This window comes from Panulirus ornatus, chromosome 10, assembly GCF_036320965.1.
Source record: "Panulirus ornatus isolate Po-2019 chromosome 10, ASM3632096v1, whole genome shotgun sequence".
NCBI classification, from domain to species: domain Eukaryota; kingdom Metazoa; phylum Arthropoda; class Malacostraca; order Decapoda; family Palinuridae; genus Panulirus; species Panulirus ornatus.
Genome location: NC_092233.1, coordinates 10,493,061 through 10,565,149, shown reverse-complemented (window position 1 = coordinate 10,565,149; position 72,089 = coordinate 10,493,061).

Sequence of the window (72,089 nt, the reverse complement as noted above, 5' to 3'; positions counted from 1 at the left end):
AGTACTTAAAAGTATGAACCTCTGGTACTTAAAAGTACGAGCCTCTGGTACTTAGAATAAGCCTCTGGAACTTAGAAGCCTCTGGCATTACTCATTAACACCTTCAACATACAGGAGTACTCCTCCCTGGTAATTCCCTGACAACAGGTGCTGGACAGACCTGCAGTGGAGGTCCTTTCCTACGGCCAATAGCCTCGTAATAAGAAGACTCACTAACGGCCAGCAACACGACTCAAAAAAAAAAGAATTCTTTTGACGCATATACGATAACTATGAGGCAAACTGTCCCCCTTCTTTTTTTTATCATCATCCCGCAGCAGTGTGGTCGGCGGGGTGATCAACACTGTCTGTCTGTGTCTGTCTGTCCGAGTTCCACAGTTGTGCTACCGACCAGCGTCACTGGCAAAGTGTTGGTCGAGTCCTCAGTTGAGATTATGGTCATCTACTCGCCAGGACTGAGCGTCAATACATCTCTCTGAAGTTCCTCCCTAAAAATATTTCAGGGGTTTTAACTTCCTCCCCAAAAATTATTTCAGGGATTTTAACTTCCTCCCTAAAAATTATTTCAGGGATTTTAACTTCCTCCCTAAAAATTATTTCAGGGATTTTAACTTCCTCCCTAAAAATTGTTTCAGGGATTTTAACTTCCTCCCTACAAAATATTTCAGGGATTTTAACTTCCTCCCTACAAAATATTTCAGGGATTTTAACTTCCTCCCCAAAAAAATATTTCAAGGATTTTAACTTCCTCCCCAAAAAATATTTCAAGGATTTTAACTTCCTCCCCAAAAAATATTTCAGGGATTTTAACTTCCTCCCCAAAAAAATATTTCAGGGATTTTGAACAAGACTTTTCAACAAATATCCAGAATCGTAGATCATCTCCGGTATAAAACATTTTTCCCCAGCGTTTATATAAAAGGAAACGCCTTCTCAACACACTGCCAACGCAAGCCCAACCGTCTTTGAAAACATCTCCGTCACTTCCCCAGAGGAGGCCCTGCATTACTCCACCATTCCTGGGGCACTCAAACTTCCTTTACCACTTCCCCAACACTTACGTAACATTACGATACTTTTGCCACACTTTACTCATTCTCTCGAAGCTCTTGCATCGAGTTTCCAACACTGTTCCAAAATCTAGACGCTTTCAGCCGTCCACAAACACTTCTAAAAACATTGTATATCCTTCCCGTTGCAACACTCCCACTTGTTCTCACGTATCTCCATCATTCTCTCGACAATATTGAACATTTTCCTCACTTTATAACTTTTAAGTGAGTGACGTTAGCAGGATCTAACACCGCTATTGTGTTTTTAAGGTCAAGAGACGAAAGTTAGAAGTCATGGGAATAATCATTTGCCAGAGGTTTGGACGCTGGCCTTGGTGTTTCCATGTAGTACTGGACGCTGGCAGTGAGAGAGAGAAAGGGGTCTTGGTGTTCCCATGTAATAATGAACGCTGGCAGGGAGTGTAAGAAAGGCATTCGTGTTCCCAAGTAGTATTGGACGCCGGCAGTCAGGGAAAGGCCTAGGTATTCCCATGGACTATCCTACGATGTACCATACCCACCCTCGTCTTGCTGTGCTCTGAGCTCAAATGGTTAAAGAGAAGAAAAAAACCATACTGACTATGGCCTCGAGCGGGTCTACGCCATGGTCGAGTCCAGTCTAGTTTTTCAATAAGCAATTAGTCCATCTCACCCTCTCTCCCTCCCTCTCGGCGGTAATTGCTTGCGTAAGGAGCATTATCATTATCTCTGGACACCATCACAGATGATCTGATGAGATACGTCCTCTCACTGACCGTTCCACTGTTGCCAACTTTGGGATGGACAGATAGTGTGTACTGTGAGAGTTGGCGCCTCATGACGTCAGATGAGAGCAAGCAAAACAACATGGTATGGCCACTCATTGTGGCTTGTGGTACTTCATGTGGCTCATGACTTCCTCACAACAGTGAGGTTGGCAGTGTGTGTGTGTGTGTGTGTGTGTGTGTGTGTGTGTGTGTGTGTGTGTGTGTCCTGCTCTAGCCAGACTTTGGTCAGCGTGATGGTGGTCAAGTCTCAGCGGATCCTCGTCTCGCCTCAGCCAGCTCATTCCCCCTCAGCTGGCACACGTTATCAGTCGGGAGGGGGGAGGAGAGAGAGAGAGAGAGAGAGAGAGAGAGAGAGAGAGAGAGAGACCAGGGGTCTGGATAGCGTGCCAATTAAGAACCCGTCCCTGATGCAGACAAAAGTCAGCAGGACTCCGCCACACCTGAACGAGGCAAAAACAATATCATTTTGCGTCGAAGGGAAGGAGGAGGGGAGGGAGGGGCTCATACCGCATGGCCTTAGGTCCAGCTGTGTGCGAGAGAGAATGTAGTTCATGGTAGCACAGCGGACGGTACTACCATGGTACAGTTCATGGTAGCACAGCGGACGGTACTACCATGGTACAGTTCATGGTAACATAGCGGACGGTACTACCATGGTACAGTTCATGGTAACATAGCGGACGGTACTACCATGGTACAGTTCATGGTAACATAGCGGACGGTACTACCATGGTACAGTTCATGGTAACATGGCGGACGGTACTACCATGGTACAGTTCATGGTAACATGGCGGACGGTACTACCATGGTACAGCTCATGACAGCATGGTGGAGGAGTGAGGGAGAGGCGTATAGTGTATACGTACCTACTGATACATCTAAATGCAACATATTTGCTAACTGGTGAGTGTGAGTTGTGTGTGGGGTGAGTGTGGAGGAGTGATGCTGGAGGCTGAATGCTGTGCCCACTTAAGACAGATATGTTGGCGTGATGGAACGATGGATCTTTTTTTTCTTTTTATTGGCCTCTAGGAGCGGCCGAGTTCATTGTGGTGCACGCCTGCCTACCACTGCGGACCGTGGTACAAAAATTAGGTGGATATGGCAATATGGGTACAAAAATTAGGTGGATATGGCAATATGGGTACAAAAATTAGGTGGATATGGCAATATGGGTACAAAAATTAGGTGGATATGGCAATATGGATACAAAAAGGAGGTGGACATGGCAATATGGGTACAAAAATTAGGTGGATATGGCAATATGGATACAAAAAGGAGGTGGACATGGCAATATGGGTACAAAAAGGAGGTGGACATGGCAATATGGGTACAAAAAGGAGGTGGATATGGCAATATGGGTACAAAAAGGAGGTGGACATGGCAATATGGGTACAAAAAGGAGGTGGACATGGCAATATGGGTACAAAAAGGAGGTGGACATGGCAATATGGGTACAAAAATTAGGTGGATATGGCAATATGGATACAAAAAGGAGGTGGACATGGCAATATGGGTACAAAAAGGAGGTGGACATGGCAATATGGGTACAAAAAGGAGGTGGATATGGCAATATGGATACAAAAAGGAGGTGGACATGGCAATATGGGTACAAAAATTAGGTGGATATGGCAATATGGATACAAAAAGGAGGTGGATATGGCAATATGGATACAAAAAGGAGGTGGACATGGCAATATGGGTACAAAAAGGAGGTGGACATGGCAATATGGGTACAAAAAGGAGGTGGATATGGCAATATGGATACAAAAAGGAGGTGGACATGGCAATATGGGTACAAAAAGGAGGTGGACATGGCAATATGGGTACAAAAAGGAGGTGGACATGGCAATATGGGTACAAAAAGGAGGTGGACATGGCAATATGGGTACAAAAATTAGGTGGATATGGCAATATGGATACAAAAAGGAGGTGGACATGGCAATATGGGTACAAAAAGGAGGTGGACATGGCAATATGGGTACAAAAAGGAGGTGGATATGGCAATATGGGTACAAAAATTAGGTGGATATGGCAATATGGGTACAAAAAGGAGGTGGACATGGCAATATGGGTACAAAAAGGAGGTGGATATGGCAATATGGATACAAAAAGGAGGTGGACATGGCAATATGGGTACAAAAAGGAGGTGGACATGGCAATATGGGTACAAAAAGGAGGTGGACATGGCAATATGGGTACAAAAAGGAGGTGGACATGGCAATATGGGTACAAAAAGGAGGTGGACATGGCAATATGGTACAAAAAGGAGGTGGATATGGCAATATGGATACAAAAAGGAGGTGGACATGGCAATATGGGTACAAAAAGGAGGTGGACATGGCAATATGGGTACAAAAAGGAGGTGGATATGGCAATATGGGTACAAAAAGGAGGTGGATATGGCAATATGGGTACAAAAAGGAGGTGGACATGGCAATATGGGTACAAAAAGGAGGTGGATATGGCAATATGGATACAAAAAGGAGGTGGACATGGCAATATGGGTACAAAAAGGAGGTGGATATGGCAATATGGATACAAAAAGGAGGTGGATATGGCAATATGGATACAAAAAGGAGGTGGATATGGCAATATGGATACAAAAAGGAGGTGGACATGGCAATATGGGTACAAAAAGGAGGTGGACATGGCAATATGGGTACAAAAAGGAGGTGGATATGGCAATATGGGTACAAAAAGGAGGTGGACATGGCAATATGGGTACAAAAAGGAGGTGGACATGGCAATATGGGTACAAAAAGGAGGTGGATATGGCAATATGGATACAAAAAGGAGGTGGACATGGCAATATGGGTACAAAAAGGAGGTGGACATGGCAATATGGGTACAAAAAGGAGGTGGACATGGCAATATGGGTACAAAAAGGAGGTGGACATGGCAATATGGGTACAAAAAGGAGGTGGACATGGCAATATGGGTACAAAAAGGAGGTGGACATGGCAATATGGTACAAAAAGGAGGTGGACATGGCAATATGGTACAAAAAGGAGGTGGACATGGCAATATGGGTACAAAAAGGAGGTGGACATGGCAATATGGTACAAAAAGGAGGTGGACATGGCAATATGGGTACAAAAAGGAGGTGGATATGGCAATATGGGTACAAAAAGGAGGTGGATATGGCAATATGGATACAAAAAGGAGGTGGACATGGCAATATGGGTACAAAAAGGAGGTGGATATGGCAATATGGGTACAAAAAGGAGGTGGACATGGCAATATGGGTACAAAAAGGAGGTGGACATGGCAATATGGGTACAAAAAGGAGGTGGACATGGCAATATGGGTACAAAAAGGAGGTGGACATGGCAATATGGGTACAAAAAGGAGGTGGACATGGCAATATGGGTACAAAAAGGAGGTGGACATGGCAATATGGGTACAAAAAGGAGGTGGATATGGCAATATGGATACAAAAAGGAGGTGGATATGGCAATATGGATACAAAAAGGAGGTGGATATGGCAATATGGATACAAAAAGGAGGTGGATATGGCAATATGGATACAAAAAGGAGGTGGACATGGCAATATGGGTACAAAAAGGAGGTGGACATGGCAATATGGGTACAAAAATTAGGTGGATATGGCAATATGGATACAAAAAGGAGGTGGACATGGCAATATGGGTACAAAAAGGAGGTGGATATGGCAATATGGGTACAAAAAGGAGGTGGACATGGCAATATGGGTACAAAAAAGGAGGTAGGATATGGCACCACATGGCTACATCGGGGAGGTAGGGGAAACGTTACCTAAGGAGAGAGGAGTTAATGACTGTGTTGCAAGAGATCATAAAGTGTCATGATAACATACATCACGCCACGGGTGCCTGGGGAACGTAGCAAAGGCATGGGAAGGAGGAAGCACTTTGGATGAGGGTGTTAAGTCACAAACTCAGTACCGTCAGGACTTCATTTCATCGCGCAGGCACTACAATTCGTGATACAGAGCATCAAAAGAAAATGGATCATGTGATACATAAATATCTCATTGAGATCCAGAGACGAGTACAAAAAAAAAGCAATCAGAAACATGGAGTTGTAGTGGAAGCTTATTAGACCATCAAATGGTCGTTGTCTCTCATGTGGTGAGAGAGGTGAGGGTTCATACGAAAGACCTGATTAAAAACTGAGCACTGTAAGACGTGAAGGTAAGATGAGGTCCATTAAAGGATGTGATGACATTGCAGGGGTGAACTTGTGTTTCTGTCAACCCACGACCTTTGTGGCGAGCCATTCGTTCCTGCGCCTCTCTTGCCCCTTGACCTCATGACCTCAGAACATAGCTTGGCGACTTCATGCCATGGTCAGCGATGGTTGCAGGGCTGATACTGCTTAGATCATCCACTGTGGGGATGCATTATGACAAGCGACAGAGAGACAGAGTTAAGCGTCCTGCACACATTGTCAGCTGAGACGGCATGCGCAACTGAGGACCTAATCAAGTGCCATCCCATTAACGCTGTGTATATATATATACCCTACCCTGAGCCAGGTACCTATTCTATCGACCAACCCGGAAGGGTAGGTGAACAGCTGGGATAATTGTGGACTGACTGCCACAACCAGGATTCGAACCTATGCGCTCGACCCTGGTCGGGCCGTGAATGCGTCACGATCAGGTGAGTTACCCGCTACACCACGGAGGCTTGGCAGTGACAGCGATGAACATGGAAGGGTACGCGAGACGTGTGGGAGATACATCACAGTCGGGTGTTCACATCTGCAGACGAAGAAGGAGGTAAAAGGCGTGGCACTGCGGAACTGCAGTGAGCAGTCAAGAAGAAGTATGAGAGATTATTGAATGTCAGTAGATTGAAAAATATACAGCAACAGAAACTGTAGAACAAAAAAAAAAGAAAAAAGGGGGCAGGTAAGCATATTGAGGTGAATTAGAGCGTGGATACTCCTACGTGCTATTTTTGTGTGCGCTGAACAAAAAGAACAAAAAAAAGTTGAAAAACAGTGAAGTAACGGAGGGGGGAAAAAATAAAAACAGAGAGACGGGGGCGAAATACTGTCAAGGACAGACGGTACATATATACGAGTCGGAGGCAACATTTTGCCAATTCACTGATGAGAATGGAGGAGGAGACCTGGCTCCCAACCCCGGGTGGAGGACCCTGGGGTGATTCATAGTCCCAGAGACTCATTCCAGCACCAAAGAAAAAGGAAGGCCTTCACTCAGGGAGTGACCGGTAGATCCATGCTGGTAAGATATGAAGACTCCATCAACTTAGCATGAAGAACATTGGTCTAGAGTCTAGCCTGAGTCGGAATGGACTGTGAAATCTGTCCCAGGACTGGACAGTCTTCAGACGACGTTGATAACAGTAGGTCGAGCTCCAGAAGCTGAGTGATGAGGAACCGGAGAAGTGTAGAGTTGAGGCTGAGTGAGACGTATCCAGGAGAGCGTCTGTGTGTCGAGCGATGGTGGTGGACTCGTGCGGGAGGTTAAGGCTCTATAGCTATGCAGGAGAACCACGCCTCAAGAACCCGAAATGAGGGAATCATATGGTTTCAGTTAGAGAGATGTGGTGATGCAAAGACACGATACACGTACCACAAGAGTGAGTTGCAGATGCAAAGGGAGCATTCCCTCCCAATAAGAACATCTCGGTTGTGCTTTTAAAGAATATAAGACTGCGACTCTTGGGGCTGTGTGGTAAGAACAAGCAGCAATATCAGAACGTAAAGCACTCGTGAAGCCTCCTTTTCGAAACAGTGTTTTAAGTGGCGATATCAGAGAAATTGAGTAGAAAGTGATTTTGTCCGGCTGTGGTATTTTGACCTTAGAGGTATCTTCATAGTGTGGTGGAATGTGTTGGTTCGTCCCCTTCAGGTGAACGAACGAGGAACGGAAATGAACTGATAAAAGAATCACAGTTACTGTGACTACTGAGGGAAGAAGATAACGTGAGTAGGCAGCGTGAAGGGATTGTACATAACGAAACACAAGAATGCACCACAGATTACGTATCTGAAGAGGAGTTGGTATGTCTGTGTGCACGTCTGTGTGATGAAGTGGCAGAGTATATGAATGGAGTATAGCATGTTCTACCAGGACCATTTCTCGATATATTCTTATGTCTTAACGAACGTACACACACACACACACACACACATACACACACACACACACATATATATATATATATATATATATATATATATATATATATATATATATATATATATATATATATATATATATATATATATATATATATATATGAGGGCGAACATACAGAAGCAACGCTGCACTGCTCTCTGTACACATGCGGATACATACAAACATGTGCTTATTCTCAAAGGCTTTAAGATAACACGAATTTAGAAAAACCCTGTTTGTTCACATCAAATGAGTCAATGAATTTAAAACACACACACACACACACACACACACACACACACACTCAGTGAATTGTTTAGGGTCGCTCACAATTATAAACGCCAGGGTTCGAGTGCTGGGTTAAGCAATCGGCCCACAACTAATCCAGGTATTCCCCCACCCTTCCGGGCTGGTCGATCAATGTGTGTGTGTGTGTGTGTGTGTGATTATCAATTGTGATTACTGTTTGTATTTTACGGGGAAAGAGTTTTACATACTGTACAAAAAGGTGGATGTAGACACACACACACACACACACACACCAACAAATACTCATACACACGTATGCAAAAAAAAAAAAAAAAATATAAAAATAAAAGACACCCCACCACAAACACTGGCGAAAACAAACACACACACACACGTTGCCCCACGCCTCAATAACCCTTTTGGACACGACCATAACCCTTTCTTAAACCATCCACTCAACCCCTCGCTGCTATTAAAGCTATAATAATTCTAGGACAACGGTACATTGAGGAGGCCCTTAAAAATCCGTTTTCTATGCCCCCGCGCCTTGAGGCAGCCCCGCTGGGCGAAGTCTACAAGAACGCCGCGCTTGTAATTAAGACCGAAATCCGCCACTTTTCGCCTCTAGTTACCGCCCGTGTAACCCTGCCGACCCTGGGAGCGACGACGAGCGACACTCATCACCTGCAAACTGCAAGCGCCTGGCGGGGTCTGCGCCTCCGCTCCAGGTGAGGGGGGGGGGAAAACCAGGCCGTAGTTAGGAAGCGCAGAAGGTCGAGTGTCGATCGCCACACGTCGCAGGCAATGAAAGATATAATTACAAGGGACTACAGCGGTCGGCGGGTGTTAACATGTATGTCGGAAAACACTTAGGCGGGGATAACAGTGATATAAAATTGGAGAATTGGACCTTACGACAGGGTCGTTCACGCGACTATTTTCGTCGTTCGGCGGAGGGGGTTTCGCCGCGTCTCGTGGGGGCTACCGCGGGAAGGTGAGGAGGAGGAGGAGGAGGAGGAGCCCAAGCACCACACACACACACACACACACCTCAGGTTAGCGCGAGGATCAGAGTGGATATCGTCGGATGACTTGGTGAGGCTAAGGTCCAGTTGTGGAGGCTGGTGAGGATGTTCTGTTACGAGACATACAGGGGGGAGGAGAGCTGATGTAATCCGTGGCACCCACTGTAGAGCCGTCATAGCTAGCATAAGCCACAGGGGCCGTCATAGCTGGTATAAGCCACAGGGGTCATAGCTGGTATAAAGCTAAAGGGGTCATAGCTGGTATAAGCCACAGGGATCATAGCTGGTATAAATCTAAAGGGGTCATAGCTGGTATAAGCCACAGGGATCATAGCTGGTATATATAAGGCCAGAGGGATCATAGCTGCTATATGGCCCAGGGTTCATAGCTGACTACCACATAAAGTCCGCCACCTGAGCTGGAATGCCCAGTGAACTTCTGGAAACAATTAAGGAGTCATGCATTACACTAGATAATTAACCCCGTGAGGCCCAGCCGGCCTGAATTCATTCCAGCGCTGAACAATAACTTTGTATGATTAATTCGGATTAATCAAATAATCAGGACGTGTGTTCGCTATGTTCTCGGCCAGGGCGATTCTACTATTACAACGGAGAGAGGTATGTTATGCGGTTCTGATTTCTCATGGATCCATACATCATCCCCAGATTTGGTATATAATAACTGTAATCTTAAATTTTGTGTTGCTTATGTCTTGATTGCATTCTCCTAGACCCAGAGAGACACTGTATCATATCTCAAACATTATCCCTCAAGATGTACCTGGAGATAATTGATTCTGAGTGAAAAAAGGTACTGTACTCCTGATATATATATATATATATATATATATATATACATATATATATATATATATATATATATATATATATATATATATATACATATATGTATATGGATTGAACCAGGGCATGTGAAGTGTCTGGGGTAAATCCTGGAAAGGTCTGTGGGGCCTGGATGTGGAAAGGGAGCTGTGGTTTCGGCGCATTACACATGACAGCGGACAGAAATGAAGCATTCACCGACTGCCTTTAGCCTAAGCGCATTACACTACCACGAGACCATGAGCTGCATCTCACCTCCATAACTTGATACCATAACCTTCATAGCCACGGTCGTGGGCGTTCAGAACCTTCAATAACCTTTCCTGCCTCCCTTCCCAACAGCCAACCCTGCACTCTGGTCTATTTATATGTCCCTCACGTCGCCTGCACTATGTCCTTTCCCCTTGAAATGTTTTCAGACACACCGAAGTCTCATTCAGCAGCAGTGGAGCGAGAGAAAGGGATGTATGTTTCCTCACGCCCTCCAGTTTACAATTAAGAAAAAAATAACGATGAATTCTTCCTCAAGAGAACGAGTAAGTGATGAAAGAAGGCCATTTTGTGGTTGATAAACATTGCCATCAAGGACTAAGAGGCCACCAAGCAGCCGGGCTGTGTGTACCGCTAGGATGTGATGTAGATGAACATCCCATACTGAAGATAGGGAGAGCACTGGCCTCTCAAGTTCACACTCTCACTCCACGCCGTCCATGCATCCTTCACCACCAGTATATTGCCCTCCCCACCACCACCTCCTCCTCCTCCAGTATGAAAACAGACCATGTTTACTCATCGATGATGCTACAAGCATGGCCTGAGCGTGGCCCCTCTCATTCCCCAGCTCTCAGGCAAATGTCCTTTCATTCTTGATGTTGATTCGATCTTTTCTGTCTCCTCCTCCTCCTCCTCCTCCGCCTCCTTCGTCTTTTCCCATTTCTTACATCCATCACCACCATTATCATTAAGACAACACTCATTATCATCATAATTACCAGAGAGGCAGCAGCAACGAAAACAAACCCCAGCATCAAGAATATAACCAGCGACACCAGTCTCTCCTTCCCAGCCCTGCTGGGTCCTGGGTCGCCATCCCAATCCAGACCATGTCAGTTCTCACTCCATTCTTTTTTGGGAGGTTGGAGGAGGGAAGCGCAGAGGCGCTACCAGCCTTGTGAAGGACTCCCTCCCATCTTGCTTGTTTACCCTGGCCGCCATCCGTCAGTGATCCGGAGGGCACATCTTTTAAAGACTCGATAGATCAGTCTGCCACCAGGGAAGGTGGGTGTCCATCAGTGGAGGCTACCCAGCAACACTAATAGGCCAGCCACGTGTGTGTGTGTGTGTGTGTGTGTGTGTGTGTGTGTGTGTGTGTGGGTGGGTGGGTGGGTGGGCAAGCAAGAAGCGGTCCTCACTGTGTGGATTTCAAAGCTCTCTCGTCCATCTCACATCTACAGTGTAGGTTCATGGTTAGTTTCCTACATCGGTACATATACGAGCAAGAGATGCCATATCTATCAGGCTCTATATTGAAAGAGTATGAGCTTCGGTGATGAACCATCCCCGGAGCACCTAATGACATGGGTGGATCACGACGGGGGGTCTGAGAGACCGAGGTACGTCTCGTGGTATTAATGCACACTACCTTTTGTGGATGGCTCATGTACTATAGCGTCCACAGACACTCTCAGTCGTCCCATCTCTGGCAACCTGTCATTATTCAGCACTGGATTAGGGTACGTCTGTGAATAGTCTCGGAGGTCCTGCTTATGCATGAGAGTAGCTACTGCGTTCCCCCCTGTGGGGGGATAAGAAAGGAGAAAAGAGGAGATAAGGTTTACGCCATTAGTGTCATCCCTTCGTAAGAGACGGGGAGAACTGAAGGAGAGGAGAAGGACGGTATGTTTGTCTCTGTAAAGGACTGGAGAAGAGGCAGCGAGTGAATTAGATCAGTCTGTTGGTTCAATAAACAGGAAGATGAGGAGGAGGAGGAGGAGGAGGAGGAAGAGGCGAGCGAGGCGGACAGGTCTCAAGGCCAGGGCAACAGGAAGAGGGACGGAGGGTTGACAAGAACCCCTGTCGCTCTTTCCCCAGCGAGGGACCAAGATAAAGAGACGTGGCACACAAGGGGGCGGCACCCATCACTCTACTTGGCAGGAATGAGGAGCTACGGGCGCAGCCCACACTGTGCATGGCGGGATTGAGGAGCACGGACAACGCTCCCACCCAGCATGGCTGGACTGAGAAGGAGGGGCAACGTCCACACCGTACATGGCGGGGGTAGAGAGCAGGGGCGGTGTCCACACCGTACATGGCGGGGGTAGAGAGCAATGGGCGGTGTCCACACCGTACATGGCGGGGGTAGAGAGCAATGGACGGTGTCCACACCGTGCATGGCGTGGGTAGAGAGCAGGGGCAATGTCCACACCGTGCATGGCGGGGGTAGCGAGCAATGGGCGGTATCTACACCGTATATGGCTGGACTGAGGAGCAGGGGCAATGTCCATACCGTGCATGGTAGGACTGAGAAGCGCGGACACCGTCCACGCCGTGCATGGCAGGGGAGCGAAGCAGGAAGGTGCCCGGTGGAATCGAAGTGGAATGAACTGAAATTTACGAGAAAGAGTGCGTGACTGGTGCTTGATTTTAAAAGCCTCACCTGGAGCCCAAATTATCACCCACATACGCCGACATTAGTCCACATAAATGGATGTGTTTAAGCATATCTCACAGCCATAGAGATATAAGCATATCTCAGATTCATAGAGATATCAGCATATCTCTGGGTCATAGAGATATAAGCATATCTCAGAACCATAGAGGTATAAGCATCTCTCACAGCCATAGAGATATAAGCATATCTCAGAGCCACAGAGATGTAAGCATCTCTCACAGCCATAGAGATATAAGCATATCTCACAGCCATAGAGATATCAAGTTTGAAAGTGTTTTATTTTCAAATTTGTCTAGAGATACAGAGACAAGGCTTTTCAGTGGTGGCAGTGTGGGTGAAGAGTGCATTAACCAGAATGTTACTTTCATTTCACATCATTTATGTTTATGTGATTTTCTTCACCCATTTTCTGTTACTCACATCATGTTAGAGTCATGTGACTTTGTTGGAGACATATGGTGGTGATGGTCGAGCCTGTGGTGATGGTGATAGCAATAGTGCTGGAGATGAAAGAAATGCCCTATTTTTAAAATCCCTCGAATTCAGCATCAAAATGTTCGTTCCAAGTAAGAAGGGAAAGAAGTAAGACCCCGTCTGCTACCAGGACTGTGAGGCTTAGCACTGTCATCATGCAGCTGAGGGCCGATACTGGCAAGAATCATCCTAACCTAACCTAACCTAACCTGCTAACACCTATGCACACGGCTCATCAACCCACGATCACCTGACTCGAGAGAGAGAGAGAGAGAGAGAGAGAGAGAGAGAGAGAGAGAGAGAGAGAGAGAGAGAGAGAGAGAGAGAGAGAGAGAGAGAGAGAGAGAGAGAGAGAGAGATCCCTTTAAACAAGGATGAAAGATTTCTTTTTTTTTTTATTCATTTCTTTCCATGTTTGTTAGCGTGGGCGTGACTGACTCGTCAGATCTCCCCGCCCCCAACCATGATTCCCATCTCCGGACTATTAACTTCATTTTCGCCTGGGTTAGGTCCGCCTGCCCATACATCATACAGTCCAACTGAACTTAGGTTAGCCTTCCCATACATCATACACTCCAACTGAACTTAGGTCAACCTTCCCATACATCATACAGTCCAACTGAACTTAGGTCAACCTTCCCAAACATCATACAGTCCAACTGAACTTAGGTCAACCTTCCCAAACATCATACAGTCCAACTGAACTTAGGTTAGCCTTCCCATACATCATACACTCCAACTGAACTTAGGTCAACTTTCCCATAAATCATACACTCCAACTGAACTTAGGTCAACCCTCTCATATATCAGTTATCATACACTCCAAATGGACTTGTTTAACCTACTGTAATCAATTTATAGCAAAGTTAAGTACTGTGAACACGAGGCAAATGAGACTGACAATAAAATGTCATAAAAAAAGAATATACATAAATAACTCTATTTTTCATTGCTTTTGTGATAACTTCCATTGACAAAAGAGCGAGTAATGTGAATTTTTTTCTTTTTTTTGAAAGTCAAACAATGAGGTGTGGACAGACATACAAACAGATCCGAATACATATCTGAACGAGTTGTGAAACGAAATCGAATGAGGTTATGAAACACGACCCGATTCACAGTTTTCCTAAGACAATGTGAATATCGTCCAATGGTTGAGGGGATCCTACACTAGGCATCATCCACTTGTGCTGATCACCATCACAAACACAAGCAGCACCTCGAGACATACACAGAGAACACACATATACTGACACTCAGGACTCCCATATCTATCTATCTATTTCTATCTATCTATCTATCTATCTATCTATCTATCTATATCTATATATATATATATATATATATATATATATATATATATATATATATATATATATATATACAATATCAATACAGACACGTGATTTTATTAATGCTGAAAAAAACACACGGAAAACAAAACACGAGATCGTGAGCGCTTTCGGGTATTGACACATCTTCAGGGAACAGTCCCTTTCCATGTATATATATATATATATATATATATATATATATATATATATATATATATATATATATATATATATATATATATATATATATATTCAAAAAAGAGGCCCAAGTCTTTTAGGGGGAAAAATTAGATAAATTCCCTCACTTATCCGCACCGACCATGCGTGCATAACACATGAGACACGGACCCGCAGAATTTACGAACATGTGAGTCTCGTGACTCAACTCTGTTAATCTGTTCCCTCGGGAAGAGCTACACAGTTCTGGCTACCAGTGGCACCCAGACGACTAGCTCCCCCCTGTCAACGGCACAAAAATGAACACGTACAGAATATCTTCCCTTGAGATACGAGAGAGAGTGAGTGAGGGAGGGAGGGAGGAAGGGTAGGATATCTCTCCCAGGTACGGCCGAGGGAGAACAAGTGAGATGTGTTCTGCCGTGCTTCAGTCCCGTGTCCAGAGGGCTAACAATTTGACGCGGACAGTCCCTGTTGCTTGGGCGAACGTCTGACAGGTCGAGTAATGTGAAGAGGACGCCTCACAGGGGGAAGGAGGAGAGCAGAGCAGCACACGAGCGAGTAATACGCGTACCACTCTGCTGGTTGCTCAGTTAAGCTCAACTCGCTCGCTCAACTCGCTCACTCGCTCGGTGTATATTACCAGGGATTGTTTACAGAAAATGCGATGCTTGTTACGAAGACTGAATGAGACAGGAGGAGAAGCAGAAGAGCAAAGAAACAGAAAGAAACAATGATAGTCAAACTCAGTAGACATACACACACACACACACACACACACACACACACACACACACACACACACACACACACACACAAACACACACGGTGAAAGAATTCTGAGGGAAATCATAACGTAACATGAAAAAGGATCGTATCGTATCGCCCTTGAGTAGTGAAAGAGGGGACTTAAGAATGCCCACACACTTACACTCGTCCTCTCACATCCACCCTCACTTCCCTCTCACACCAACAACCACAGACCGCCAACGTTGCGTCACACACACACACACACACACACACACACACACACACACACACACACACACACACACACTCAACACCTCCTGCTGCAGAAATGTTCACAATCAGGATAAAAGTCCGTTTTGAAAACAATCTCCTCAACCCGTCCCAGACTGACCCTCACCCTCTCTCCATACACACACACACACACACACACACACACACACACACACACACACACAGAGTGGGGTCTCAGTCCTCAACAGATATTTACATCCAACCATCTTGCTCGGGTTTCCAAACAACTCGAAACCCCCTCATAAACAAACCATAGCATTCCCAGGGAGCCTTCGCCGCCAGGGAGCCTTCGTCATCAGGGTGCCTTCGCAGCCAGGGGGCCTTCGTCATCAGGGTGCCTTCGCCGCCAGGGAGCCTTCGTCATCAGGGTGCCTTCGCAGCCAGGGGGCCTTCGCCTGAAGGGAGCCTTGGATGCCAGGGGGCCTTCGCCGGAAGGGAGCCTTGGATGCCATGGAGCCTTCGTCGTCAGGGAGCCTTCGCTGCCAGGGAGCCTTCGCCGCCAGGGAGCCTTCGCTGCCAGGGGATCTTCGCCGCCATGCAACCTTCACCGCCAGGGAACCTTCGCCGCCAGGGAACCTTCGCCGCCAGGGAGCCTCCGCTGCTCTGACAGGTTCTAGCGGTAGGCTGGGCGATGATGATGGAGGTTCGCGGTAATGATAATAATCTTCCGACCTGATGTGTTGACCACCTGTGTACCGCTTACAAGTGAGAGTTGGTGGTGGTGGTGGTGGATTCCGCCGTCATGTGTTTGTATGTTGACGCTACCCCCGCTGCGCGCGCAGCGATGGAGTCTTTGTTGTTCTTATCTTTTTACACTCTGAGGTCCTGGCTTCTGTTGTCGCTTCTACTTCTGCTGCAACAGATGCGTTCCCGTTGCTGCTTCTGCTGTTATGCTCCCGTTGCTGCTGCTGTTGTATTTCCCGATGCTGTTGCTGTATCAATACTGCCGCAGCTGCTGTATTTCCCGATGTTATTGCTGTATCCTACTGCCGCAGCTACTGTACCGCTTCTGTTTTAGCTGCCAGCAGAAGTTACAGTTGGCTGGTGATACGCATGAGGAGAGGGGGCAAGTGGCCATGCAGAGGAACGCACAGATGTATGCGGTCTGCGCACGATAAGCTGACGCATCTCCAGCTTTGACGAACGGGGAAAAAATACTTTTGTTTTTTCTTATCTCGATATGAAGAAATGAAAGCGAACCTTTCAGTCATGACTGTAATGTATATCAACAAACATCAAATGCTAGATGGAGAAATTTCCTCGTCGCCAGAGGAACTGTGGAAACTTTGTCGTGTTATGTTTGATGTTAGAAGAACAGCGTTCATCTGTTGCAGCTTACAAAGTCACGGAACTAAATCCTTTAGACACGAATATGAAAAAATAAACATATCCGTGTTCCTCTCTTCCACGAAAGTCCATAGTGACGCAAGCACTGCCATTATCAATCTTCAGAGCCTCTCGCATTTATGTGTCGTGTCGACTTGAAATCCTTCAGCTCCCTCATTGGACGACTGGAATCTATAACGAAGGTAGAAATACGTTCCAGGGATCTAGACACTGCTCGAGTCTGGACGTGGGTTAATCCTTATTGAAATTACTGGACGTGTATTCTCATGATCTGTATAGTACATTCTGGATGAGTGCCACTACCCCATACCCCCCAACCCACGGTCATGGAGGGCACTGAGAGCCACTACCCCTTACCCCTAGCCCACGGTCATGATGAGCAACTGGTAGCCACTGCTCCTCACCCACGACCCACAGTCGTGGTGACAGTGAGAGCCACCGCCCCACACCCACGACCCAGCCCATGGTCATGATGAGCAACTGGGAGCCACCGCTCCTCACCCCCGAACCACGGTCATAGCGACAATGGGAGCCACTGCTCCTCACCCACGACCCACAGCCATAGCGACAATGGGAGCCACCGCTCCTCATCCACGACCCACAGTCATAGCGACAATGGGAGCCACCGCTCCTCACCCACGACCCACAGTCATAGCGACAATGGGAGCCACCGCCCCTCACCCACGACCCACAGTCATAGCGACAATGGGAGCCACCGCTCCTCACCCACGACCCACAGTCGTGGTGACAGTGAGAGCCACCGCTCCTCACCCACGACCCACCCACAGTCATAGTAAGAATGGGAGCCACCGCTCCTCACCCACGACCCACAGTCATAGCGACAATGGGAGCCACCGCTCCTCACCCACGACCCACAGTCATAGCGACAATGGGAGCCACCGCTCCTCACCCACGACCCACAGTCATAGCGACAATGGGAGCCACTGCTCCTCACCCACGACCCACAGTCATAGCGACAATGGGAGCCACCGCTCCTCACCCACGACCCACAGTCATAGCGACAATGGGAGCCACCGCTCCTCACCCACGACCCACAGTCATAGCGACAATGAGAGCCACTGCTCCTCACCCACGACCCACAGTCATAGCGACAATGAGAGCCACCGCTCCTCACCCACGACCCACAGTCATAGCGACAATGAGAGCCACTGCTCCTCACCCACGACCCACAGTCATAGCGACAATGAGAGCCACTGCTCCTCACCCACGACCCACAGTCATAGCGACAATGAGAGCCACTGCTCCCTCACCCACGACCCACAGTCATAGCGACAATGGGAGCCACTGCTCCTCACCCACGACCCACAGTCATAGCGACAATGAGAGCCACTGCTCCTCATCCACGACCCACAGTCATAGCGACAATGAGAGCCACCGACCCCTCAAACACGACGCCTCTCCCTCCCTCCTCACCCCGGCTCACAAATCCTCTCGTGCTGAGGGAGACACCTCACCATCGCCTCATTTCCGCTTGTAGAACTTCTTGCCACGGTTTATATGCCGTGTACATATCATTCTGCTTTATAGGCCCCCGTAATGCTTTACTAAATTCCCAGTCTCATATCCGCCCTGAATACTTGAGAAAGCTCACGATGGGAGGAGACACAAGGCGGCAGCAACGTACAAATAATAACAGTTAAGGAAAGGTTGTAATGTTTATCATCAGAACGGAAAGAAAATGGAAAGAGGTTGAGGTGACGCGGGGTCACATGACTTTTGTTCTTGTGAGGAATAAAGTAGAAGCAGCATACATACTTACACACATATATATATATATATACATATACATATATATATACATATTGCCCTCCAACAGCAAGGATTCGAACCCCGTACCATTTGTGTGGTAGCTGAGTACGCTAACCACTCGGCTATGCTTGCTATGACTGGGAAATGACTATTCGATTACTAGTAAGCGAATGCCCCTTCGTCTCACGCCCATGAGCTACGGGGTCTCAATCTGTCATATCTTCGTCAGGCTCACATTACCCAGTAGCCAACGGTCATACCGAACTTACCGTCACACGTGGAGGTTTACGAACACAAATATTGTGCAGATGAGCGTGAGCTCCTTCATAGATCACGTATTGCCCTCTAACGGCAGGGATTCGAACCCCGCACCATTTGTGTAGGGGGCATACCCGAGCGGTAAGCGTACCCAGCGGACCAGCCTTCATCCTTCCCGTATGAGCAATCTACGTTCTCACACACTCAGCGATGCTCAGGGAAATAATATCTATTTTCATAGGTTTTTCTTCTCTCAACTGCCTATCTATTTTCATAGGTAGTACCCCTCCTCTCTACTGCCTATCTATTTTCATAGGTAGTACCCCTCCTCTCTACTGCCTATCTATTTTCATAGATTCTCCTCTTATCTACTCTCTTTTCTGATTTTTATAAACAATTCATGATCATCTCTATTTATGTCCTTACATATATTTTATCTTTTTAATTCATTTACTTACACGTCCAGTCGACATCATCACTTGCTCTGCCCCATGTATCTCTACAATTTTTCTCACAAGCAGCTCTGGTTCCACCATGTCTTCCCACATTTCACACACACACACACACACACACACACACACACACAGGGTCTCCCTCACATCCCTTTCGTCTGTTCCTCGACATTGCTAATCCTATCCTGTGATCTATCTCTGATCCGATTCCCCCTCCTTTATTACCTATTCAAAAGATCAATAAGCTTAACAGATGACGCCTCACGACATAATTCGTTTATTTCCTCGAGGCGTCGTCCTTTTCCTCAGTTCTGACAGGGGTCTTCCTCAACCCTCCTAGATACCACTGCAAAAAAAAAAAAGAGGTTCCACTCTCGTGCAAAATGCATTGATCACACGGCCTCCCCAACACCATAACTTGTCACGCTCCTCAGGATGCAATGCTGTATACATGCATAGGCGCTACTCGTATGATGGGTTAGCTGACCTTGGCATCTATACTCCTATACAGCAGTACATAGTAGCTGACTGGTGCAGCAAGACTTGCGTCATCCGTGGACCTAAGAGATCTTACAGCTAACTGACGCTGGCCATCGTCGCCTCATTCTTGACTGGGTCTTATAACCCTTATCATTATATTGCGTTCGTTAGACTAATCTTATAGGCTTCATTGGGACGCATTCGATTCCCTGGAGTTTTCTTTCCGTGAGAAGAGAATCACATATGCTTCAGGGCATATAAGATGTTATTACAGCATGGCGCACATTGGCATAAGCAGCAATCTATCGGATACAAGAGAGGACGTAAGTTGTTAGATTTCTCAGTACAACGATACGATCCTTAAGCACGACGGTACGACCACCGAGCAAAGATGCGACCCTTGACCACGACGGTACGACCCTTGATCACGACGGTACGGCACGGCAGCAAAGATCAATTCAAATCCCAAGGGTCGTACCGTCGTGCCCAAGGGTCGTAACGTCGTGCTCAAGTGTCGCACCGTCGTACTCAAGGGTCGTACCGTCGTGCTCAATGGTCGTACCGTCGTGCTCAAGGGTCGTAGCGTCGTGCTCAAGGGTCGAAAAGTTGTTTTAACACGTCAGTATATCAGAGCCTTTAACACCGTCTTGGAACGTGGAGTGTCAAGAAAAATATATTTTCTATACAAAACCTTCGTATTCGTGTTCAACCCATCAATTCTGGGCGCCCACTATTCTCGCTTCCTTTTTTTCCAACTCGTCATTTACGACAGTTCGACGCGTCCAACCTCAATAACAGGTAACTCGCAGATCACTCAACCCATCGTATTCCATGAAAGTACAATGCCAATACCGTAATTTATTGCGTTAGAGGATCGCAAACTCCATTACCCCCAGTCAGTACAGCATTTGAATCGGGTTAAGGAGTATAAATGACATGAATTATTATCATTCGTTCGATGCTCTTCTGGAGGGTAGATGGGCATAAACAAGAGAGGAAAGACTAAACCCAGATGTGGACTACTGGAATCTATTATAGGAAGACACGAACCAAATATACACAGGATCTAATCTCATACACAAGTCCTTCAACATCTTGGTTTCCAATCTCGCATGCATCGTGTCTCTTTATCTATCGTCTTGTGAGACAAATGGCCGCTCGAGTTAAGTCTCGCGTATTTAATCGCCTTTACAAAACCATGGCAGTTATCTAAGGTTAAGAAACGTACCATAAGGTTATGTGAATTCGCGGCCTCGCCTTTAAGGTAGCCAGCGATGGTCATGTTCCCCCCCCCCGCTACCACCGCGCTGATGGGTGACCGAAGAGAGAACCATGTTAGGGTCACTTGCCTCAGAGCGAAGGACTCTGATGGCTAATTTTTTTTCTACTCGATAACCCCGTCCTCCACACACAAACACACACACACACATACACACACACACACACATACACACACACACACACACACACACATACACACACACACACACACACACACACACACACACACACATACACACACACACGCCTTACAAGATTATATTTAAGATGTTAAATCAGTAAGTCAACTGGATGCGCACTCCACATTCTCCAACATCCAGTCTCTCCTCCATCTCCAAATCCTGTAAGAGTCAGTGTTTCCTCCACCATCCACATCTCCAACGACCAGTGTTTCCACCATCCACACCCTCTAATATCCAGTGTCTCTATCACCATCCACATCCATTGTCTCCTCCACCATCCACACCCTCCAACATCTAATGTCTCCTCCACCATCCACACCCTCCAACATACAATGTCTTCTTCACCATCTACCCCCTCCAGATGTCTCCTCTACCATCCACGCCCTCCAACATCCAATGTCTCCTCCACCATCTATCCCCTCTGATGTCTCCTCTACCATCCACGCCCTCAAACATCCAATGTCTCCTCCACCATCCACGCCCTCCAACAACCACTGTCTCCTCCACCATCCACACCACCCAACAACCTCTTATTCCTCCAAGCACTTCTCTCTATCCACAACTCTTTACCACAACCTTCGTACCACAAGGACCTCTCCCGCTACCACAGTTCTTTATCATTAGATTACCGTAATCACTTAGCATAGTTAGTATCCGCGTCATCCATTATCATTAGATTAATCTAGAACAATTGAGATCATGTTTATCAAATTAATCAGAGCCGGTGCAGACATTATCAATGCTGCATGATCAATGTCATGCCAAATTAGAAAATGTAAGATAAGAACAATGAGCTGTTAAACGTCATGTAATGTCATGTATATGTCATGTACCAAGACGAGGGCTAGGGAACACAGGAGAGCTCAGATTATTGTTCGCCAGCAAAGAAAGTGGTCAGGCATAACCAACTCCCCCTTCCTAATCGACCATTTCGTTCTATGTGACCAACACTTCACTGGGAATCCCATTTCCAACTTCCATTCTCTAACACGAACACATACTGCCTCAGGCAACCTTGGTGTATGACACTTTCCAAAAAGGTCAAAAAATCACCATCGGTCTGTATTCTACTCTGTGTCGGGACTTACAAAACGCAGACGTGTCTCCTTCCCGCTGAGGGGACACACACACACACACACACACACACACACACACACACACACACACACTCAATTTTTCCTTTTTATGATCAGAGATCAGTCACGCGTCACACATCCGCCGCCGTAACACAAGACCAGCCCAGCTTCCCCGAACATTCCCGTTCAATTCTCCAACCAGCGAACTGTTCGGTGAGGGAAATACTCGGGGCCGTGTCGCGGTTAATCTTTCAGTCCACCGCATTTACTATTTTCACCTCTGGTGCTGGACACACCGCCCATCGCCCGACGAGGCCCTTGCTTCCACCCCCCCAACACGAGGACGGTCTTTCGTTGGGAGAGAGCTATTGGTCGGTGATTGAGGCACCGGTGGGACTGCCACTGATGTACATTCCATGAAAAGCAGGTGCACCAGATATCTGTTGTTTTATTGGCTGTCTCCCTCGGGGAGAGCGATACACGGGCGGTCAGAAGAAGCGCCAAGTGTGCTGACGGACAGCGTAGGATACAACGGTGGTAAGGTGAGGAGGGAGGAGGTGAGGAGGGGGAGAAAAAGATAGATGACGTGAAAACTGGCGTAAAGAAAAGGGATAGAAGAAGATCAGCGACACGGAGAAATGAGGAGGTGTTTGTGATTTGGTCACAGAAGACTGGGCGTATGTTCAGCACGCCAGATCTGTTTCTGTGTTAAAGACAAGCAGAAAAAAAAAAACGAAAAAAAACGCCCGTGCCAGAATGGACAGCCCATTCTTTTCCACACCAGTGTGTCTGTCAACGACCAAGGTTAATTTAGAGGATAAAAAGATACCTGGGATGGTACACGTATAAACACATTACAAGCGCTTGAGCAAGACCTGATGCCGTGATTTTTGACCTGATCCCCAAAGGGTCGGGTCAAACTTGGCCAAGCCTCGTCCGAAGATCTTCCAGTCGTGCTGATGGTTTTACGGTCGTGTTCAAGGGTCTTACAGTCGTGCACAAGGGGTCTTCCAGTCGTGCTCAAGGGGTCTTCCAGTCGTGCTGATGGTTTTACGGTCGTGCTTAAGGGTCTTAAAGTCGTGCTCAAGGGTCTCACAATCGTGCTCAAGGGTCTTACAGTCGTGCTCAAGGATCTTACAGTCGTGCTCAGGGATCTTACAGTCGTGCTCAAGGGATCTCACAGTCGTGCTCAAGGGTCTTACAGTCGTGCTCAAGGATCTTACAGTCGTGCTCAAGGGATCTCACAGTCGTGCTCAAGGGTCTTACAGTCGTGCTCAAGGGTCTCACAGTCTTGCTCAAGGATCTTTAATTCGTTCTCAAGGATCTTTCAGTCGTGCTCAAGGGTCTTACAGTCATGCTCAAGGATCTTACAGTCGTGCTCAGGGGTCTCCCAGTCATGCTCAAGGGATCTTACAGTCGTGCTCAGAGGTCTTACCGCCAGTGTTGGAGGATCTAACTGTTTCCAAAGACTTGGAAAGACTCGCAGATAAGGGCATTTCTTCCCTGATAAGAAGCACAGCCTGTACAGAGATCCAACAGGTGATCTTGAAAAGCATTATTTGATCTCGACACTACGACTTAAGACGGTCCCCCTTCACCTTAGATGGAATATTCAGTCACCCGAAATAACAGTATGAAGTTAAACGATATACGGGCCAACCCCTCAGCAACCGTTGCCACAACACTGGTATAACATACCACGAGGTATTGCCAAGTCGGAGATTATCAATGCCTTTAAATCACGGTTAGATAAGTAATCTAATGATGTCACTTATCAGTCATTAAATATATTGAAGGAGAATATAATATGCGCGTACTTCAGCTTCCTTTTTTCTCATATTCATATTTTTTTTTTTTTTTTTTGCATCCTCTTCAGCGGGGGTATAGTTACACCAGGAGAGTATACCTGTTATCCTTTCCAACATACTCTCGTTGTCAGTATACTCTCTCTCTCTCTCTCTCTCTCTCTCTCTCTCTCTCTCTCTCTCTCTCTCTCTCTCTCTCTCTCTCTCCATATGACAGGGTACCCGTCCAAAGCTGTCAGCCTGGGGGCTTCGTATGCCAAAAGGGAGCTACTTATGGGTGAGGGAAGGAGCCATGTACATTACTATCCCATCCCATCCATACAGATGAAGGAGGTTGGATCCTATTACCTGTCCTCTAGCAGATAACGTTATCATAGACCATCAGGTCGTCTATGATCCATCCCTTCCCCTTGTACTCCCTCGCATTCATGGACAGCAGGAGTTTCCTCAGCAGTGTATACATAACAGCGTTAACAAACTACATCAGATGTTACCGAGGCTTTCGACAAAAATCTAAAACACGGCTGCACAAGAACGCCTGATGATATTACTCATCATTAAATAAGCCTGTTTCAGAGCATCAGTATAACGTGCACGTAATTCTGCTTCACATCTTTTTTTTTCCCCCTCCCTCCGGAGCAGATGCTCTTTGTTCCCGGGAGAACCCGGCAGCTGTAATTACACGAGGGATGTGTTTTCCAACCCGACCCCACCTCTTGCCCATAAAGTATCCACGTCAGTACATTATCCCCAGGCAACATGTATTCAATGTATTCCAAACCTTCCACTGATCCTCCTCTGCACCATTACCGGTTCAGCTTCGCCCTCTGCTGTGTAACACACCCAACAACTGATGTGTTTTCGCTCTCCAGTGTAATGCCTGTACAACTATCAAGGTTTAGTATCTTGTACTACAGCGAACCTTGGTGCTCTGCATGCGTATGTCCTTTGTTACAACGCTCCGTAATATACCAGTGCCATTAATGAATTTCCTCGTTTTCTAAAGGTGGGGTCGCGGAACGATAAGTCTGCTGGTGTTTCGAGCACAGCTCAATGACGCCCTGAGTTTCTCTGAGACCCACCTGCCACATCGTATGTATTGTACTCACTGTGCACTCTACCCTGGCCTCCACCTACCCCTAGCCATGTACTCTTCACCCATGCTATCACTGAAATGCTTTGTCTTGGTATATCTAGACAAATAAAGATTTTGATAACAGATTCCTCTATAAATTCTCCCTCATGGTTATTTTCTTGCCGGCTAATGTACTTCAGGGAGTGGTGGTGGGGTGAGGGAGAAGCCTTCCACTTTACTAAAATGTCTCGAAAATATACGTAGATTAAAGTCGTCCTTTTTTCTTTGGGTGGATGCTAATTACTATCTCCTTCGGGAGGTTGCCTCGGCAGAGACCATCTTCTAACAACATCTGGTCCTCCCATGATCTCCCGTGTACACCATTGTGCTCAATGGTATTAGTCTTCAGACGTATAGCAACAAACCTAACGGCAGGAATCAACATTGCTTTGATGATATGGAGCAACGGCCTTTGCTCGAACAGTTCCTGATATGTGATGATAAAGCAGGTTCCTCAAGTCATCAACCTGATGGGTTGTAGGCCTGTGTTCATCGGTGTCTCGTGTCAACAACAGACCCTCAGGAGTGGTGGCGTTGTACTGACACGTCTCGACCCGTGCCAGTGGGTGGACAGGTGGCCAATGACTTCCCACACTCCTTCCCCCAGGTTCGAACACAACAAAACCCCAAAAACGTAATCAACAGTCCTTGTCGCTCAGACATTTACTGCTCCTATCGGACCCCTGGCATCACTCCTCTCCCTCATCTTTAACACCGATCCTATTTTCCTTTTATTTGTCTTCTTCCTCTCCGTTATGTCCTCTTTCTTCGTGTTCTTTGTCTCTCATTCTGTACCTACCATACCAATGCCTTTTCTGTTACCAGAAATTACTTTTCGGCCTTATACTCACTTTTCTCATACTCTCATGAAGAGTGATTTTGTCTTCCTTATAGAGAAATCCTCTGTCTTGTCTCGTCTGGTCAACCTTTTACGCCGATCTTCCAATCATCTCCATCCTCCTTCTCCCTTTAAGTACCTCCTCCTCCTCCTCCTCCTTCTTCCAATCCTTCCGTCCTGATGATGATGATGATCGTATCCTCCTCACTTCAAGCCCCGTCCCCCTCTCACCACTCTATATCCTTGTCTCCCTCGTGCTCCAATTCCTTCCATCATCGCTCCCCCTTAGCTGCACTACTTCACTCCTTTCTTCATTAAATTTTCCCTGTCAGGGTCTCCCTAACCTGCTCCTCCTCTCCTCTAATTCTTCTCTCGTGTCTCCCTCTCCTCACTCCGACCCGCTTCACCTCCCCTCCTCCTCCTCCTCCTCCCACACCACCACACCTTGCCACCAGCCCCCGCCACACCTCCTCCACAACACTCCAATTATCTCCTGCTACAAACAGGCCGCAGAAACAATCTCCAATCCGCCTTTACTGTGACAACATTAACGACATAGGGCCAGGCGTTAGCGCCCGCGCAGACTCCGTGACGACAGTAAAGGAAAGGAAAAACTCCAGAAACGTCTCCTCAGCGAGAGAGTGAGTGTTTGAACAGAGGTGGCCAAGGCTTTAAGAGGAAGAAGACGATGTTCATAGCGAGAGGTGGGCTGTAATAATCCACTTGGGCGGCTATCAGGAACGGGGCCGTGTGGTGAGGCGAGTATAAACAAGGTGTGATTAATGTCTCCAGCAGGGGCTGCTGACGGTGGCCCGGGGGTTGGTGGACCTGCCGACGACGCTGCCATAGCCACCTCTTTGTTCCCTCTCTTCCTCCCCTGCTGCTGCCGCTGCTGCGTCAGGACACGCGGGTACACTACCCTCCCTTTTCCCCTCCCCTCAGACCAGCCTTATGTTCAGGGACTGGAAACTATCGCCAAGTCATAACGTAAATGAAGGAGTGGCAAATGATGCTTGTCCATGCCAAAGCCAATCAAACGGGATTCCATTTTACTATATTACCAAAGAAACAGTGAAGAGAGGCCAACTTTTCAGCACCGAAATGGACAAGGCATCGTCTGAGGTGTGAGGATGAACCACTCTTGACAAAGAGAGAAAGAAAAGAGGTTTCGTAAATAATAAAGAAAATGACAATTTTTCTTTTCAAATATTCACTGATTAGAAAGTACTAATTTTTCTGTTGCTTTAATCATGACAGAGAATCATTAATTATCATAAAATCCCAAGACCTCATTAAACAGACTATCAAGACTTCGTTACAACGTACTTAAGACCTTGCTGTTAACACGAACAAGCGTCGTTACAACGGAAATAAGACCTTATCTTTAACACACTCAGAAGACCTTCTCAGAACGGTCATAAGACCTTACTACTAACACTTATAAGACAACAGACATACTTGTGACCTTATCAATTTACACTGATAAGACCTTAGCAAACGGACATAAAGACTCTACTATTAACACTAACGAGTCGTTGTTACAACGGACAGTAGACCTTATTATACACACTAACAAGACCCCATTACTACAGACGGAAGACCATGTCATTTATGCTAGCAACAGCTCAACATAACTATGACAACCCTTGTCATAACAGTTACAAGACCACACTTACTATACTAGTAATACAATGATAAGATCTTATCAAAATGATCATAAGACCACATTAATCACAACGGCAATACAATAATAAGTCCTTATCACAACAGTCATAAGACCACGCTTAGTATAATAAATGATACAGCAAGAAGACCTAACTGTAACTATCATAAGACCACGTTCACTATAACAGTCGACAGACCACACCAATTACAACAGTAATAAGACCTTGTCTTAACACTCACACAAGACCTCACTCACTATACCAATATTGACACTGCAGTAAGTCTTTCTAATAAGGCCCACAAGACCTTGACATACCAAGGCCAGGCTACAGGCAGGAGTCATAAGACCTCACCCTAACAGGTCATAAAGCCTCCCCATAAGACCCCAACGTCATGTGAAGATGGACGTCTTCGCGAGTCTTGGCTTCCCTTGGTGTTCCCTCCTCCTTCACCTCATAAAATGAGGCCAAGACTGCTTGCTTTTACCGGGTCTCTCTCTCTCTCTCTCTCTCTCTCTCTCTCTCTCTCTCTCTCTCTCTCTCTCTCTCTCTCTCTCTCTCTCTCTCTCTCCCGTGCGCGTCTCCAGTTAATCAACGAATACACTTGAGAATCACACCTATGTTTTCCTAGGAAAGGTTTCTCCAGATCTTCCCCATCTCTACATTTTTTTTGTTTTCTTTTTTTGGGGGGGACTTAGGATCGCACACGTCTCGGCCGAGTCCAAGCCATGTTTGCGCAAAAGGCACCTTATTACACAGGTGCAAATGGATGGAACGTGAACTCCTTTTTTCCCCTTGCTAACGACTGTTGATATACCTATTAAAAAAAAAAAGAGAGAAAGACTTCCTTAATAAAGAAACTTGGCTCTCGCTAGAAGTGTTCAAACTCGAAGGGGAAGGAAGGAAGGAAGGAAGGAAGGAGGAAAAATGTCTCTAAAAGTCCTGCAGTCGAATGTGACACACAGGAAATACCAGCCAACTGATATCTTATAGATCCATGAACAATGACGGAGTTCACGTCCTCCCCAAGCGAACTACTACCCCACACACACACACACACACACACACACACACCTCACAGTTTAAGGCCCAGTCTTGTTCAATACAACAATAGAAATTCACTAAAGAGTTAAAAAGTGTTTCCACGACGCTCGCTCAGGTGCGTGTGTCGTTGTGGAGCGGTATGCGACACTCCCCAGGATGATACGTAAACCAGCGAAGTACAAGAACACGGTTTCATGGGCCTTTTGGATCGGGAGAGACATCCGGCACATCATGTGGGTGACAATGCACGCAGTCGACCCACCCTCCCTCCCTCCCTCCGCTTTGGCAAAGGGTAACATTCCCAAATCTCAGTCGTTCTACCAGCTCAACAACACACCTCACCAGAGCGTCACTTCAGTAACAAAAGGGAGGAGAGTGCGGTACTTTGAGTAAGGGAGGAGAGTGCGGAGTGCGGTACTTTGAGTAAAACATTGACGATACTTCATTTCGTGGTCACGACGGAAACCTGAACAAACACACCTCTTTTCCCTCTCCACGCCCAACCAACCCCAGTCGTCTTCAACGGAGCACACGCGGAGGTTCGTCCTCCCCCTTGGACCAAACCCCTTGAACAAAACACCTCTTTTTCCTCTCCACCCCCAACCAACCCCAGTCGTCTTCGGCGGAGCACACGTGGAGGTTGGTTAACCCCCTGGACCAAACCCTTGAACAAACACACCTCTTTTCCCTCTCCACCCCCAACCAACCCCAGTCGTCTTCGGCGGAGCACACGTGGAGGTTGGTAAACCTCCCCCCTGGACCAAACTCTTAATACATACCTCATGTTACTCAATACTCCCCTCACGGCTCAACCGCCAGCGGGAAGGGATAATTGTTTAAAAGCTTACTCGCGTTCTCGTTCTGCCTGAAGATCACACGATATTTAGAATTCGCCTCAGACACGGAACGAAAAGGTCCTCGGCCCGAAAATGTGCTATGAGAGAGAGAGAGAGAGAGAGAGAGAGAGAGAGAGAGAGAGAGAGAGAGAGAGAGAGAGAGAGAGAGAGAGAGAGAGAGAGAGAGAGAGAGGTCCTTAATCTACACAGCCCTCACTCCCCTCCCCCCCAAAAAAAAAATCCCGACACGAAACATCGCTTTACGCCGTGACGCCGTTAAAGAGATACCCGTTACGTAACGATATTCCTTACGTCACACAGGATACCGAGGGACCGGCCAGGAGTATCGTAACGATCCTCTTAGATCCCATGAGGGATATACTGAAAGATAATGAGGGACGATGTCATGATTCTCAATTTCCTTAGCATGTAGTGAGTGGACTCATGATCCCAGTCTGCCCCTGGGTAAGTTAGAAGGGTCTCGAGTCTTTCGACTCCCAAAAGAGAGATCGGGATCATCATTCTCGATCGTGAGAGATAAAAGGTGAAGTATGATTCTCTCCTCCGAGTATGATAAAGTAATAATGTGCAAAACTCACTCGTCCACGCTGGAAAACTGTGCCAAAGAAAAGAAAATGGAACCCACACACACTAGTAGAAATACAAAGTGTCGCGTGGGGGGGAAGAATATCACCAGCAAACACAATGATTACAGGTCAGACTAATGTGAGGAAAATCTCGTAACTAAAGAGAAAAACGAAGAAAAAACACGTTGTCAACCTCACTTTCCATCAATTATCGACCTGATCGTCCATAAGGGGACACAGTCGATGTGGTGGTGGTGGTGGTGGTGGGGAAGATGTTCCTCAAATGTGTTTGCATAATTTATTCTTCCAGATAAAACGAGACCAAATTTCTCAGAAATATCAAAGTAAATATTCAGAGAATGGCGATCAATAGCTAGTTGGCTAGAGCGACTGGGGCGGGATCTCGTCCAGCGGGTGATTGGCGTATCTATTTACTTTTGAGAATGTTGGTTGAAAAAATACTTTCTAAAGTAAGCCGATGTGTAAAGAATACTTTTTAAAGTAAGTTGATGTGTAAAGAATACTTTTTAAAGTAAGTTGATGTGTAAAGAATACTTTTTAAAGCAAGCTGATGTGTAAAGAATACTTTCTAAAGTAAGCTGATGTGTAAAGAATACTTTTTAAAGTAAGCTGATGTGTAAAGAATACTTTTTAAAGTAAGTTGATGTGTAAAGAATACTTTCTAAAGTAAGCTGATGTGTAAAGAATACTTTTTAAAGTAAGCTGATGTGTAAAGAATACTTTTTAAAGTAAGCTGATGTGTAAATTTTTTTTTTTTCCCTAGAGAGTCAGTATTGGCGTAAATATGCAAATTGAATTTCACGTATGAAAATTACATTAACCCGTCTTGGATTAACTCGTAAAATGAAGAATCAAAGTCGGTCTCTTGAAATCAACAGATGTTATTTTCTTCCAAATGGAAAACGTGGAATGGTTGTTGTCCTTATATGCCCAGATAAACTTTCCATTTGTAGCACGAGCGAGTCTCTCGCTGCCGACTGCAAAAAAAAAATTAAACAAATAAAAAAAGACACAAAACAAAATAAAACAAAAGCACTCTACATGCTGGCTGTTTGCTGTGCCCACACCACTAGCTAGACCAAAGAATCCTCAGCAAGCTGTTGCGTCATATGACTATGGTGTGGCCATCGGCAACTCAAGGGTGGACCGTTTTGATACCTGCTTCTATCCCTCCACGTCGAAGCTTTGGAACTCTCTACTTTTCTCATGTCTTTCTCAATAACTACGAACTGGCACATTTCCAAAGACAGGTTTTTTTTTTTTTCACTTCCTCCAATAATTTGCGAATATTTCTCCCATGTCTTTTCTTTTCCCGTCTCATAATTCTCCCCATACTTCAATCAAGAGGGCCGGGTCGTGATGTCGACATCTGTCCTATGACTGGAGCCTTCAAACAGAGTATAAACGTTTTGGCTGGCACACAAATTCACAAGAGGACGACAAGCATTTCAGGGAGGGAACGCCACTAGACACGTCGGCCCAACGTACTCGATCGTCATTATCGCCTTTACAACAAGATCCCGGAATCTTACTATATGGCATCCTTGGCTCACGTTACGTTATCAAAACGTCACACACGTTTTCTTCCATTCCCTTCAGAACGGGGACTTGGAAACTAGCTGATAACAACACCATCGTAAAACACATGTGTTATAAGCAACCATGGCGCTCAAGACTGTAATTCCATGTACTTTCCGTCCCTGACTGTAAATAACTGGACAGTAACACCAGCTTTCCTGACTGGTGACCCTTACACAACTAGGTTGTGTACACTTTGTCAGAACGTCACAGTCCAGTGGATAGCAAAGAAGTTGACGCGTTAATTGCTCCTAATTGGTAACGAAGTGAGTACGGGGTGGGGTCTGCGACCTCATACTGCTCTAACGAGTTATTGTTTGGGTTAACAGGCCGCCAAGGGAGGGGACATGAAAATTAGAGAGAGCTACACAGAGTGTACGTATATATATATATATATATATATATATATATATATATATATATATATATATATATATATATATATATATATATATATAATCTTTTTCATACATTTTCGCCATTCTCCGCGTCAGTGAAGTAGCGTCAAGAACAGAGGACTGAGCCTCAGAGGGAATATCTTCACTTGGTTCTCTGTTCCTTACTTTGGAAAAGTAAAAAAAACGGGAGGGGAGGATTTCTTGCCCACCGCTCCCTCCCCTTTTAGTCGCCTTCTACGACACGCAAGAAATACGTGGGCAGTCTGGAGAAAGATATAGTAAACTGCAGACAGCATACGGAAAACTAAAAAAAAAAACTGTGATAGAATAAATGGTTCAAATAGCTAATCAAATAGAAAATGAAATAGACACATAGATACACAATATATATATATATATATATATATATATATATATATATATATATATATATATATATATATATATATATATATATATAGATGAAAAGATAGATAAAGAGATGAATAGATACAACTCTGTAGACATATTCATGACACTGCAAAACCACTTCAGGACGGCCTGTCTCACAGTCCTAGTTGAGGCACGGCATCAGATCCCTGGGTTCTACCATCCTCAAAACCTCTTAAATGAATACCCAAGGGCTAACTACTTAATTCACGTCCCTCACCAGAGCATTTGCCAACATGCTTGCAAAAGCGGCATCTCCGAGCAGCCCCCCCCTCTGACATTTGAGCCCAAGTAAGCTGTGAGATGCAGGTCCTTCAATACAACTGGGACATTAGGAAATGCAACCAGTGAAGAAGGACACTGTAACACCGTAACATCCAGAGATATTACAGCACAGTTCCTCCTCCGCTAAGACCGCGCGCGCACCGCCTACACTCAGCGACAGCAACGACCCCTTGAAGATACTTATTTGCAGACGGTCCTGAAGCTCCAAGATCAATCAAGTCCATCAAAGGGGGGAACACTCCCTTAACCCTCTTCTATCTAATCCAGCATCGAAAACAGTCACATAGAGACGGCGTTTCGAGTGAGCTGAACATATCTTATTTGACTGATGGCACCTTGCCAACCATGTCTGCTGACCTGACTCTTGTTTAAGATGCTCAGGAATCACAGAATCTCTCCCTGAACTTTTTTTTCTTCCAGATGCGAGATCATCACCTCCACCCCTGAGACCACTGCCAACTTTAACCACAATACTGATAGGAACTTCACGTGTCAACCTGGAAGACAATATTCTACTCGGCGAGTCCCTGGGTTCCAGAGCCATCGATGTCAATGTCTGGGATAAGAAGGTGAAAGGTTTAAGAAACATAAGAGAAGAGAATCCATACCATAAATGCCCCCAACACCCTATTTTGTCTTCATGATACTAGATGCTTAACCTTACGAAGATCAACCTATTTCTTTAATACTCCATCTTTCAACAGATAGAAAGTCAGTGATTATGAAATAAAAAAAAAAAAGAGACACTAAAGTTTACGTTTAAGAAGACCTTCAACCTCCGTTGTGATGTCTCGCACAGGACACAAGTAAGCCGGCCTGTTACTGGGACTCGCCCCGTCTCCCGGAGTGTTATTCCACCTTCCTCGTCCTTCCACTGCCGGCTCGAGCTGACTGCTGTCTTGATATGCTACCAGAAGCCCTCCAGAGATCTGCAGATGAACACGACCCCCAGTTTCATCCCTGCAGCAAGGGGCTTGGGATAACTCCGCGGATAATTCATTCAGAGCCACTTCTCCACGGACTCACAAGCAAAGCAACGAGGATAAACTCATCGCAGAGAGCAAGGCCTCAGTCATGCTGGACCAAACCTAAGTCATGCTGGACCAAACCTAAGTCATGCTGGACCAAACCTAAGTCATGCTGGGCCAAACCTTAGTCATACTGGACCAAACCTAAGTCATACTGGACCAAACCTAAGTCATGCTGGACCAAACCTAAGTCATACTGGACCAAACCTAAGTCATACTGGGCCAAACCTAAGTCATACTGGACTAAACCTAAGTCATGCTTGACCAAACCTAAGTCATACTGGACCAAACCTAAGTCATGCTGAACCAGGCGTGAAGACCCATATGAGGAAGGCCCACTTGAGAAAGAGTCCCCCCTCACTCGTGGGGAATTCTCACTTTTACCCTCCTCACCCGTATGTACACGGAATCAACAGTGTATCTGCGGCACTGAACAGTCTGCTGAGCACGGACGTCGTGCACTGAGTTTCATGAGTTCTGCTGGATAGTACACCATGCACGGTGAGGTCAAAAAGGCAAATCATGTTTCTAGCAATTATCGTCCCGTGAAATAGAGGACCCCTCCAGCGCCTTAGGTACAGTGAAGTGGTCAAGGGGCCTGACGGTGTGACTCCCCATGTGCCTGGGAGAGGGACAGACAGCTGGTGTGGGACTAAAGATGTGCTTCGACTTTAGGAGATACGTATTTGGACAGGGCCTCTGAAAATCATGGTGGCGCTGCAAACATCAGGCAACAGCACACACACAGAGAGAGAGAGAGAGAGAGAGAGAGAGAGAGAGAGAGAGAGAGAGAGAGAGAGAGAGAGAGAGAGAGAGAGAGAGAGCAAAATTTAGGTCCAAAGGACCATAACCCACCAATGTTCCAAGTGGTCTGGCACCTCGGGGAAGAATGCTCCTCACTTTCTTTGTGATTCTGGCTCCCTGCGAATCGAATCACTCAAGGGAGCAGCCGGCTTCCTATCTCACCGCCTCAGTATGGATATCTAGCAAGAATACGCTATCAGTTCATGTCCCTTTTGCGAGGAAGTGGAGGACTTTGGTAACCTGTGATTTTAACCTATTCCATTACAAAGACTTTTTCATTATTCGTATCTTTTCCATATAATAAATCAAATATAAATTAATTCAAAAGAGATGATAACTCTGTCTCCAGACATGGAGGCCAGTAGACTCCTTCTCCAGACATGGAGGCCAGTAGACTCCTTCTCCAGACATGGAGGCCAGTAGACTCCTTCTCCAGACATGGAGGCCAGTAGACTCCTTCTCCAGACATGGAGGCCAGTAGACTCCTTCTCCAGACATGGAGGCCAGTAGACTCCTTCTCCAGACATGGAGGCCAGTAGACTCCTTCTCCAGACATGGAGGCCAGTAGACTCCTTCTCCAGACATGGAGGCCAGTGGACTCCGTCTTCAGACATGAGAAGAGAAGTATTTCAGTTATCATTAGAAGAGTTCACTCGTTTTGGGTTCATTCAGTTAGCCGAGATGTGGCACCGGCCTAATGTCGTGGTCATTTTGCCAGTGGTGCTGCTCGACGGATTACACAGTGTGACTTCATGTAGGAAGGTGGTTCATTCGTCGATACTTTTGCTCCTCAGGAAGTTCAGAAAACAATACGTGTTCTATCAGGGAACAGGAACACAAAAAATTCACAGTATGAAGCTTTAACAGTAAGAGAATATATATATATATATATATATATATATATATATATATATATATATGTGTGTGTGTGTGTGTGTGTGTGTGTGTGTGTGTGTGTGTGTGTGTGTGTGTGTGTGTGTGTGTGTGATTATTACACGAAAGTGCACTTGGGAACTTACCGTGTTTCATTCCCCCGTGCTCAGAGGAATACACACACACACACACACACACACACACACACACACACACACACACACACACACACACACACACACACACACACACACACACACACACACACACACACACAATACCCAACATTCCAACAAGTGAATAAAAAGGTCTAGCGAGCAGCAGCTGAGCTCTTAACATTCTTCCTTAAAATGCACGACCATCACTCCATCACGCACCAGCAATACCTTCCTTCCTCCTCCCGAAGTCGTTGACGAAGAGATGTAACGTCGCGCGGGGCGAAGGGCCACTTGAGGCAAGCGGGTCTCGCGCCCTTGATGATAACACCCGTCATGGTCCCCCTGTCCCCCCAGATTGACTGGAGGACGCCAGTCGTATCTCTCTCCCTTGAACGAGGAGTATCAAGTGCCAGTAGACTGGAGGATCAAGTGGCAGTAGACTGGAGGATCAAGTACCAGTAGACTAGAGGATCAAGTGCCAGTAGACTGGAGGATCAAGTGCCAGTAGACTGGAGGATCAAGTGCCAGTAGACTGGAGGATCAAGTGGCAGTAGACTGGAGGATCAAGTGCCAGTAGACTGGAGGATCAAGTACCAGTAGACTGGAGGATCAAGTGCGAGTAGACTCGAGTTATATATACACACTCTGGGCCTCCACACCAGTGACGAACGTGGCCACGTATATATATATATATACATATTTTATCATCATTATTATTATTATCATTATACTTTGTCGCTGTCTCCCGCGTTAGTGAGGTAGCGCAAGGAAACAGACGAAAGAAATGGCCCAACCCACCCACATACACATGTATATACATATATACATATATATTCCTACTTAAATGTTACCTTTGTGTGTGAGATACGGAGACGTGTGTGTGTGTGTGTGTGTGTGTGTGTGTGTGTGTGTATTAGTATGCGTGCGTACACTTCCAGGAGAGTATGTGTGACCTCCACTCACGAACGGGAGTGTATGTGTTGTTATCATACGACCCTGAGCACGAACACACTCACGATCCGTGGCCCCCTCCACAATACCCACCCTCAACCTCACCCTCACCCTCCACCCACTGAGGAGACGAGGAGGGAAGGGATCGTGGTGGCGAATAATGCACGAGCCTAATGGCACGTAGCAGAGGAAAGTGGTCGTCAGATATCTTGTGTGTGTGTGTGTGTGTGTGTGTGTGTGTGTGTGTGTGTGTGTGTGTGTGTGTGTGTGTGTATTTCTTACAGCAACGCATGCCCACAGCCGTTTCTTGGGAGGTAGTGAGTTTACATTATATATATATATATTTTTTTTTTTTTTTTGTCGCTGTCTCCCGCGTTTGCGAGGTAGCGCAAGGAAACAGACGAAAGAAATGGCCCAACCCACCCCCATACATATGTATATACATACGTCCACACACGCAAATATACATACCTACACAGCTTTCCATGGTTTACCCCAGACGCTTCACATGCCTTGATTCAATCCACTGACAGCATGTCAACCCCGGTATACCACATCGCTCCAAATCACTCTATTCCTTGCCCTCCTTTCACCCTCCTGCATGTTCAGGCCCCGATCACACAAAATCTTTTTCACTCCATCTTTCCACCTCCAATTTGGTCTCCCTCTTCTCCTCGTTCCCTCCACCTCCGACACATATATCCTCTTGGTCAATCTTTCCTCACTCATTCTCTCCATGTGCCCAAACCATTTCAAAACACCCTCTTCTGCTCTCTCAACCACGCTCTTTATATATATATATATATATATATATATATATATATATATATATATATATATATAAATATATATAGGGGTGAAAGAGTACTTCCCACGTATTCCCTGCGTGTCGTAGAAGGCGACAAAAAGGGGAGGGAGCGGGGGAATGGAAATCACCCCTTTCTGTTTTACTTTTCCCTCTTGAGGCTGTCATCTGTCTTTGACGCTACCTCGCTCATGCGGGAAATGGCGAATAGCACGAAGAGAGATTGTTGACAAGGTAATAGAATTTGGGGAGGTAATGACAGAGTGGGGTGTAGATAATGACAGAGTGGGGCTGTAGATAATGACAGAGTGGGCTGTAGATAAGAATAGACTGGGCTGTAGATGATGACAGAGTGGGGCTGTAGATAAGTATAGGCTGGGCTGTAGATAATAACAGAGTGGGATGTAGATAAGTATAGACTGGGCTGTAGATAATAACAGAGTGGGATGTAGATAATGAAAAAGTGGGATGTAGATAATGAGAGAGTGGGCTGTAGATAATGAGAGAGTGGGATGTAGATAATGATAGAGTGGGATGTAGATAGTGAGAGAGTGGGTTGTAGATGATGACAGAGTGGGTTCGTAGATGATGACAGAGTGGGGCTGTAGACAGTTCTACCATAAATGTTCTCAAGAACTAACGACGACGGGCACTTAGTCCAAAGATATACGTTAGAATGCAGGCAGACAGCAACAGACCACTGGATCCAAACCAAAGAAGTTCTATCACTCAGAAAACAAAAGACCTTATGAGAGAGAAATTTTTTTTAACATATTCTCTCTCTCTCTCTCTCTCTCTCTCTCTCTCTCTCTCTCTCTCTCTCTCTCTCTATCTATCTATCTATCTATCTATCTATCTATCTCTATCTATCTATCTATCTATTTCAAGAAAAAAAAGCCGACTCTAGGGAGATCTAAGGCAAGTTTTTCCAAAACCCAAACTCGACAACAACGCAATATACGAAATCTCTTATTCCCAATAGACAGAGATTTAGACGCTGGAAAGAACATTATGAAGATTAAAGAAAGAGTGAAAGAAAGATGTAATAACAACGTGAGAGAAAGCTCTCCAGCGTGAGAGTGGCAAGGGGAACAGTGTAAGCAACTTATACCATAGATGGAAAGACAAAACGTACATTCTGACTGACGGTAGTCAAACGCTTTCACGAAATCATTTAAAGGTAAATAACCCTTTATCGTGAAGAGAATATTCATCTTTCCTCTCTCTATCAACGCCCAGCCTTAGAGAATCCTTTTGTAGAATTGGTAGGGAACTGTTCTCGTCTATACTTCCCTATAAGAATCTCATGGCAAAAAGCTAATCCCCACATCAACACTGTGTTCTCTTTCTTGCTTATCCTTGCTGACGTTTGAGCCAGAGGGAGAGGTGGGGGTGGGAAAGTGACTCGCTGCTTTACTACCTTGTATTTACTACAAGGTGATGTGAGTCAGCAGATGACCAACCTCGTCGTAGACCAGCAGGTCTCCTGTTATCTAGTCCCTCCCATGTTCTCCCTTATCTATCGCCTCCTTATCTACTGTAGTATGTATCATATACATTTCCAGCCCTTGGTTGAAGTTAGAATCAGTGAACCGCTTCTCATCATTACTGTTATTATTATCAAATACACATGGTGTGTGGTGGGGAGGTGGAATGAGGAAGGTTGTTTGTCTAGTTGTTTTGAGTCTGTAGACCTGTCAAGTGCTAAAGGGCATTAAGGCTATCAAACACCTTCTTCAGATAAGTAAAAGAAAGAACATTTTCTCTATATCTTCCCAGTATCCTTTGTTTTTTCTCTCTCCAAAATGTATCACAAATGTATATGATTTACATATATCTCAAAACGAACGATCAGACTCACATCTGCGCTTAATCTTTTATATTTTCATGAAGCTTCTCAGTGGGTATTTTATGACTAGCTACATGAGAAGCAATAGTAGAAATTACAACGTACAGAGATCGGGAGTCCATAGCTCAGGGAGAGGCGTGTGTCTATCGTCCAGAGCGGAGGATCTCAACCTCACCCAGCATGAGACGATCTGTATGGTGAGTGAGGCAGACCTTCAGCCTTTATTAAAGGACAACCTTCATATCGTTTACTCAAATGATCCCATCAACGTCCCATCACCAGGTGTTACCTTCCTATGGGAAGCGGGAGGGTGGATGGGGATTAACGCTGCGACCGAGATGGAAAAAAAAAAGAGGACATGGGAGCTATGTCCAGGAGTCGCTACTGGCAAGGTGGCAAAACTTTCCCTCTCTCTACTACCTTCCTCTTACTATCTCGGGGTATTGCAATCCTCCATACTATCTGGTTCCTCCTCTTACAACAGATCAATATCCCTTACCTGAATGTAATAAACATTTTCTCTGAATAAATATATATATATATATATATATATATATATATATATATATATATATATATATATATATATATATATATATATATATATCCCTGAGGACACTGTATGGTAGGAGGAAGGTTGATTAGTAAGGAATGAGTGCAAGAACGAGGTGTGCTGGTAAACGTAGTCTGATCGAGAGAGCTAAAGCGGTTTGGACACGTGGAGAGGATGAGTGAAGAAAGACTACCAAGAGGGTTTAAGTGGCAAAAGTAGAGGGAGTATGAGGGAGGGGTAGGCAATGAGATACCTGCGCCTGAATATTCAGAAATATGGGAAGAGTATCTAGAAATGCGAGAGGCGGGCATACGATAGAGCAAAATGAAGGAATATGGTATATGGGGGGGTCGACGTGCTTTCAATGGGCTGAACCAGGACGTAAGTTTCATTTGTCCTGGTTGAGGGGAGACTGCGTGAATTGGCCTTTGGGGCTTGGCTGTGGATGGTGGGATCTGGTTTCCGTGCATTATACACTGCAGCTAGATAATGGACGCCAGCAAATGAGGCCGGTTTTTCGTCTGTTTCTGTTACACAGGCGAGAAACAGTAAACAAGTATTTAAAAGGAAAAAAAGATTCTTTTCCTGTGTGTGTGTGTGTGTGTGTGTGTGTGTGTGTGTGTGTGTGTGTGTGTGTATATATATATATATATATATATATATATATATATATATATATATATATATATATATATATATATATATATATATATGACAATTTGGAAACACTGTTTTCTTATGAATGGATATAATCACTATAGTGTATTTTTGTACATCAAATACCTTTCCCTCGTTCACCTCATTTATATATATCTCTCTCATTTCCCCTGTGTGAAGAGAGCGTGTCACTGCTGCCGTGAGATACATAAATCATGCCACATTGCTGAGCCCTTGTGGCCATATCGTCATCACAGGCTGATATGATGGCAATGTGTTGTCCACACCCAGCAAAAGCAGATGTAAGATGAACCCCCCTTTCAAAAGCGTCCCGTCATTAAACACGTCCGCGTGACTACCATGTAACCGTCTCTTCTCTCGTGTTCCATATGACATTATCAACAACTACAACACTACGCTGCCAAATCAGTTTTGATGCAATTTGATGTTAAAACAGATATGAATATTTATATACAACAACAAAAAAAAATATATATATATATATATATATATATATATATATATATATATATTGCCTGTCATTAACAATCATGGCTCTGAAAACAAAATTATTACGAAGCTTTACACCGAATGTGTTTTGAAATATAGCGGTTCAAGTGTTGCTTTACGCTCCAGCCCATTGCGCCGGCTGGTGTGTATGATTCAAATGTAAATTTCATATGAATATATGATGTATTACGTATATGCCTATTGATCCCGCCTGTATGGATCATGGATGAAAGTGAACACATTTTAATTACGAGATATCATACACTGGCGTGAGGAAGAGGCAAAACTGCATTGCTCACACACTCTCTCTCTCTCTCTCTCTCTCTCTCTCTCTCTCTCTCTCTCTCTCTCTCTCTCTCTCTCTCTCTCTCTCTCTCTCTCTCTCTCTCTCTCGGCGGTAGCCAGCCAACGACCAGTGAAGGAGGTGTATTACCCGCCTGGTTATCGAGAGGGCTATAGAGCTGATGTCGGCTACGCAAGTGTAGACCCCGGCGGCGCTTCTCTGGCTCACAAGTCTCCCTCCTTCCTCTGGCACAGGCAAACCTAAACGTAATACCCGGAGAACCAATGCCTATCCCACGATGACAGCGCGGCCGAGGGCGAAGCAAGAGGAAGGGGGTTTTCGCGATGCCTGTTTCTTTCCCCTACACCGCTTGAGCTTTGGACCTGTTTACCTTTACGTTTCGTATACGAAGTCGTCGTAATACATATTATCATCAAGTGTTCGTACGTTACTTACTCTCTCACTGCCGAACCTTAGAATCTAGCTAGGGACTCCTAGGTACCTTAGAGACTAGAGAGGTTTTCTAGAAACTGGCCCGTTGGCCTTGAAGGCTCCTTCTTTTTTGGGGGGAGAAGAGGGGGCCAACCAAGAGCCGCTTTTCCGTAAAGTTATATAGATCACGCTTTCTCCACTCCACTCCTCCGTAGAGACGATCCAGGAGTCTCGACTTATAACCATGGTGTCTCAGGACCCACTGTAGGACACATGGGTGCCATAGGATGGTGTGAAGGCTATCAGAAGCCCCCCTTTCTAAATATCTATCTATATTTATTATACTTTGTCGCTGTCTCCCGCGTTAGCGAGGTAGCGCAAGGAAACAGACGAAAGAATGGCCCTTTCTACATGTCATTATCATTTTTTTTTCATGATTGAAATTTTGCCTCATGCATTGGTTAGGCGTCGCAGACAGTTCACTACAGTCTTCCTAATATGTATCAATACAGTCTCTTGCCAGTATGTATCATTACAGTCTTTCAAGTATGTATCATTACAATCTCTTGCCAGTATGTACCAAGTGTGTCACCAGCAGTGTGTGTGTGTGTGTGTGTGTGTGTGTGTGTGTGTGTGTGTGTGTGTGTGTGTGTGTGTGTGTGTGTGTGTGTGTGTGTGATGTAGGAAATGCCAATTTACTCTTTGAAGAATGTTGCTTGGGGTCTACATCCTTTGTTTATAGTCTGACATTCATTATTGTGTTTGCTTTAATCATTAACGTGTATTATCAGTATCATCATTCTTCTTATTATGATTATTAGTAGTAAAAGTATTTTATCATTATTATTATTATCATTATCATTATCATCATTATTATTATTATTACTATTATTATTATCATCATCATTATTATTACTATCTTTATCATTATTGTTATTATCATTTTCATTATTATTATTATTATCATCATTATTATATTATCATTATTATCATCATTATTATTTATTATTATTAATTATCATTATTATTATTATCATCATTATTATCATTATCTTATTATTTATTATTCATTATCATTATTATTATTATTATTATTATTATTATTATTAATATTATTTTATTATTATTATATTATTATTATTATTATTATATATTATTATCATTATCATTATATTAATTATTATTATTATTATTATCATTATTATTATTATTATTATTATCATTATTATTATTATTATTATTATTATATTATCATTATTATTATTATATTATCATTATTATCATTATTATATATATATATATATAATATATATATACTTGCTTTCATCCATTCCCGACACCACCGCGCCCCACAGGAAACAGCACAAATACATGAAGGAAAAGTAAACAGATAACATGCACATTTTCTCCTCCCCTACACCCAAAATGCTGTCCCCTGCATCAGTGAGGTAGCGCTAGGAAACGAGGAAAGGCCACATGTGCTCACATCCATTCTCTAGCTGTCATGTGTAACGCACCGAAGCTACAGCTCTCTAACAACATCCAGGCCTCACAGACGTTTCCACGGTTTACCCCAGACGTCTAACATGCCCTGGTTCAGTTCACTGAGAGCGTGTCGACCCCAGTATACCACATCGTTCCAATTCACTAAATCCCGTGCACGCCTTTCACCTTCCTGCATGTTCAGGCCCTGATCGCTCAAAACCTTTTTCACTCTATCCTTCCATCTCCAGTTTGATCTCCCCGTTCTCCTTGTTTCATCCACTTCTGATGCATACATCATCTTTGTCAAACTTTCCTCACCCAATCTCTACATACTTCCAAACCATTTCAAAACACACTCTTCAGCTCCCTCAACCACACTTATTTCCACACATACTCTTCAGCTCCCTCAACCACACTCATTTCCACACATCTCTCTTACCCTTTCATTACTTACTCGATCAAGCCACCTCACACCACATACTGTCCTCAAACATTTCACATCCAACACATCCACCCTCCTCTGTACAACCTAATCTACAGCCCATGTCTCGCATCCATATGATATCGTTGAGACTAATATACGCGAGAACCCTGAGCGCTTTCGTGTATTATCACATCTTTAGGGTGGTAGTTACAGAGAAAATAAACACGGTAGAGGTTATGTACACAGAACCGGAGGAAACATAGAATGGGGTCATGTAAACTTGTAATTAGCGAGAGGCGATGCTGGCACAAGGGTTTGCGTGCCTCTCTCTCTCTCTCTCTCTCTCTCTCTCTCTCTCTCTCTCTCTCTCTCTCTCTCTCTCTCTCTCTCTCTCTCTCTCTCTCTCTCTCTCTCTTGTATATATATATATATATATATATATATATATATATATATATATATATATATATATATATATATATATATATATATATATATATTACACAAGTTCATTACTCTCAGTGTGCGCGTATGGTCACGTCCGTCGGTCTGCACAAGGTCACGTCTTGTGGCTTGCACGGGGTCGCCTCTGGTCTTCCCCTGACGACCCCAACTGTCATCGTGGTCTTCTCTCACGACCACATCGACTCCTGGCGCACGGACCATCTTTGGACTGCAGGTGCCGCTAGTTTCAATAAAGGCCAATGATAACCTTCCCCGATAATTCTCGCCCGCGGTGAATTTATCCTAAAACTTGTTTGCTGCCGTTCCCTATAATTCACTTTTACGAGGAGGCAGCTTTCTTGGGGAGGGAGGGAGGAAGGAAGGAGGGCGGAGTGGGTGGGGGAACATTTCTACTCTATAAGGGACGAGGCCGCTTCGTAAACACGACTGAATACTGATCAGTTTGTCTTTTCCCCCACAGTTTATATCCGCAGTTCAGCCATGGCTGAGTTGCTGACGACGGCAAGAGATTATCTTTCTCTCCTCACTACTGCTACATCACTCTTTCTCTCCTCACTACTGCTACATCACTCTTTCTCTCCTCACTACTGCTACATCACTCTTTCTCTCCTCACTACTGCTACATCACTCTTTCTCTCCTCACTACTGCTACATCACTGATGTTAGAATGTTTCCTTCTTTGGAGTAGGGCGGGCGGGCGCTGAGAGAGGAATTTACCGCATAGGCTTATATACGACAGACAACCTCGAGTGCGGTAAACATATCAATTTGCCACCAGAGGCCACGACCATTTTTCTACTCTTGGTACAAGGGAGGAACACTCTACTATTATACAGTATCTGGCGGGGGCGGGCGGGGCAGCCAACAGAAGGCTGGAGGGCCATTTAAATTCTGGCTTCTAAGAGAGGAGAAAGTCAGTAATAATGTAATACCTCACGTGACTCCCTCCGGCTTACTGTGAGCACTGCTCGCCAGTGACCCAGACACCCTCACATAACCCACCAGAGACCCCCCAAGCCACCATTCCCTGCCCGACCGTCCCTCACTCACAACCACAATTCTACCCTCCCTCCTCCACATCACATCTATCCTCACAAATCTATTTTTTCCCCCTACCACAGCAGAAGTTCCTCTACCCTCCTATCTACCCCATCCCTCCTCCCCCGATATGGAGCGTCTCTGGGGGGGGGGAAACAAATGAGGGGAGGGACCACGTACAGAGCCCCAGAGAGACGACAGAATGTACAGCAGGGGTACGTGGTACTGAGTCCCACATTGGACGGACATATACTGCAGGTATGTGGTCTCTCTCTCTCTCTCCTCCCCTCTCTCCTGCAGTGGCCACACTGCAAGGGCGCCTCTCTACCCAACCGGGCGACGTATGAATTATTATCAGGCAAACACGCCGGATGAATGTACATACATGTGAATACATCCTCGTGTGGGCTTACAAACAAACATGAACACCTATTACACCAAGTTACCCTCGCACATGTGGACGTACATATATGATTCGCCACCACCAAAGCGCCGCGCAGGTTTGAGCTGTTCACTCAAAGTGGAGTCTGATGTCTGGTATCTAAGTGCAACAAACTCGCTGAATATGATATATTTTTGGGGCCTACAATTCCTTAATATGAACCTTTTGCTCTGGAACGGCAAGACTAACCATATCACTTTTCACTATGTGTACAGGATGTTAAGTTCTGCAGGCTCGATCGAATGCACGCATGTGTATGTCGCCTATCAAAAGAGGGGGAGGAAATGAAAGGCCGAGTGCGTAGTTTTCGAGCGTGGACAGCCGCCATGCAGGGAGGTTGAGGAACTACTACCACACCGTACAACTATAGCGTGCAGAGTCGTCTAGACCCAGTGTGGGAGGTGAGGGCAAGGAGGAGGAGTCTTCTACCAGTCGAAGCTGTTCCTTAGGAGGAACGGTGAGAACCACGAGTGAGGAGGAGGAGGAGGAGGAGGAGGAGAAGGAGGAAGACGTACCTGAGAAGCGTTTTTCAAAAAAGTGAGAATAACGACTGAAAATTCCGAAGATTTAGGAGAATTTGAAAGAAAATATAATGATCCCTTGTTAGGAATCAAGCTGGATGGGACTCCTTCCCTTAAACGTATCCCAAAAGCAAGCGGACCCCCACCCCCCCAAACAGACTCCCATCCTCAAGTGGACCCCAGACAGGCTCCCATCCCCACATGGACCCCAAACAGACTCCCATCCCCACACAGATCTCCACCCCAAAACAGACTCCCATCCCCACACAGACCCCCACCCAAAACAGACTCCCATCCCCACACAGACCCCCACCCCAAAACAGACTCCCATCCCCACACAGACCCCCCACCCCAAAAAGACTCCCATCCCCACACGGACCACCACCTTACACGAAACCCACCCCACACGGACACCCACTCCCCTCCCCAACCACACGGAACCCCTCAAACAAAGACCCCCCACCCAACCACTGTGTCCCACCAAAACCTCCCTTCCTCCCTCCCACCCACACGAAACCCGCCCACACAGCCCACACCTTCTTGTCCTAGGATGCTCCTCCCTTAGGACGGCCCCACGCCCGAGACATCCTCCCTCCCTCCCTCTCCTCAGACAACAAAATATATCCAGCGACTCACGTACTCCAGCACACACACACACACACACACACACACACACACACACACACACACACACACACACACACCAGTTTGGAGAGTTGCTAAGGCAGGGAGGGAGGTTGAGGTAGAATCAATACGAGAGGAAACGAGGCTGTCCACTCGTGGCCCACAGAGCCCTGGACTGTAATGGTACCATTTTGCCTCCCACAACACATCACGTTCTCTTACTGCGGCTTAACCTAATCTTTTACTGAAATACTCCTCTGAATCAAGCCATCCTTAAGCTTCTGGGGGAATTACACGTATCAAACAATAAAACTGACTTGTCGCAAATTCATCCAACAGTCGTAATATAAAGTGGAAGGATATAGAAACGTGTGTGTAAAGGAGGATGGTGTCTACGACTATTATTTTGTGGTCTTCCATTTCGCCTCACACCGACTAGAAACCACAAGAACAGAGGATAACAATTAAGGAATTCTCTAGTGAGGGACTTTATTTGAAGTTAGGTATTAAATTCCCGTGTGTGTGTGTGTGTGTGTGTGTGTGTGTGTGTGTGTGTGTGTGTGTGTGTGTGTGTCTGTATGGGGTGGAAAGGCACGCATATAGTACTGTGGATGGAGCAAGCGAGCAGAATATTCCTACAGGAGAACAGAATAACATCGTCAGTGGCAAGGCACAACTTCAGTAACTATATCTGTGACAATGAACGATTTCCCTCCATCAACTTATGTATTTAAGAGAGTTTACCTTCCTCCATCATGATATATAACTGCTATAATTAACTCCCGCCATCATGATATGTAAGTGTTATACTTAACTTCCTTCATCATAATATCTAAGTGTTATAGTTAACTTCCTTCATCATAATATGTAAGTGTTATAGTTAACTTCCTTCATCATAATATGTGTTATAGCCAACTTCCTTCATCATAATATATACCCAGGATGTTTTAATCTCCCTTCATCATAATATCTTGTTGCAAAATCCCTAAGCACAAAATTACACTGAGGGGGAGGAGGAGGAGGAGGAGGAGGAGGAGGAGGAGGAGGGGAGAGGGATATTGCGTGAGTCCACTGACCACGAGAGCTGAAAATATCTAACAGGGTTGTTTAGGCCTGGGTTGTCCCCACAGCTCAGCTCACCACTACACAAATATGAGAGTCTGTGCTTACAACTGCACAACCATACACCATCGTGGGAGGCCGTGTATGGACACTGGCAGGGGGTTGTGAGGTGGTTGTATTACACTGGAGGCAGGTGACAAAAAAAAAAAAAGAGAGACACCCACACGAACCGCCTCCGAACAGAGAGACAGAGAGGGTCGGTTCACAACACTGCTGGAAAGAGATTTGTTGGACTCTATATATAACACGGTCTCTTAACATAGGATCGTCTAACGGATGTGGCAAGGATTGTCCCTCTGCCTCAATTCTGCCACCAGGATGGCAGGGAATGCTGGCACTAGCCTAACCTAAAACAATAGATGACAAAATAATTGTTAGGAAGAATAATTCGACATCCTCCTCACAAACTGAATGGGTCAGACTCATACGCGGCGCTTGGCCTTGCAGAAACCACAGCCACAGACAGCCTAACTCTCTCTCAGATCCTTTATCTCCATTATTTGCCCCAAATACCATGGGATTAGAAGGGAACATGATCGTCCCTGGAACCCATTACAGATATGTGAGTAATACCTGATGGGGAAAAAGGGGTTCAAATCAAGCTTTCGTGGAAGCCCTCTCGCGTGGGTCTCCAAAGGGCACGAGCAAGTCTGGCCTTTGGCCAAACTTGCATTAGATTAAGAGGCTGTTCAACACAGCCCTGGACTGGTGAAGCAGAAGCTTAAATCGATAGAATAAGAGGAGGAACGAAGCGATCTACCTGGAGGAAGTTGATAGGTGACACAGGGAAACAATAGCAGAGTCCGTTTTCTATCGCAGTAAAAGGTGTTTAACAAAAGCTGCGTGTGTGTGGGAGAGTAACATGATCGGTAGACTACCAGATGTATCGAGATAAATCCTGAGCTGTAAGTACCATCGGTCCTCTAGCCTTAGACTATAGGTACTATCAGTCCTCTAGCCTTAGACTATAGGTACTATCAGTCCTCTAGCCTTAGACTATAGGTACTATCAGTCCTCTAGCCTTAGACTATAGGTACTATCAGTCCTCTAGCCTTAGACTATAGGTACTATCAGTCCTCTAGCCTTAGACTATAGGTACTATCGGTCCTCTAGCCTTAGACTATGGGTACTATCAGGCCTCTAGCCTTAGACTATAGGTACTATCGGTCCTCTAGCCTTAGACTATGGGTACTATCGGTCCTCTAGCCTTACACTATGGGTACTATCAGTCCTCTAGCCTTAGGCTATGGGTACTATCAGTCCTCTAACTTCTTTGGAGATGTTAACCACATGGAACTTTAAAGTCACTGACCAGATACATAGACAAACACCTGAACACCGTTTGTCAGATCGTGAAAAAAAACACATAATATTATATATATATATATATATATATATATATATATATATATATATATATATATATATATATATATATATATATATCCCCCCAAACAAACCCTGTAAGACACCTTATTGTCAACATTTAAGATTCACACGACTTTCTGACATTGTCGCCAGTATTTTTTCTTTTTTCTTCTTTTTTTTTTGCCGCAAGAAGATAAATTTACCACAGGGAGAGAGAGAGACTGGCTGTAAGCTTACGTAATGAGCCAACTTTGTAACAACTGATGTCATAATCATCTGCCTACTGCGGTCTGACAAAGGCCATTTGTGACCTCTGTAATCCTTTGGCGCTACCGCTCACACGATGGGCGAGGGCGGCACATTAAAGTAGCCCCCTTATGGCGGCAAACTCTAATATATATATATATATATATATATATATATATATATATATATATATATATATATATATATATATATATATATATACACACACTATTTGCCATTTCCCGTATTCGCGAGGTAGCGTTCAAAGGACAGGGCCTTCGAGGGAAATCCTCACTTGGCCCGCTTCTCTGTTCCTTCTTTTGGAAATTTAAAAACGAGAGGAGAGGATTTCTAGCCCCCCGCTCCCATACACACACACACACACACACACACACACACACACACACACACACACACATATATATATATATATATATATATATATACAAAACAAGAACGTCTTACACTGGAAAAGAAAACACGAAACAGAAGAGCTGGTATATTTCGGTCCAGAGTCTAAGACCCTTCCCCAGCTGAAGGAAATAAACAGACACACAAGGCCTTAAAGTTAGGACACATGACCGGCCACGAGCCCAACCCTTGACCTAAGATACCTGAGGTATGACCCACCCAATGACCTGAGGAGAGGTTGGGTGGGGTCACAGAAAAGGTATGAAACCAGTGGGTGGAGCTAATGAAAGCAGATACTGCTAATTTGTTTTATTTTTCTAGCTAAAGGTATAATGAGACTTATATAACAAGAGTTGTCGTCCCTGGTCAATAGCGTGACCCTCATTCTAAATCCGTTTAAAAAAAAAAATAGCAGAATTTTCCAGGCCGTACCTAACAACACGTCGGTGTTCAAGGTATTCTAAGCGCTCAAACTACGGCCACTTCCCACGTATTCCCTGCGTGTCGTAGAAGGCGACTCAAAAGGGGAGGGAGCGAGGGGCTGGAAATCCTCCCCCTCTCTCTTTTTTTACTTTTCCTAAAGAAGGAACAGAGGAGGGTGGGGGCCAAGTGAGGATATTCCCTCAAAGGCTCAGTCCTCTTTTCTTAACGCTACCTCGCTAACGCGGGAAATGGCGAATAGTATAAAAAAAAATAAATCCTTTATTCCAGGATACATTATAGACCCCAGGTTCACTATCTAAGGTCAGTCTTTGGTAGACATGGATCAAATTCCAGCCCGTATTATTAGGATAACTAAAAGTTACATATATAGTATTACTCTCGATAGGGCTATAATTGGACAATAAAGCCGATGTGAATTGGTTGTATGGTAATGTAAGAGCTCAGTTACGAAAGTTATTTGTTACATTTACCAGTGTGTTATTACACGTTTAGGATCATATATATATATATATATATATATATATATATATATATATATATATATATATATATATATATATATATATATATATATTATATATATATACATACGGCGAGTAACTGCGTGAAGCTGGAGCGCGCGTAAAAAAGTCAACTCAAGTGGGTCTGTGTCACTGTCAATTAACACCAGTGTCTCGTCAGAGAACGCCTTGCCTGAAATGAACTCATGCTTCCCCTGCTGCTCAACGGCGCGGAGAGAGAGAGAGAGAGAGAGAGAGAGAGAGAGAGAGAGAGAGAGAGAGAGAGAGAGAGAGAGAGAGAGAGAGAGAGAGAGAGAGAGAGAGTCCTGAGACAACATCACCAGGATCCTTCATGCCAGAGATCCTGGGGAATTCAATGAAATATATATCTGCTTAATTCCATTCCGTTCCTCACTTCGAGGCTTTCAGAAGCCTCGCCTGGCAGTGAGGAACATCACTGTGCCCATTCCATTATAGGGGGAACGCCCTCCTTAACCATTACCATCCAACCTTCAGATTTCCTGAATACTATAAACTTCCCATCTCTCTCTCTCTCTCTAGGTCTGCCAGCTGGTCTCCCTCCAACAGAAGCCTAGGTAAATATCTATACTAAGTGCTCTTCCTTCATCCACTCTTTCTAAATACACCAACCATCTCAACGACCCATGTTCAGGTTTTTTTTTTCCCCAGGTGATACGTTAACTGAGTTCTTTCTGTTTCCTTGATTTCGTAATCTATAGAGCTCTGTCTCGCCCTGGGTGATCATCATGAGCACTATTTCTAACGCTGTCAATCAACATGTGTCAGAGAGAGAGAGAGAGAGAGAGAGAGAGAGAGAGAGAGAGAGAGAGAGAGAGAGAGAGAGAGAGAGAGAGAGAGAGAGAGGCAAGTGTTCTAGTTTCAGCTCCCTATGTTAATCCTGGCATGATGATGATGGCGGACTGAAAACGAATCATTCATATAGATAAAAACAATATTCCTTTTTCCTTCAGTGATGGCATTCATATACGTAACTGTCAACTATTTCAGTTACCCCTTTCAGTTATTTCAGTTTGATCACCCTCCCTTGTGGCTGAGGGATTTGACTCCAAAGTTATTGGAATGGTACTTATGGTATTATCTCCAGATTTAATCTTGGATTCAGAACATTTTGATCACTTCCAAACACCATAACCTTGAATTTGATCTTGTTCATCTTCAGTATCATCTCATCTGATACTCTCTGCCACACCTCCTGATGAGATCACATCTGCATATGCAATTGCAAGAGATGCGATGGTTGATTATCAATATTGGATTACACTTTTAATGAATCTTATTCAAGTGTGTTATGAACAGTAGTGAGAAACAACACACCACCCTATTTCATTCCAATGGTTATTATACTGGATCAATATTTTCATTTTCATTTACTCTATTTATGCTGAGAATATGAGTACTTATTACTTCTTGTAGGAGATGGTCATTTATTCCATATCCTGACAAGGAATTCCAATATCACGCGACAGAGTCAAAGGCTTTCCGCAGGTCAAGAGAAAGTGTATTACAAACTGAACGTCAAATTCCCAAGACTTTTCTATTATATCTTGTCAAATTGCAAAAGATCATATAAGTCATCCCTCAGTTTATTTTCAGAAACCATGTTACTATTCTCCTAACTGTAGCTAAAACAAAAAAAAAAGGAGAAAAAGTCCAAATTTCAATCTACATGTGATGATGAAGAGCAAGAGGGAAAATATGAGGAGGGAAGATAATGAGGTGAAAGAAGATGGATATAAGTGTTTCGGTAACTTCATTGTGGAAGGTGCATTGTAGGTGTGAAGGGTATTAGTATATTAATGAAATGGTGTTTGCTACGTGATGGGGATGGGTGATCTCCAGTGTGTGGATGGAAAGCATCAACACAAGTGTTTAGGTACGGTCAAGAATCTAATGAAAGTTTTGTCCACCATAAAAACTTTGGTCATCACGGTGACTGGGGCAGTGTGAAGGTTTACCTCACACAATAACTCAGTCATGGGTAGAAATATCATTGACTCGTCTCTTTTTCAAACACATTAGAGATATCAATATGAATCAAAATGGTTGTTTTATGAATAAGATGACTTTATAAGTGAACAAGAATTGTAAATATTTTGATAACTTTATATAAGTGAACAAGAATTGTAAATATTAAGATAACTTTATAAGTGAACGAGAATTGTAATTATTAAGATAACTTTATAAGTGAGCGAGAATTGTAAATATCAAGATAACTGTATAAGTGAACAAGAATCGTAAATATCAAGATAACTTTATAAGTGTAAAAGAATTGTAAATATCAAGATAAGTATAAAAGTGAACAAGAATTGTAAATATTAAGATAACTTCATAAGTGAACCAAAATTGTAAATATTAAGATAACTTTATAAGTGAACAAGAATTGTAACTATGTTTCCCAGAACGGTAGTTAGCCCGAGTCTGTAACTTGAGAGAGAGGTGAGGTGGTCGAGGGTGACCTGGGCCATAATCCCTTCAGCTGTTTCTTAATTCATTCGCCGGCCCCGCCCAGTGGCGGGCGGCTGGTATATTGTATTCTGGTTCTCTTTGTGTACTTAGTCCTGATGATGTAACTGCACGGGAGCGCTTGGCGCCGAACTCTCTCTCTCTCTCTCTCTCTCTCTCTCTCTCTCTCTCTCTCTCTCTCTCTCTCTCTCTCTCTCTCTGTAATTAACTCAGGACCAGCTTCGGTGAAAGTGTCCATGGTGTTACCCAGGCCCTTTCTAAAGGCTCCTGCAGCAACTCAAGGCTGCGCCACTTGCAGAAGCAGGGCAACGCATGACTCCTTTGGGGTGAGAAGTTCTCTTGGAGAGAGAGAAGAGAGAGAGAGAGAGAGAGAGAGAGAGAGAGAGAAGAGAGAGAGAGAGAGAGAGAAAGAGAGAGAGAGAGTTTCTCGCCAAAGGTGACTTTTCACTAACTGTAAACCTCTTGCAAGCGAAAGACCAATGACACACACACACACTCACCACACACACACAACAACCCATCACACCCACCACCCAGCTCACTGTCCCTCCCATACACCCACCACCCAGCTCACTGTCCCTCCATACACCCACCACCCAGCTCACTGTCCCTCCATACACCCACCACCCAGCTCACTGTCCCTCCATACACCCACCACCCAGCTCACTGTCCCTCCATACACCCACCACCCAGCTCACTGTCCCTCCATACACCCACCACCCAGCTCATTGCCCATCCCAGACACCCACCACCCAGCTCACTGTCCCTCCATACACCCACCACCCAGCTCACTGTCCCTCCATACACCCACCACCCAGCTCACTGTCCCTCCATACACCCACCACCCAGCTCACTGTCCCTCCATACACCCACCACCCAGCTCACTGTCCCTCCATACACCCACCACCCAGCTCACTGTTCGTCCCATACACCCACCACCCAGCTGACTGTCCCTCTCACTGTTCGTTCCACTCACCCACCACCCAGCTGACTGTCCCTCTCACTGTTCGTTCCACTCACCCACCACCCAGCTCACTGTTTGTCCCATACACCCACCACCCAGCTCACTGTCCCTCCCATACACCCACCACCCAGCTCACTGTCCCTCCCATACACCCACCACCCAGCTCACTGTCCCTCCATACACCCACCACCCAGCTCACTGTCCCTCCCATACACCCACCACCCAGCTCACTGTCCCTCCATACACCCACCACCCAGCTCACTGTCCCTCCATACACCCACCACCCAGCTCACTGTCCCTCCATACACCCACCACCCAGCTCACTGTCCCTCCCATACACCCACCACCCAGCTCACTGTTCGTCCCATACACCCACCACCCAGCTCATTGCCCATCCCAGACACCCACCACCCAGCTCACTGTCCCTCCATACACCCACCACCCAGCTCACTGTCCCTCCATACACCCACCACCCAGCTCACTGTCCCTCCATACACCCACCACCCAGCTCACTGTCCTTCCCATACACCCACCACCCAGCTCACTGTCCCTCCATACACCCACCACCCAGCTCACTGTCCCTCCATACACCCACCACCCAGCTCACTGTCCTTCCCATACACCCACCACCCAGCTCACTGTCCCTCCATACACCCACCACCCAGCTCACTGTCCCTCCATACACCCACCACCCAGCTCACTGTCCCTCCATACACCCACCACCCAGCTCACTGTCCCTCCATACACCCACCACCCAGCTCACTGTCCCTCCATACACCCACCACCCAGCTCACTGTCCCTCCATACACCCACCACCCAGCTCACTGTTCGTCCCATACACCCACCACCCAGCTCATTGCCCATCCCAGACACCCACCACCCAGCTCACTGTCCCTCCATACACCCACCACCCAGCTCACTGTCCCTCCATACACCCACCACCCAGCTCACTGTTTGTCCCATACACCCACCACCCAGCTCACTGTCCCTCCATACACCCACCACCCAGCTCACTGTCCCTCCATACACCCACCACCCAGCTCACTGTCCCTCCATACACCCACCACCCAGCTCACTGTCCCTCCCATACACCCACCACCCAGCTCACTGTCCCTCCATACACCCACCACCCAGCTCACTGTCCCTCCATACACCCACCACCCAGCTCACTGTCCCTCCATACACCCACCACCCAGCTCACTGTCCCTCCATACACCCACCACCCAGCTCACTGTCCCTCCATACACCCACCACCCAGCTCACTGTCCCTCCATACACCCACCACCCAGCTCACTGTCCCTCCATACACCCACCACCCAGCTCACTGTCCCTCCATACACCCACCACCCAGCTCACTGTCCCTCCATACACCCACCACCCAGCTCACTGTCCCTCCATACACCCACCACCCAGCTCACTGTCCCTCCATACACCCACCACCCAGCTGACTGTCCCTCTCACTGTTCGTTCCACTCACCCACCACCCAGCTCACTGTCCCTCCATACACCCACCACCCAGCTCACTGTCCCTCCATACACCCACCACCCAGCTCACTGTCCCTCCCATACACCCACCACCCAGCTCACTGTCCCTCCATACACCCACCACCCAGCTCACTGTCCCTCCATACACCCACCACCCAGCTCATTGCCCATCCCAGCCACCCACCCTACGTTTTCAGTCGCAATTACCCACCTACACCCTAACCCACCTACCCAACATTCTCAGTCACTGCTACCCACCTACACCCTAACCCACCTACCCAACATTCTCAGTCACTGCTACCCACCTACACCCTAAGCCACCCACCCTACGTTTTCAGTCGCAATTACCCACCTACACCCTAAGCCACCCACCCTACGTTTTCAGTCGCAATTACCCACCTACACCCTAAGCCACCCACCCTACGTTTTCAGTCGCAATTACCCACCTACACCCTAACCCACCTACCCAACATTCTCAGTCACTGCTACCCACCTACACCCTAAGCCACCCACCCTACGTTTTCAGTCGCAATTACCCACCTACACCCTAACCCACCTACCCAACATTCTCAGTCACTGCTACCCACCTACACCCTAACCCACCTACCCTACGTCCTCAGTCACTGCTACCCACCTACACCCTAAGCCACCCACCCTACGTTTTCAGTCGCAATTACCCACCTACACCCTAACCCACCTACCCAACATTCTCAGTCACTGCTACCCACCTACACCCTAACCCACCTACCCTACGTCCTCAGTCACTGCTACCCACCTACACCCTAAGCCACCCACCCTACGTTTTCAGTCGCAATTACCCACCTACACCCTAACCCACCTACCCAACATTCTCAGTCACTGCTACCCACCTACACCCTAACCCACCTACCCTACGTCCTCAGTCACTGCTACCCACCTACACCCTAACCCACCTACCCAACATTCTCAGTCACTGCTACCCACCTACACCCTAACCCACCTACCCAACATTCTCAGTCACTGCTACCCACCTACACCCTAACCCACCTACCCTACGTCCTCAGTCACTGCTACCCACCTACACCCTAACCCACCTACCCAACATTCTCAGTCACTGCTACCCACCTACACCCTAACCCACCTACCCTACGTCCTCAGTCACTGCTACCCACCTACACCCTAAGCCACCCACCCTACGTTTTCAGTCGCAATTACCCACCTACACCCTAACCCACCTACCCTACGTCCTCAGTCACTGCTACCCACCTACACCCTAACCCACCTACCCTACGTCCTCAGTCACTGCTACCCACCTACACCCTAAGCCACCCACCCTACGTTTTCAGTCGCAATTACCCACCTACACCCTAACCCACCTACCCAACATTCTCAGTCACTGCTACCCACCTACACCCTAACCCACCTACCCTACGTCCTCAGTCACTGCTACCCACCTACACCCTAACCCACCTACCCTACGTCCTCAGTCACTGCTACCCACCTACACCCTAAGCCACCCACCCTACGTTTTCAGTCGCAATTACCCACCTACACCCTAACCCACCTACCCAACATTCTCAGTCACTGCTACCCACCTACACCCTAACCCACCTACCCAACATTCTCAGTCACTGCTACCCACCTACACCCTAACCCACCTACCCAACATTCTCAGTCACTGCTACCCACCTACACCCTAACCCACCTACCCAACATTCTCAGTCACTGCTACCCACCTACACCCTAACCCACCTACCCAACATTCTCAGTCACTGCTACCCACCTACACCCTAACCCACCTACCCAACATTCTCAGTCACTGCTACCCACCTACACCCTAACCCACCTACCCAACATTCTCAGTCACTGCTACCCACCTACACCCTAACCCACCTACCCTACGTCCTCAGTCACTGCTACCCACCTACACCCTAACCCACCTACCCTACGTCCTCAGTCACTGCTACCCACCTACACCCTAACCCACCTACCCAACATTCTCAGTCACTGCTACCCACCTACACCCTAAGCCACCCACCCTACGTTTTCAGTCGCAATTACCCACCTACACCCTAAGCCACCCACCCTACGTTTTCAGTCGCAATTACCCACCTACACCCTAAGCCACCCACCCTACGTTTTCAGTCGCAATTACCCACCTACACCCTAACCCACCTACCCTACGTCCTCAGTCACTGCTACCCACCTACACCCTAACCCACCTACCCTGCGTCCTCAGTCACTGCTACCCACCTACACCCTAAGCCACCCACCCTACGTTTTCAGTCGCAATTACCCACCTACACCCTAAGCCACCCACCCTACGTTTTCAGTCGCAATTACCCACCTACACCCTAAGCCACCCACCCTACGTTTTCAGTCGCAATTACCCACCTACACCCTAAGCCACCCACCCTACGTTTTCAGTCGCAATTACCCACCTACACCCTAACCCACCTACCCTACGTCCTCAGTCACTGCTACCCACCTACACCCTAAGCCACCCACCCTACGTTTTCAGTCGCAATTACCCACCTACACCCTAAGCCACCCACCCTACGTTTTCAGTCGCAATTACCCACCTACACCCTAAGCCACCCACCCTACGTTTTCAGTCGCAATTACCCACCTACACCCTAACCCACCTACCCTACGTCCTCAGTCACTGCTACCCACCTACACCCTAAGCCACCCACCCTACGTTTTCAGTCGCAATTACCCACCTACACCCTAAGCCACCCACCCTACGTTTTCAGTCGCAATTACCCACCTACACCCTAACCCACCTACCCTACGTCCTCAGTCACTGCTACCCACCTACACCCTAAGCCACCCACCCTACGTTTTCAGTCGCAATTACCCACCTACACCCTAAGCCACCCACCCTACGTTTTCAGTCGCAATTACCCACCTACACCCTAAGCCACCCACCCTACGTTTTCAGTCGCAATTACCCACCTACACCCTAACCCACCTACCCAACATTCTCAGTCACTGCTACCCACCTACACCCTAAGCCACCCACCCTACGTTTTCAGTCGCAATTACCCACCTACACCCTAAGCCACCCACCCTACGTTTTCAGTCGCAATTACCCACCTACACCCTAACCCACCTACCCAACATTCTCAGTCACTGCTACCCACCTACACCCTAACCCACCTACCCTGCGTCCTCAGTCACTGCTACCCACCTACAACCTAACCCACCTACCCTACGTCCTCAGTCACTGCTACCACCTACACCCTAACCCACCTACCCTACGTCCTCAGTCACTGCTACCCACCTACACCCTAACCCACCTACCCTACGTCCTCAGTCACTGCTACCCACCTACACCCTAACCCACCTACCCTACGTCCTCAGTCACTGCTACCCACCTACAACCTAACCCACCTACCCTACGTCCTCAGTCACTGCCATCACCTACACCCGAACCCACCTACCCAACATTCTCAGTCACTGCTACCCACCTACACCCTAAGCCACCCACCCTACGTTTTCAGTCGCAATTACCCACCTACACCCTAAGCCACCCACCCTACGTTTTCAGTCGCAATTACCCACCTACACCCTAACCCACCTACCCAACATCCTCAGTCACTGCCACCCACCTACACCCCCAAACTGTAATGACAGTGCACATAATATACCGCCAGAAGAAGAAGACGTCTCGCGAACACTGAATAAGGAACGTGAGTTACAGCTGGTCCATCAGAGCAGGCGTCCTGCATCTTCCACACATCTCCTTCCCCCTACACTACATTGTGTTCTCTCTAGGGGCCTCTCCCCATCTTCCTCGCCCCTCGTAACTACATGTGAGTCATCAGTAACAAGATTTACCGTGTCACGTCTTCGATCGACGAGGCAAACATCTCTCTCTCTCTCTCTCTCTCTCTCTCTCTCTCTCTCTCTCTCTCTCTCTCTCTCTCTCTCTCTCTCTCTCTCTCTCTCTCCCTCCCCTTCAACAGTGGGCGAGTGGGAATGCAGACAGCACATGACGGGAGGGAGGTCTGTCTTCCCTTACCCACGACAGATGGATTGCTCAATCAGTCTTATCAAAATCTATTTACCATCCCCGCATGCTATAGTGTGAGCAAGGCAGTGTGAACACTCCATAAACTTGACGATTTATCTTAAACCTTGCATATGTCTGGGCTGAGATGATCCAGACAAAGTAATGTGGACAGAGTTGAATACATCACTGAGATTCAGGCGCTTGGATAAGCTGGAAGCAGCACCGTCTCATGCACGAAGACAACCAGAGATTGTTCAGCTGAGAGCGAGGTTGAGGAAAGACGCCGTGCGCCTTGACACCCTCCTAGGAACACTCCTGCTACATGAGCAGCGAGGGGTGTATAATGAGGGCGGTGTTGGCCCCTCAAGGGTTACTCCCCTGCGGAGGCCGGTGTCCGAGCACCAAGCACGGTAACTGCAGGAAGGGAGGAGATGACCAGTACCTTCATGGGATGGCATGGACGAGGGAGTCGCACACGCCACTCCCTCGGAGGGGCAGCGACAACGAGCCAGGGCGTTGAGTCAACGGAGTTTAGAAAGATTTGGCGTATGCGTTACCACAGTCGGTGGGGGACAACTGCGAGGTGACGACCGATGCGATGGAGGGAGAGGGAGGGAGAGTGTGAATCTACTCTCCGCATCACAGAATGAGTTTCTAAGCTACTGAGGAGTACAATGAAAAGACCGAATCTCATCCATACATATCCGAGGAGGATCGTATCCACCTGACACATCGTTTGAGTTATATTTCCCTGTGGAAGTTCAGATTCAGTGACACCCACATCGGAGCGAATGACAGTCTGACATGATACCGGTCACAACAAAGGCACGAGAAGGGACGCAAGCAAGAAAGAGAACCCGCTGCTCCTCCTCCTCTGCTGGTGGATGTGTATAAGATGCACTGGGTGACTTTACTCCACTTTGGCCATGCTGTCTGACTGACCGCCTCGCTAATGACTCATAAATAATAAGGTATCAAAGCTTACGTTCACGGAATGAATATCCAAATCCATCCAGATATGAGGACGTTCATCTTGATTAAAAGTCGGTTCACAGAGAGATTTACCTCCAAAGCTTTTAAAACGACGATGAAAATAAGAAAGAAAAAAAAGATGAAATTATAACTTGTCATACATTGCAGCGAGGCAAGGCAGGGCCAGAGGTGGTCTGAGGGAGGAGGGAAGAGAGAGGGAGGTAGGACAAAGCATGAGAGGGTTGGTCTCAGTGGCAGAGCAGGTCAGGGAAAGGATTATGAGGACGACAGGCGCGGCAGAGTAGGTTAGCGTCGGACGGGCAGGTGAGGGAGGGGGCAGGGTTGGTTCCACATCACGGGAGGGGAAACATGGTATTATGGTCGGGGATCTGTAAGGGAAGGAGAGGCAAGACAGAGCGGGGAAGAGTAAATGAGAGGTAGAGTAGAGGAGGACAAGGTAGGGTGAAAGACATCCACGGTGCCGCGAAGTATAGCTAATTTTTAGTGTGACCCTGGGCCTGAGTGAGGAGCAGTCTTGGTGATTGTAAACCAAGTCCTGAGTGTATGTGTAGCCCCTTCCCTTGAGTTAGCAGTAGTAGTCTTGGTAGGTGTAAACTGTCCCAAGTGTACGTGTAGCCCCTTCCCTTGTCTTAGCAGTAGTCTTGGTGTGTATAACCCCTTTACCCTAAGTGGAAAACAGTCTCGGTATAACATAATATGTGAACCAACATCTTATATGACTAATGTGTACCTACACTACCAAAAGTCGGCGGTATGATACGAAAGACACCAGCGAATGGCAACTCCCTAAAGGGAGCGTAAACCCCACCCTCAGTGGTGTACTGTGGTCAAGGCGTCTGGAGGGTAAGATTTAAGAACCCCAATACGTAACTCTCCTGGATGTGGCTCGATTGTGTTATACACATCCGCTGATCCCCTCCTGACTGAGATGATCGCCTTTTGGTGTCACATGGATGTTTGATCCGTGCGCGCGCACGTCATGACACCCATTCACGTACGTTTGTTTACATTCCTGGGGTCGCGCGCGCAGCCATATATTTCACCTTGGTTCCAATCACTTTTAGTCGGTTTCATTGGCAACTCAATCACACGATATCTATTCCTGCAGTCCCAATCTATCTGTCCATTCCTCCCTCAGCAGCTGTCCCCACTTTAACGAACCAGCGGTGGCTGCTTGCTTGGCCAGGAGAGAGAAGCTGCAGTTGGCTCAACCGACGAGGTAAACATTACGTCCTCGTGAGGACTTGGGTGGACGGGATGAGTGAGCGAGAGTGGATGTAATGTTCAGAGAGGGTGACAGCTCTTGCGACTCAGCCCAACGCAGTCGAGGGGGATTAGTACAACCCTAAAAGTTGTTAGTCAGACATGAACAACCACGCAAGAACCACCAACACCATTCTGCAGTCCTCCACAAAGCACAAGGAATAATAATAAAAGGAAAAAAAAACCGGAATTCTTTCTTAGTTATAAAATTGGTATTGTGCTGAGCAGTAGCACTATCTGCACCCCTCCCTGGTGGACGTGTGAGGCGTCGCGCCTCTCCCCCGCCCATGCAGACTTCACCCTTAGGGACCCTACTGCACCAGCTGACACACTAATCACACCACCTGGCTAGCACCACCTGCAGCTGGTCCCGCTGTTTGTGCAACACCTCTGCACTGCCTGTCGCGGCCCCCGCTCCACTGTTATGTTGCTGTTACCGCTGCTGTTATTGCTGCTACAGCTGCTGTTATTGCTGTTACCGCTGCTGTTATTGCTGTTACCGCTGCTGTTATTGCTGTTACAGCTGCTGTTATTGCTGTTACAGCTGCTGTTACTGCTGTTACAGCTGCTGTTATTGCTGTTACAGCTGCTGTTACTGCTGCTACACCTGTTGTTACTGCTGCTACAGCTGCTGTTATTGTTGTTGCAGCTGTATTTTTGTTCTGTAACTGCTGGTATTACTGTTGCTGTCGTGTTCTGCTGCATACCACAGCTGTTATTGCTGTTACAGCTGTATTTCGCTCTTGTAACAGCTGGTATCACCGCTGCTGTTATTGCTGTTACAGGTGTATTTCGCTCTTGTAACAGCTGTTATCACTGCTGCTGTTCTGTTCTGTTGCACAGTACTGCTGTTATTGCTGTTACAGCGTGTATTTCGCTCTTGTAACAGCTGTTATCACTGCTGCTATTCTGTTCTGTTGTACAGTACTGCTGTTATTGCTGTGTCGTCGTGGGTACAGGATTATGTTGTACCTCTTGCCTGAATCTGTGGCTCCTGCTGTGCTTTGCTGTGTCGCTACTTCGCAGGAAATTACGTCTGATTTGTCGTTACTGTTGAGGCGTTGTGCTGTGACGGTGCTGCTGCTGGGGCGCTGTCTAGCTGTGACACTGTTGACGAGGTCGTCTGCTGTGACGGTGCTGCTCAGGATGTCCTTCTACTGTGACGCTGCTCTTTAGGCCCTCTGGTGTGTCGCTGCTGTGACGACCTCAGCTGACGGTGCTGGGGAGAAGGGGCGATGATGTGTTTCTCCGTGACGGTCCGCTGCCGGCACAGCTAAGGCAAGGCGAGCGTGATAACGAAATCTCAATCCTCCCCATCAAGTAATGATACATTACCGTTGAAGTGGGAGGCGCACACACCTCTCTCTCTCTCTCTCTCTCTCTCTCTCTCTCTCTCTCTCTCTCTCTCTCTCTCTCTCTCTCTCCCGCAAGAGGAGAGGAGGGGCAAGGAAGAAAAAGAAAAAAAATTGGTGAAATAATTAAAACGGAAAATGTGGAGCGCCTCTGTGTGTGTGCGTCTGTGTGTGTGTGTGTGTGTTTTTCCCTGCGTCCTGGTGCTCGGCCAACGGGGGGTCCAGCCCGGCAGGTGTCGGCCCAGCGTTCAAGCACCAAAAGTCCGGCTGGTGTTGTCCCAGACTCTTCCTCAGGTATTGCGTAGAGAACTGAAGAGGAGGAGGAGAAGAGACGATGGAAATGGATCGGCAGTTGTCTCTTGCGCGAGGTTAATTTTCTCCTCGCTCCGTGACGCTCTCATTCGTGTGCGAGGACGAAGAGAAATCCTCAATGAAAGATTGAGGAAGAGAAAGAAAAAGGTATAATTTAGCTGTTGGGTATTACCTTACCTGAAGCAATTTCTTTTCTTCTGAACTCCTGCTTCACTTGGGGGAGGAGGAGGAGGAGGAGGAGGAGGAGGAGGAGGAGGAGGAGGAGGAGGAGGAGGAGGAGGAGGAGGAGGTGGTGGAGGAGGAGGAGGAGGAGGAGGAGGAGGAGGAGGAGGAGTTATAAAGCACATGCAACAGGACACGGTTAAAGGAATCCGGGAAACATAGCTGAGGAAACCCGGGATAAAGAGGGGACATAAGGGAGATGATTATGGTAAGACAGATGGTCATGGTCAGGGCCGGAGTCCTGCGCTGCAGGAGGAGGAGGAAGGAAGAGAGGGAGGCAAGGAGTGAGGAAGGGAAGGAAGGAAGGAGGGAGGGAGGGAAGGAGGGAGGGAGGAGAAAGCCAGAAAGAGCATTCAGCTGGTCAGGTTAAAAGGTCAGGCCATTCTTCTAACCCTCCGGGGAAGACGGGTGTACGACACGTATGAAATAAACATCAAAGTGTGGGGGAGGAGGAGGAAGAGGAAATATAGGTATTGCATCCAAGGCCGTGCACACACACACACACACACACACACACACACACACACACACATACACACAATGGCGGGTTGTACGACGCTCTTGCCCCGAAAGACACGGAAGGGTTAGTTCTGGCCACTAAGGTGGGTAGCTGGTCAGACCTGACGTAGTTGGTTATGAATGTGCCAAGGGGAGGCAGCAGCTCACAGGGCCGTGACTTGGATCTTATCCAGTGTGGGTTAAGGTGCTGAACTCCGGCACCCTAGGTCATCCCACAGCATGGATGTCATCCACTCTGGCTCTTGGTGGTGAACTAGGCCATACCACAATGTGGATGTCATCCACTTCGGGTCAGTCTGCTCCAGTCCTCCTCCTCCTCCAGTCATCCAACACTGGCTGTCATCTGCTGTGGGTCAGAACGCTAGCGCCCCATAGCCCCTAGGACGGGACGGCGTCCACACCTACGTCAAATGACTTCGTTAAGTACGACACGAGAGCGAGGCGGTGCGGAGGCGACGGCATACCGATCCTCAACGAGGGAGAAAGAAAATGGAAGTTGCCAGCCACAGTTGCAATATGCAGATGATCCCATGTTCTTGGCTTTATATCAGGGGAAGAGCTGGGTACAACAGTGGGTCTTTTTTTTTTTTTTAATGGCGTTTGTGGGAGCAGGATTCACAAAGTGAATGAGAAAGTTAAACGCTGGTTTACGAAACAGAAGGAAAGTTAAGACTGTAAAAAAGCAATTTCCACGGTGAAGAAGAACTGAGGAGGTGTGGATGAGTTGTAGATACCTGGGTGTGAAGGTTTAGCGAGGATGGTACTGGGAAAGCTGAAGTCTGAAAGCAGTAATGCAAAGGAGAAGAAAAAAAAATCTGGAGACGAACAAAAATCTCTGGTGGGAAACTGTTAAGTTCACAGTGTTCGAGGTGCGTCCACGAAGGAGAACTTCACGTTGTGCGGTCGTGGAACCCAAGTGTACCCAGGTCGGGATGAATGAAAGGTAAGAACAGAAGAGATGGGTAAAGTAGGAGGATAAAGAGATGAAGATATGAGAATATATGTGAAGGAGTCATCATAAGTCATTATAAGGACGCACATATGGAGTAGTTCTGGATGGTCGGGTATTGCATGACATATACAGGTAACAGTTTGGCCAAGATGATATATAGTAATATATTGAGTACGTACAAGGAGGAGAGGAAAGTCACTGAAGGAGTGTAATGAGAGAAATGATAAGGGTGAGGGATGTCTCACGCGACCTTACAAGAGCAACTGAAGATCGAACGCGACGGAAGCATCATGTGAATGTAAAACTTAGCGTAAGAAGAAATACAAGTTTGAGGCACTTTTGTGAGTATGGAAGTCCCTGTTTCACTTTAACACACACTGAGCAAGGGATTAAGGTGTGTGTGTGTTTGTCTGTGTGTGTGTGTGTGTGTGTGTGTGTGTGTGGAGGAGTAAGGACAAGATACATTGGCAAGAGAAGGGGCAACACGAGAGTAAAACCTCTCTCCCCGTACCACACAAAGAGTAACCACAAAAACTGCAATCACACAGACACAGACACACACAGAAACACACACACACACACACACACACACACACACACACACACACACACACACCGGGCTGGAACAACTTTCGTCTTTTGGTAAAAATACAGACGGACTATAGGGGTCGTCAGGCTTGAGGCACAGACACAGAGAGAGGAGAGAGGAACCAGAGGTGGGGGTCCTCCAGTGAGAGCAGTATTTCGTAAAGGCATTATTTCTTTTCTGGCAGAATACGGTGAACAAACACGACTGGATGTGAAGCCAAGCCGGGCATTCAAACGGACATACAGGATTAGAGATGATGAAGACAGTCTTTAACAATCTTTATCACTCGGTTTTTTTTCTCACAATCCTTAGCAAAGAGATAGAGCAAATAGCTTAAATTACGTGAATTAAGAAGTTTATGAGGAGGACATGAGACGGGACGATAGCGCAACACGGTTAACAAAAGGTGTTGGCAACAGGGCCAAGTGTTAATAATGCCTGCGTGACTCCATTCTAAACACTTCCTGACTGAATGATATGTTTCATGATGCAGATACACTGGTTGTAAACATAAGGTCGGTCAACCTTATGCTGTTGCAGTACTGGATACAAAACCTTACAGAGATCAAATCAGGGGATACATAACAGCGAGGAGAAACAGAAAAGACGAGAGAGAAATGGAACTGGCCGTCTTCGTAAAGAGCTACCTACATTCAGTAGTAAAAGTAATTGTAAGAAAGATTTGTACTGTGGTCTTCATATCATGTAACCCTTTTCGCCATCATAATTTCTTGAAGTCCTCATGTAATGGGGATGCTGGGCACACCATGAAGAACACAAATGTTGTATTGGGTAATGCCAGACGTGAGCTGCTGCAAGTGGCGGAGGATTAGATACGAAAGTGAGGTGAACTGAGGTAAGGTGAGGTGATACAAGCAGACGTGGTAGGATCTCCCCCGTGGCGATGACTCAAGAAGAGAGCTACGTATAAGTTACTGTGAGGGGGCGAGAGGCTCTACATTTTTGCCCCTCTGTAGAAGAGGGAAGAGGGAGGAGGGGGTTCACTTGATGACTTCCCTTCCAAGCCGCACGAACGATGCCGACAGCGAACACTTCGTCGAGCGATTCAAAGGCACAACAACCAGAGGCCATAAACTAGAAAGAAAACGAGAAGAAACTCAGTAAAGAAAAAGGGGGGTAAAAAAAAAAAGTACTTTTATCAAAGTTGTGGATGAATGACGTAAGCTGATTGACGGAGCTGTGAATACGCTGACAGTATATATACAAGGTTCAAAAAAGTTGTATCATACCAGAGCAAGTTTAAGACATGGATGGGATCCCCACGTATGTAGTAGAACCCGACCCCCACCTCCCTTCCTCAACTGTAAAAATCAAGATTTGCCCACACCTCCAGCATTACTGAGAATACATAGTTCAGCCATATTACACTTTAATCTCTCTCTCTCTCTCTCTCTCTCTCTCTCTCTCTCTCTCTCTCTCTCTCTCTCTCTCTCTCTCTCTCTCTCTCTCTCTCTCTCTCTCTCCAAGTTTGGCGACGTAACTTCTTTGGGAGAAAACTCGAGATGGCGCTCTTGTTAATACACTCGGGGTGGGAGCTCTTACTTCTATAACCTCACAAAGGGTTGATTCTTCCAATCATGCGACAGGACAAGTAAGACATGACGTTCCAACACAGCTCTGCCAGGAATATTTTCGACCACTTTCGAATCAGACATGATTGATACGAACACAGAGGATAAGATTAGCATAACTTGTGTTCTTCTGCCGAAACCCAACGGTGTCAAGTCACTGTGGCAGATGACAGGTGAGATACGACCTTGTTCAGGTTCAATAGTAAAATAAGCCAGGCATCATTGAGGCCATTAGTCTCCTGGTGATGCACACTCGAGCATCACACATCACGGGACTCGCTTGCTGCTTCGAAGTTCAGATCAGATCGTCTCCTGAAGGGGACAACACCGTCGCTCCTGAGGGAGACAACAACGACGCCTCTGAGGGAGACAACGACGTCGCTCCTGAAGGGGACAACACCGTCGTCCTGAGGGAGACAACGACGCTGCCCTTGAGGGAGAAACCAACTTCGCCCCCAGAGGTAGACAAACAGTTGTTTCTGAGGGAGACACCGCAGTTACTCCTGAGGGAGGCAACATAGTTACTGCTGAGGGAGACAACACAGTTACTTCTGAGGGGGACAAGACCGTCGCTCCTGAGGGAGACACCACAGCTACACCGGAGGGAGACCAACATGTCATTCGTGAGGGAGGCAACATCGTGGTGCATGTGTACTGAAGCAGACGACTCATGATAAGAGTGAGTTATATAGGGATTACGGTCTTACGAGCCGGGGAGGAACAGCACATTATGGACCCCTCTCCCTTTATGGCTATGTTTGTGGATTCGTCCATAGCTTTGTGGTGGTAATTACTGGGAGGGTCAGCGCAGGAGGGGCATCAGCGCTCACAGGAACCACTAACGCAGAGGGGAACAGGCGAGGGAGAGGCCTGGGAACTGGTGGTGGTGGAAAGAGGCGAAGGATGAGGCGGAGAAAGGAGGACATAAGGATAGGGTAAAGGCACAGGAGAAGAACGGGAAGGATAACAAGGCAGAGAGGTAGATTAACGAAAGGGAAGAGATCATAATTTGTGGTGACTATCGCCAGCTATGATGACACAGTAGCCCATAAAAACCCTCATCTTTGTATCAAAACTAAAGACAAATCCACAAGAAGAAAACATCAGGTCCAGCCCAGCATGGTAGGCGTCAGTGAGACAGACGCCAAACCCAGCATTCCTGGAATGGAGGCTGTGAAAACAGTTCCAGTTATCACTTTACTACTCTCAGCGAAGGTTATCTAGAACCTAATACTCTTAAGCGAATGTCGTCTAGTACCTAATACTCTCAGCGAAGGTTATCTAGAACCTAATACTCTTTAGCGAAAGTTATCTAGAACCTAATTTTCTTAAGCGAAGGCTATCTAGAACCTAAGACACTTAGAGAAGGCTATCTAGAACCTAAGACACTTAGCGAAGGTTATCTAGTACCTAATACTCTTAGCGAAGGCTATCTAGAAGCTAAGACACTTAGCGAAGGCTATCTAGAACCTAAGACACTTAGCGAAGGTTATCTAGTACCTAATACTCTTAGCGAAGGCTATCTAGAAGCTAAGACACTTAGCGAAGGCTATCTAGAACCTAAGACACTTAGCGAAGGTTATCTAGTACCTAAGACACTTAGCGAAGGCTATCTAGAAGCTAAGACACTTAGCGAAGGTTATCTAGTACCTAATACTCTTAGCGAAGGCTATCTAGAACCTAATGCTATACCTACTACCGTAGACATGAATCTCCACCACTAAGGCCGGGGCCGGTGACACAAGCCTTGCTGCTGCCTCCCACAGTCACTGTGTGGAGACAAGCCACACGAGGATTGACCGTTATGACACCTCCTTCTTCCACTCGACCATCTAAAGCAGTGGTGGTCACGACTGGGGTAAATTTGGCTACTAGCAGTTCGATCACAATAACACACACACACACACACACACACACACACACACACACACACACACACACACACTCACGGGCTTCCGCCGTGTATTGGTTAGCATTACTGTCTATGAGTCAGCACGAGCCAGTTCGGGGTCGGATAAACATGGGTTTGAATCCTCGGCGTTGGGCAGTCGCCCCACACCCAATCCAGGTGTTCGTCCTCCCCTAAAGGCTGGTCGATAAATGGGTATCTGGCTTAGACTTGTGTGTGTGTGAGTGTGTGTGTGTGTGTGTGTGTGTGTGTGTGTGTGTGTGTGTGTGTGTGTGTGTGTGCAGACATACACAGGATTAAAGACATGATACATACCCACAAGGCTAAGAAGCGAGGCAACACAACTCTCTCCATTTAACACACAAATAGCAATCACGTATATATATATATATATATATATATATATATATATATATATATATATATATATATATATATATATATATATATATATATGTGGACTCTCACACGCAGAGATGACCATAAGAGGCAGATCCTACAGTCTTGGGATGAAGGTGAATATAGCGTTAAAGTCCCCATTCAGAAAGCATCCACGTCAATTTGACCACGCTGTACATGTACAAACCCCCCAGCCATTTCAAAAACCTGGACGCCATAAACCTGTGTACTCTGTAAAGTGTGCACATTTGGAAGGAGGAAAAGTGAGGTTAAGTGACTACTTATCTTCTACTTATAAGAATCTCTTAAAGTTACCTAATGTCTGAAATGCGCACGCACATACTGCCTCTTGGTGCTTTAGAGCTATTATCTACTCATCATCCCTACACCCCAAGTTATGTTTTCTCAACTCCAATGTTAGTTAGCGTAATTGTATTACCTAATAACTGTACCTAAGTTTCCTGTCACATAGTGCAATGACACAACAGAGCTTCAATATTCGTCTCTTTAGATGCTACACACAAGTATGATTTAGCTACGTCATCTGTCACGCGGATAACTCACCAATTTGGCCTCAGCTTTCATTAACCTGGTGTACTCATGAAGGACGTTATTTTACTGTATAGTTGAATGTCGTAATTAGCGTCTTTCTCATCTTCTAATGAGCCTCCTTCCCCGATCACTACAGCCCCCCCAGCCATGATGGATGAGGGTGAATGCAAAACACATAGTGGATACCCCCCACTGAAGTTTAGGTGTGAGAAAGCATGATTTACTGTGGTTCCGATATGCCTTCGCTTCCTAGAAATTTCAAATCAATATGATTATTTCATCATCTTTATCCGTACGGGCTATTTCCCGCGCGAGTGAGGCAGCGCCGGGAACAGATGACTTGAGTCTTTGGGGGAGAGTTAAGAAAAAGGTCCTCACATGGCTCCGAGGTCAGTTCCTTCATTGTAGAAAACGATAAAGGAGGGCAAGGATTTCCATCTGTCTTCCCCCCCACCACCCTTTCCCCTCTTGCTCGTGCCCTTATATAGCAACGGGACTGAATACAGAGCACGAGCTGCGTCCTCAGAATTAAAGATGAACCTAAAAAGAAAGAAATAATTCAAGAAGATTTTTGCCATGGCTTCACTGTCCTAAGCCAATTTACCGTTTTCCATAATTAATGGACCAATTAAGTGGATAATAGCGATTCTCTTGCATTGAAGATGACTGTAAAAAGAAAAAATTCCTTCGGGTTTCTTTGGATAATTTTCATCAATATTCACATCACATTAACCTTTACTGGGATTGTATAAGTCTCTTTTTCTTCAGTCTTTCTTGACAAATTCAAGTAATTTGGATGATCATCTTTGTTAGTGTCCTTTTGAGTTTCTGATGTACTGTTTTCCTATATATATATATATGAACGAATGGGGCCTTTGTTGTCTTTTCCTAGCGCTACCTCGCACACATGAGGGGGGAGGGGGTTGTTATTCCATGTGTGGCGAGGTGGCGATGGGAATGAATAAAGGCAGACAGTATGAATTATGTACATGTGTAAATATGTATATGTCTGTGTGTGTATATATATGTGTAAATTGAGATGTATAGGTATGTATATTTGCGTGCGTGGACGTGTATGTATATACATGTGTATGGGGGTGGGTTGGGCCATTTCTTTCGTCTGTTTCCTTGCGCTACCTCGCAAATGCGGGAGATAGCGACAAAGCAAAATAAATAAATAATAAATATATATATATATATATATATATATATATATATATATATATATATATATGTGTGTGTGTGTGTGTGTG